Genomic DNA, 72089 nt, shown 5'->3' on the forward strand with positions numbered 1-72089 from the left:
GCCGATAAGGGCAGGAAACCACTTGAGCTCCAGGTTGGGGAGCGGGTTTTACTCAAAGTTTCACCCTGGAAGGGTGTGGTTCGTTTTGGTAAACGAGGCAAACTTAACCCACGATACGTTGGACCTTTTGAAATCATCGAGAAAATAGGCAAGGTGGCCTACAGACTGAAATTACCAGCAGAACTCGGTGCAGTTCACAACGTTTTCCATGTGTCAAATCTGAAGAAGTGTCTGTCAGATGAGACGCACGTAGTTCCTCTGAAGGAACTCACGATCGACGAACAGTTGAAATTCGTCGAAGAACCTGTCGAGATCACGGACCGGGATGTTAAGGTCCTCAAGAGCACTAGAATACCTCTTGTTCGAGTTCGTTGGAACTCACGTCGCGGCCCAGAGTTTACCTGGGAGCGCGAAGATCGGATGAAACAAAAGTATCCCCAACTGTTTGAGAACAGTACAAACGCTACTGAGGCTGAAGCTACGGAATTTCGGGACGAAATTCCAGATCAACGGGGGGTGGATGTGACACCCCAGGAAAACCGGGAAAACCTTACAACTTGACTAGCTTCCTCAGTGAGTGCCGTCAAATTTCGGGACGAAATTTCTTTCAACTTGGGGATGATGTGACAACCCGAAACCTAGAACCTTTCGTTGTAACTTGCTTGTACGTTATGTGACTAGTTAAAATGATAACGTGAATCTTTTTATGTGATAAGTGCTTTGTTACGCGTGTATTGTATATATATGTATGTATGTGTGTTATATGTGAACCGAGAACCCGACACGAAACAACAAGGACCCGACTCGAGACCATGAGGTCTCGAGTGAATAGTAATCGGTTTTGGGCCTTTGGGCCGTAAACCCACTCGAAACCCATGAAGGGTGCACACACTTGGAACTTTGACTATAAATACACTACCTTAGTCATTTCTACCACTTTGTTGAACAAGAACACACACACACACACACTTCTATCTTCTCTCCCACTAGAACTCTAGCACACAAACACATCTCCAAGACTCTCGGATCCACTCGGTTGACACAAGAAACTCTCGGATTTGGACTTTGGATCGGCACACACACACACATCACCAACCGGTTAGTATTTTTATGGTTAATTTTTGTTGTGTTTGTGCTTGAATGGATGTATGCATAAGATGATGTCTATAGTTAGAGATTACATGATGTTCTTGATGTTTATGATGATTCTAATATGCACCATGTTGATAACCGGTTAACATATATTATATGGCAAGATGTGATATGTTGTGTCTAAATGAAGTTTGAACCACTTATGTTGATGAACATGAAATCGGGTTACATATGTCATGAAATCGGACTTGTGTGAAAACCGGGTTATGTGTTATGCTTAGTGTTTTGATGCTTGTTCATAGTGTTGATTGAATAAGTGGTTAAAATGTTATGAACTTGATGAAGATGGGTTTGAATATTTGAAGAACACTTTGAATGATAGTTGAAGATTGAAAACCCTTGTGATTTTGATCCACATTTGACTAATAGCCTGATTAGGAAATATGTTAGTGAAATTCTATTGGTCATTTCCGGATTTGGGCCTGATTATATTGTACTATTTGGCTGATTACACCTGCATCAACACGTGAACGTGAAAATGACAGCTTACCGACTCGCAATCACCCGTTGCGACTCGCAACCACAGCGTGATGACTCGAGACCACGCGGTTGCGACTCGCAACCATAACAGGACAAGCCGAAACCACAGGTTACGAGTCCGGTTGCGACTCGAGACCTTAGCATGATGAACCGAGACTACGGTTGCGACACCGGTTGCGACTCGCAACCATCCATGATCAACACACAGCATGACTCGAGACCATGCTTGCGAGTCCGGTTGCGACTCGAAACCACACTTTTGGGCCTTAGTTAATGGGCCAGACTGATGGGCTTCTGTGTTAACTGCTTTTACGTGTTTGGGCCTAAGTAGTTGGGCTGAACTTGTGAACCGTATGTGCTACTGTTGACTGTTAACTGTTACTGCTAAACGTGCTTGCCAAACGTGTTGAACATTTGTGCACTACTTGGTTCGAATCTGATTATACGTGATATCCGTGTTAGGACGTTATTGACTACTTGCGACTTGATTGACTTTCTGTGATTAACTGCCGAGCAAACCAAGGTGAGTTCACACCCTTTACAAAGCATGGGATTCCCTGGGTTGGGAATGGGATTCAGGAACATGGGTTCCTCGTCTACCATTGGGTAGGACGTCAGTGGTTCAGGAATGTGATTCCTCGTCCGGATGGACGGATAAACGTACTAGACTAAAACTCTATCACGAAGTCCCTCCTTTTTGTATCGACTAATCGCCGGGCCAATGGCGAGCGGGTCATTAGTTAGATAGCGCTATTTAGGTCTGACAAGCCTCACACCGTGCCGCAGAGGACGGGCGTGAACTAATGGATCTGGGGCACGTCAATGATGATAGACATTGATGTTTTCAGGGCACATAAACATGACTACAGTCAGCAATCGATACGGTAACGAGTCTAGTATACACATGGGGTAGCCCCCACGGCTGGAGAGCCAGATGATGTACATGGGGTAGCCCCCACGGCCGAAATGCCTGATAACTACATGGGGTAGCCCCCACGGCCGGAGTGCCGGAGTAACTGGGAACGAACATGTCACGTTTTTAAACTATGGGGTAACCCCCACGGCAGGATGCCAGATAATGTAAACTGTTTTCGAAACAACTAAAACGAACGCCCACCCGTGAACTCACTCAACTAGTTGTTGACTCGTTACTACATGCTTTGCAGGACCATAGGTACTCAGCTGGAGCTTGCATGGAGGAGGATCGTTGTGGGACAGGGATTGCTACAAGACTATGTTAAACTTGAAACTTTTGGAACTTATGTTATAACTTTAAACTTATGCTTCCGCTTGCAACTTAAACTTATTTGTTTTGGAACACCAATCGTGAATGGTTAAACTTTTATAACTATTTATATGCTTGTTCAGTATGATTGGTGGCTGGATCCTGGTCAGTCACGCCTCCAAGCGGTAGTACTCCGCAGGTGGGATTTTGGGGGTGTGACAGAAGATGCCTGGTCAGGGTCCGAGTCATGAACAAAATGCTGAATGCTCACCTCGTGAGACGGAGCAGAAGCCACAGACTCAAAAGAGTCTGGGACTGGTGAGTGAATGGGCGAGTCTCCAGCTGGAACGTCAGCTATCATCAAGAGACCGCCTGCAGGTAGAGGAGCTACGTCAGGAGCCTCGTCCTCAAATGGCTCGTCCTCGTACAGATCGATGTCGCCGTCGGCATCGGCGTCTGGCAAAAGCTCATACGCAGGGTAAGAAGCAAGAGGAATCGGAGCTGGAATCACAACAAGGGGAAGATACTCAGCAGGATCGCCATCAATAGGCTCATAGGCACCCTCGGGTAAAGCGAAGGGCAAGGAGTCATCAGTATGCTCATCAATGCCGTCGGGTAGAGCGAACGGCTGGAAGTCGTCATCATCTGTGCTCGTATAATCTGAGGTATGCACCTCATGCTCCGATGACACAATGTCATCCGACACCATGGGTAGAGGTCCAATAGTATCCGAGTCTCCGGTATCTGATGTATCCATGTGTCTGTAACACAATCACAGAATAAGCACGAAAATCAGTAAATCAAATAGTCACATAAGTTACCAGATAATAATCACATAATCCACCTAGTCCCACTAGCCTCCCAGCCTCCCAGACTGTCCTTCCTAGTCTCACTAGCCAACACTCCTAGTCCCACTAGCCTCCCAGCCTCCCAGACTGTCCTTCCTAGTCCCACTAGCCTCCCAGCCTCCCAGACTGTCCTTCCTAGTCCCACTAGCCGAACCTCAGCCTCCCAGACTGAGCCTAGAATAATGAATAAAATGTGCTCAACATTTGTTTATAAAAAGGTTTTGGATCTGGACTTAAGTGGTATGCAGAAAATGTTTTCGTGAGAGCCCTAGTGATCATAGTCTAGACTCGAGAAGGAATCCTAGTTCGCTATGATCAGAGCTCTGATACCAAGCTGTCACACCCTGGCTTTGCGGAAGCGTGGTTAATTTGTGTGACTTCTTAATACCATAGCTTAATCATAACAAAGCTATATGAATTTAAAAACCATGCAAGTCATCCATTAAGTTTTTGAAAACATCATACAATACCATTGTTTTTAACATGCAACCATAACCTTGTTCAGTAACATTACAACTTATAACAAAACATAAACGTGATTTAGGGATTGTGTCTTGTCCAGGTAAGAGACACAACCCTAAACCCTGATGACTTCATGACCAGTGCAGCGGAAAACGTTCCATACCGTGCCAGATCCGTTTAATTTCCTGAAATACATGTGAGTTGAAAAATCAACAATAATGTTGAGCGAGTTCACGTGTAGGTGAGTATATAAAACATTTGTGAGTATAAAAATAGTTGTGGTATGTAGCAGTGTAAGAGGACTTGTGATCATCAATGGTTTGCAAGGCCACTGACATATGTGAAATGCAAATAGGGAGACTCAAACCTAGCAGATTTCGCCACGGCAAAGTATGTGGACAAAGTCGCCCCACGGTCCGTTTCTAGTTTGGCCGGGGGCTGGGCTCGCTACACCCAGATAGATCTACCGCTCCTGTCCCTCGGTCCCTCCATGAGGACTAATGGCCCCATGTTGTTCCTATCCACTCACATGATCGTATAACACCTCCTTACGTTAAACATACCGTTGTAAAGTACTCGTAAATCATAGTAACATGTATTTCACCCCCGCAGTTAAGTAAACTGAAAACAGTTAGAGAAAAGGGGGACATGAACTCACAGTGAATGCGTATCTCTACCAAGTAATCCGAATATCCGAAGCTGTGCAACGACCTACAGGTGCTAATTCTATTAGACGGATGGCCGTGCCTTAGCTTTATAACTTACATTTTTAGGAGACGGTTAGACAACCGTTTCGTGTACATACTTGGTATTTTACTTTCCTTCCCAAGGATGGGGGATTTAAATACATGTGTATTTATACTATCTCATTAAGTCCCACTTAATATATTTTTATTTCTCACTCCAAAATATAATTATTTTTCTCAAAAATAATATATTTTCTTTTTACATATTACTTTCCAAAATAATACGTCGACAACATACGCGTTTGTGAATATTTCCGTAATAAGCGTAAGTTACGTTTTAATGATTAGATGGTAATAGAAATTACCGTTGTAACTTTTATGCTTGTCGTATAAGCGTTTGTATTATTTTAGGTTTGACAAGTTAGTAAATATCATTTTTACTCTAAAAATAATATTTATACATTTTCACAAAATAATCATAAACAGTGTTGTGACAAAATATATTTACCGAATATATATATTTATCACGTTTAGTTTTGTGAAAATCTCACCTCCGATTATTTAATAAATAAAGTCATGGCGAATATATTTTGTAAATATTTCCAATAATAGTTCTAACACTTGTAAATAATTCTAAGTGTTAGATTTTAGAAAAAGAATTTCGCCAGAGTTTCCCCTGTAACTGGAGGTGGCCACGCTTTCAAGCGTATCATTTTCTTTTACAAAATCACTTCAACAATTTCTTTAAATCAACCAATCAATTTCCGATACTTCAAACCAGTTTCAATACATCAAACTTGTAGACTAAAATGTAAAATCGCATTATCACATGAACTTGTAATTTTTCCGAGAGTCGTATTGTAGATCACTTTATATTTAGTGGATCTATACATAAAATAACTTAGTCTTGCAAAAACCCCGTTTTTGGAACAAATCACTCTTTACAACTTCTCGACAATTTTTGTAAAAATTGTTATTTTGTCGGATCTTTCATTTTATAAGTGTTTCTACACTTGTAGTTTATAGAAAACATCCTTTTATCAACATGTTATCCACTTTTATAAAACATGATTTTCTCGACACCCGGTCCTACGAATATACCACTTGTACATACGTAGATCGGCTCGTTTTAAACACTATTTTGCATGTCAAAACACTTTTACACAAGTTCATGTTTCCCGTGTGGTGGAGTTTCACCTTTTAACCCTTGTACTGCTAGAAACAAGTGTATGTCAAGATTCGGGATCTTAACAAAGTCGGGTTAAACGATGATAAGAGCCACCACATCATAGATCGGGCCATAATAACCAACATATTCAAATACTACGACATTTACACGCGTTAAGACCTTTTATCCAACGATTTTCATGTTTTAGTAGACTTTTTAGATTCGAATAGTGGGTTACCGACATTTAACCGATAAAAATCCTTTTAACCACTTTTGATACGATTAAAAACGAGTTTTAAATGATATACCTCTAGCTCGGGGCTAGGGAAGATTCTAGTCGAAAACGGCGTGGATAAAAGCAACGTGGCGAGGTCCTTCAACTTCCGTTTGTTCCAAGCTTCGTTGTACGTGATCCTCAAGACTTGTATGCACTTGGAACTTGCAAGACGAAAACCGAAGATGGGTGGTTGGGTGTGGTGATGTTCGGCCGAGAGGGAGAGCACAAGGGAGAGAGGGAGTGAGTTGTGATCTTGTGTGTGTGTTTAGTGTGTGAGAGAGTGAGTGTTTAAATAGAAAAAGTTTCGTTATCGTCCACCGGTTCTCCATGCTCTCTAGATATCCGCAATTTCTAATAAAAAAATAAAAGTTGTACCACCTAGTTCCATCTCAATGGAACCGGCCCAAGGGGGTGTGGGGTCGCCCGGTTGGGTCTCGATCGTGCAGTTACAGTTTAGTTTGGTTAAAGTCGGTTACTTTAGGGATTAACCCCGTTAGTTGTTTAATGTGTTATATTGCGGGTGTTAGGGTAATCAGGGACCCTAACTGGCTCAGAAAAATACCAACAATAATTCTGGCAATATTTTCATGTTCCGGGTATTGTCCGGTTGTTCGGTTGGATAGGAATCCGTTAAAGTGCTTAAGATATCCTTTAAGCGTCGTAAGTAATATTTTTAGCGACACAACTTATTCAGCAAAGTGTCGGGAATAATTCCTTGTATTTTGGCACTTTATTAATTAGCTAGAAGCTAGTGTGTAAATAAAAGTGCTGTGTTTCGTGCTTAAAGTACGTTTTAGGCACATCCAATCTCTGTATCTTATTCCTAGAGACGCAATTATACAACCCTTGTATCTCTACACACACTATGGGTGTAGTAAAATAATTCTGGCTCATTCAGGCCTTTAGAGGCAGTGTTTGCCTGATGCTGGCTATATCAGCATGTTCAATAGGTTATCCGTTCAAATGCTACTGTGCTTTTGTGCATCATGTTTGTCACTAAGGTTCAGTAAATAAATAATGTAGTGACGGAAATCAAAGTATGATGCAGATATGTACATGTATCAAAAATCAAGTAGCAGTTTATCAGGAATCTCAGTCAAGCACAGTAATTAGGCAACAATTAATAGCTAATTAAGTCGTACGGATACCTGATTTGTGTGGGTTGTCACACAAAAAAAGAGTAAGTGTGGGGATGTTTGATGTACTGCAAAGTACATATGTTTATAGTGTATATTTTGGTCAGTTTTCGGCTATTTTGAGTCTAGTTTAGGTTAGAATTTCGATACTGCTGACGTTAAGCTTTGATTTCAGGTCCCGTAGCTTAAAGTGATGAAAAACGAGTCAAAACGAGCAGTTTGGAGGAAAAACGGGTTCGAATGCGAATTGGAAAGCTGGAAATCAATAAAAATAATAAAATAATCTGCAGGGAGGCACCGCGTGACGCCTAGCCCCGTCGCGTCACGCCTAGGGTCTATTTCGAAAAAAATGTGTTTTAGCAGCTACGGTTTTGGATTAAAAATTCTGAAGAAACTGAGGAGAACCGGAATTACGAAAATCAGACTTCTTTGGGCGAACTTGGAGCATTCTTGGCGCATAATCGGAGATCTCAAGGCTTTGGAATCATTGGTACGAGTCAAGGACGAAGAATCGAAGGATCTATCGGGTTTTCTAATCCCTTGTTTTGTCGAGTTCTTTTCTTGAAACTTGTTATGATGAATTCTTGTTTAGACATCTTTGATTTGTTTTCGTTTATGAACATGCTTGGCTAAACATTTAAGCCACCTAGACTTGATGAATGGATTAATATGAAGTTTTTACCGGTTTTATTAATTGAATGATTTTATGGACTAATTGTGATTTGTAAAAGGTTTGATTTAATGATTTGATGTATATGCGTGCTTTGATTTGGTTTATTGTTATTATTGGCTTCATATGATTCTTAGTGACGGTCTATATCACAACATAGAGTCATATTAGGGTTTAGGATTTCAATGAGTGTCTATATCACGTTAGAAAACCTTAACTCTTTAGGGAGATTTGCGCAATAACCCCTAGAAGTAATTGGTAATAATTTGCTAAGTCTTAGTGTTCTACTAGTCCTAATACCTGGAAAGTGAGGGGCTATTGGTAGGTCTTACCCGGCGAATTGCTTTAGATAATCCTTGGAAAAGGTCATGTCTTGGTTTACCTGTCGGCTTTATTAGTCTATCAAGTCAAGTTAATTACTTCAAACTACCCTAGATCTATTATTAGAAAAGAGTAGGTCAACATTAGGGTACTTACACAATAATTAGACAACTGGAAAGGCGTCTAATAACCGGTAGGATTAACGGCCTAGGTAGTTCCATAGGTTTCTCCTTGAGAAGGGTCGAGGGGCTTAGTTGGTTCTTAACAGGTTTAGTACTTAAAGATCCCGGTTCCATATTTCATGCATTTAACTTAATCTGTAACTCTTTAAAAGTGATCCAGGATTCTTGTCTAGGTGGTCTCGTTCTCATATAAGGAAAGTCTTTGTCTTTATTCGTATTTAGTCTAGTTTTAGTTAATTTAGTAGTTCAATATAGATTTCCTAGATTTTCCGTAACCCCCCCCCCCCCACCCAACAGTTAAACAAGTTTTAGTCCTGTCTGTTAGAGTCTAGTTTACGTGATACATAGAGTCTCGTGGTTCGATATCCGGACTTCCTAGGGTTATACTACATTGATCGGTACACTTGCCGATTGTGTGGTTTTAGGTCGAGTCTAGAATTAAAGCTTTTCGTGTCTAGCTTAGAGAGTCTAATTTAGTTAATTTTTATAGTCTGTTTAGCACACATCACTCCCCCCGGGAAAAATCAAATCATCGGTTGATTTCAGGACACAATTCGTCAACCATTTCAGCCAACAAAGGCGTTACCAGCGTGATACAGCTGAGGTAATGGATATTTGCCGCAGAGAGAATGAAGGGTTGGAAGATTTCATCACTCTCTTTAACAAGGAGTGTTTGGAGATTGGTGGCGTGAGTGAACAGCTTATGCGCGCTGCCTTCAAAAAAGCAATTCGCTGTGATATCCTCATTAGGACTATCGCGGGAAAGGATGCGACGCCCAAGGAGTGGGACAAGCTTATGGACGCAGCAAAGATTGTTGCACAGGCAGAAGAATCCCTGAGTGGGTCCAAATCTGGCTATGACACTAAAGAGCATCACTCATCCCATCATTACTCATGGGATTACTCGCGCGATTCTAGCAGACACGAGAAGAGGAAGAGATACTCCGACTGGAGTTCAAGATCAAGTGAGGACAAAAGCAGGCGTTGGGAGGATGCTCGCGCTACAATTGACAGAACAACACACGAAGACAGACAGAGAAGACCACCAGGAGAGGAAATGGACTCAACTAACCAAGACGCCTCTCGAGGTCCTCAACACAGAGAAGCTGGATGTCAAAGATCCACTACCAATGCGCAGCAAGAAAGGCTAAGACCTTAACCTGTTCTGTGAATTTCACAAGGACACAAGCCACTTGACTAACGACTGCATCCAACTGCGCGTAGAAATTGAGAAAGCTCTGAAGAGTGGCAAGCTGGACCACCTCCTGAAAAAAGTGCGCAAGGACATCAAGAAGATCCAGAGGAGCGGGTGATCGCTGGCCTCGCCACATCACCTATCAAGAATAAACACCGGAAAAACCGCCATGCTTGACAGCAGTCAACGTTTAGGCGACTTAACACCGTGAAGAATCAAAATTCCACCACACTAGACGGCAGTCAGTGTCTACAGGTGGTGTGCGCAAGAAAAATATGTAATGTAGTACTGCTGTAAACAGGGGCTACAGGCCTAACGAATTTGCTAATACAAGCGCTCTTTACATATTGAATTCTTACTCTACAATATTTCCTAGTTACAAATGCATGTTAAACTTTTGATTAGCACGAAAACACTACAGTACATTACGAGCTATCGAGTACTGCTGTAAACAGGGGCTACAGGCCTAACGAATTTGCTAATACAAGCGCTTTTTACATATTGAATTCTTACTCTACAATATTTCCTAGTTACAAATGCATGTTAAACTTTTGATTAGCACGAAAACACTGCAGTACATTACGAGCTATCGAGTTATACCTTCAAGGTTCTCCGCGAACATAGCGAGACCAGGCAATTTCACTCACACAAGAGCCACACTTACGTTTATTCGCGCTAACTTGACCAAAGTTTCTAGCAACAGTGCAACAATTGTAACTCGAAAAAGGGAAAGCAAAACGTAAAGATCATATTCAAAAGGCGCAAAAGCGCAACCATTACAAACCATTGTCGATTATACAAGCGTGACCGCGCAAAAAAGGTTACATCTAAAATCTAAAAACAAAGCTACAAGGCACAAAGCCTGTTAACACTATTCGGGTCGATTACCATCCCCATCGTCATCACCACCATCAGCGCCGTTGCCACCACCTTCACTATCATCGCCCGTCGGCTCCTCCTCGTCGGATACTTCAACCATCTCTGGTGGGTCCAGGAGAGCCTTAAGGCGAGCACACCAGTCATCATGCTCTAGAGCCTTCGTGATCAAATAAGATGATCATATGCATGTTCAGCACGGGTCAACGCCGCATTAGCCTCATCAGCCACTGAGCAGTGACTTTTGTCAAACTCTTGCCCAAAAATCTCCTCAGCATGTTGCGCACATTCTAGATAACCTTCACGATGACCAACCGCGCGCGAGGCATCTATAAGAGCAGCAACAGTTCCATCTAGCTCCCCTACATTCAAGATGGAGTTGGCCATCTACAAAAAAGCGGAATCAGAGGCCGTTTCATAACAAATAAAACACAAGTTCTAAAGAGGCAGTACCAGCACTAATCCCCTGCCACGCAGCCATTCCGCCTCCGAAGACAAGGTATCCACAATGCCCTGGACCTCAGCATAATTATTTTGCACCACATTAAGGGCGGAAGAACTAATGGCACGTGCTTCCTCGGCCTTTCGCTTGGCTTCCTCGGCAGTAGTAGCTTTGGACTTTTCAGCTTCAAGATCGATCTCCAAGGACTCATTTTTCTCAACCTGCTCTTGCAGGCGACGCTTCAACTCAGCAATTTCAACGTCCTTGGCAGCTAGATCTTTATCCTTGCCAGATATTTGCGCTTTAAGCTCAGCCTACGAGAGGTAAAAGACTTAGAAAATTCTACAAGCTAAAACATGAGCAAAAAAGGATAATAACATACCTCAGCCTGCTCCTTAGCAGCTTGCGCACCTTCCACTTTCTTCTTTAAATCAGCAACTTGACTCTCAAGATCGGCAATCTTAGCACAAGCCGCATACATGCGCTCATTATCTTTGGCGCAAATCGCCTTCCAGTCGGCACACTCCTTTGCTAGGAGTTCTTCAGCAGCGCGGAGTTTGCCCTTAACGCCCTCACAGCCCCACTCCTCCGCTTTCTTGTCTGTTTCAAACTTCGCCTTCTCCTCATCAAAGGCAGCTTTCGACTTCTCAAAATTCTTGACTTGCTTTAACAACCGTTCACGGTATTTCTCCCAGTCTTCCCTTTCCCTAACCATGGTTCGCCACTCGCGAACGATCTGATGGTTAGCAGCACGAGTGTTGGCTTCACCAACAACGTAAGCATGATATAGAGCACTGTGGGTTCGCTCCCTTTGTCGGTTAACCTCACCAGGAGGAATGGAGTTCAGAAGCCAGTCGCGGCACGGCGCGAATTCCAAAAAAGTGTCCTTCTGTTTCAAACCCCATGGCAGTTGGTGCGGAGCGTCGCCTCAACCCTCCTCCGTATACGACTTGTAATAGATGTCTCCCAGGGTATCCATAGGACCTATGGGAGAGTGTGGCATCTCACCTTGCCTCCCCGCGCCAGCTTGACCAGCAGCGAAACCAGCGCTTGCACCACCAGCAGCAGCAGTTTGTTCCTTAGCAGCTGGACCAAATTTCCCAGCAGAGGTTATCTGGGCAGTTTGAACGGGGGCTTTGGTGGGCAAGGGCTTAACAGGTTTCTCCACCTCCGGGCCTTTCCCCCTCGCATGTAGGGGCTGGTCAAGACTGGTGATACGAGTTGCCTCTGAACCCTACGCCTTATCGAGAGGGATAGCGGCAGTAACCTCGGGCTCCTCGGGCTCCGTGAGTGGCTTATCAGCAACCTTTTTCCTCTCCACCTCCTTCTCCTTCACAGGCTTTTCAACAGCCTTTTCTTTCTCCTTCGCAGATTGAGGAGCCGTGAAAGGTTTAATAGTAACCTTGGTGACTTTGGGCCTTTTAAGCACCGGCTCCGAGGGTTCCGTAATGGTGACACCCTTCTTCTCAGGGGCCTTCTTTTCAGCCTCTGCAGAAATAAAATGTTAGAAAGAGTAAGGAGTGCAAGAAAAAAACAAAACACTAATCAGGAGAAAATTTGTAAAGAGAGTGCAAGTTACTCCTTTTTCCAATTAGAGGAGCGCCACCAGGCTTCGACATCATGGAGGCCCCAAGAGCAGCCTCCCTGCTCCTCTTCCTAATCAGCTGCACCGCAGCTTCCTCTTCTACCTCCTCTTCGTCGTCTTCCTCGCAGCAGAAGACGGGGTGGTCCCAGCATCAGGGTTGCGAGAACCCGCGCTCCCAGAGCTTCTTGAACCTGCAGCTCCCGCCTTCTTCTCGCCTATGCGCGACAAACCCTCAAATGAATCACTTATAAGAACATAATCTTCTAAGCTACTTTGTCGAAGGCGGAAGGTACCTTTATCAGCAACTACAGTGGTTGCGCGACTACTTCCACTTTTCCGGCTAGTCACGTCAGCATCAAGGGTGACGCCTTTCTTCTTCTTCGGCTTCTTCTTCTTCTCCTCCAGGTCAATACCCAAATCGCGCAGTACACCTGCAAAGATGGTAGACTAGGAACTTAACTCACCATTGGAAGATCCAACAGACTCCTCGCTGGAGAGATAAACAATCTCTTTCCCAACAGAAGTCAAAGCGCGCAGAGGGCGAGGTTTAGGAATATGCGCACCTTCAGTGGAGGTAGGTGGGTCGGCAAAAGCATCAGCAACTAGGTACATGAAGTAACCCTTGATCTGGTCGTACCAATATTCCTCCCCCGCTCTAAGTGGGCGCGCGCCCATTAACCCTCCAAAGGTTGAGAAGGCAGCTTGGTACAGTTGCACTTCTGCACGCGTAGGTACATGATTAAAACAGGCTACAAAGAAATTAAAGTCAAAAGGAATGAAGTGACTAACCTTGGTCATTAAGCTTCAATACCGGAACATCCTTGCTATCCGGCGCCCATTGATCACTCATGCCCGCAGCTACCAGAACATTCTCATCAAACACTCGGTTTGGGGTAGGAGTAAGCTGCTGATACCAATTCTCATGCTTCGGAATTGGCAGATCTTCCTTCAATATCGGTTCAGACCAGGCACGAAAAGTCATGGCGATCGGCATAACCTCCTCGCGAATATAAAAGAACTTTGGTTTCCAGTCATGGAAACTCTTGGGAGGGTTCAGGAGTATCTTCTTTGCCGCACCTCGACTGGCGAAAGAATAAAATCCCATATTCCTAATGAGCTGATAGAAGACCCGGAACCTTTCCACAGTAGGTTCCATACCATGAGCTCGACAAAGGAACTCGAAGTGTCGAACTCGGACCATCCCAGGAGGGCTCATCTGGGAGATATGGCTCTGCTTAATCGTGCACCACGATCATCTGACGAGCAGGAGACAAAAAGTACTCAAGGACGCCTACGGGGCACCAATCACGGGGCAAAGACACCTGCCCCACGATCTCCACTAACTGGCTGATGACAGAGATCGACAACAGCGACACGTGGCTTCACTCATGGTGCGCCAGCACCAAGAAACGTCCAGAAGACACTAACGGTCGACACCAGTGAGACAAAAGGCATATCCATTCTATTGTCGTCTTCTGGCCCAAGGCCCATCAGCCCACATCCTTTACACCACTCCGGCTATAAATAGAACACTTCATTCACAGGTTAATTCATTATATTCCCTCTACTCTCACTCTTTACTCACTTTAATCTCCTCGAGATAGTTACTTATTCTCACGTCGGAGCCTGGTTAAGAGGGAAACCCCATACTCCCCTCTTAATGAGCTAACGGTGTTCTGTTTTGCAGGATAATCAGTCATTAAGGAGCTCAAGAAATCAAAGAAGATTAACCCTTATGGTAGAAACATAAACCAAACTAATTATCCTTAAGATTAGTTACGTGTTTCTTCAGTTACCCAATCTTCTTCCTTCTTCTTCTCTCTTTAAGTTCAAAACCCACAATCTTCAAAACCCACCATCTTCAACCTTTTCTTCACTTTCTATCTCAATAATCACTACATTATAGTGCGATTTTCGTCACTAATCAATGATTCAACACCCAATCAACATGTTCTTCAACTTTTTTGAAGAAACCCAGTTTAATTTCATACAATATCTCATTTTTTCCTGTGATTTTGAAGCAAATCACTCGATTCGATCCCTGACAGGTGTTTCTAACATTCAAATTTCGTCAATCGGTGAAGAAATCTAAAGAAATCGGCTTCGATCTGTGTAAGAATTTTTTAAATTGCATTTTTACGATCTGTGTTTTTGAATTGAGTCTTTGCATTTTACGATCTTGGCGGGGGTCCGGGAGCAGGGTCTAAGGGATGGCAGCCCTTGGCAGGGTCCAAGGGGCAGAGCCCCTGGCTGGGGTCGAGCTGCCAGGTCAGCTTGGAAATTTTTTTTGATTAAATTGCTTTAATAAAACTGCATCAGAAAATTTAATTATCTGGAAATTGCCTCATTTTCGTAGACAGTTTTTTATCTCCTACTTCCTGGTTCAGAGAGAACACTTTCTTTTCTGTTTTTAGGCCATTGTGTTTTAGAAATAAGACATTTTTATGTGTTTTCTGGCCATTACGTTTTAGACAAACATATTTTTGAAGTGTTTTTAGTCATTGCATTTTAGGTAAAACACATTTTTATGTGTTTTCAGTCCATTGCGTTTTAGAAAAACACATTTTTGAAGTGTTTTTAGTCATTGCATTTTAGGTAAAACACATTTTTATGTGTTTTCTAGCCATTGCGTTTTAGAAAAACACATTTTGAAGTGTTTTTAGTCCATTGCGTTTTAGGCAAAACACATTTTTATGTGTTTTCAGTCTATTGCGTTTTAGAAAAACACATTTTTGAAGTGTTTTCTGGCCATTGCGTTTTAGAAATAAGACATTTCTTTGTGTTTTTGGTGCATTGCGTTTTAGGTAAAACATATTTTTATGTGTTTTCAGTCCACTGCGTTTTAGAAAGTACACTTTCTTTTGTGTTTTTAGGCTATTGCGTTTTAGAAATAATACATTTCTTTGTGTTTTCTGGCCATTGCGTTTTAGAAATAAGAGATTTCTTTGTGTTTTTGGTGCATTGCGTTTTAGAAAAAAATCATTTTTACGTTTTTTTCCATTGCGTTTTACGTAACTGGGTTTTCAAAAAAAATTCGAAAATATAGCAATAGTATATCGTTTTAAAGATTAAAAAACGCTCGTTTTTTGGTGCAATTTTTATAAAAAAAAATAATGTCGTATGAAAAAGTTATTAACGTTTAAAAAACGGGGAGAAATTAGAGGAGAGAGAAACTATTGTCCTGCATTGACTACAATCCCCTTACACAAACCCACGCGCCTCTTTTTTGAACTTCAATTTCACTCATTTAATCTTAGCCATTGATTAAATCAATTGATGGTTAAGATTACTTCCTAGCCAAAAAAAAACTTTCTATTATATCCTAACCCTCGGTTATTAACCAAAACCAGTTATTGGTGCGCAATAACTAAATCGTTAATGTAAACCAAACTGAAAAACACACGAAACCGAAATCAAACAAAAACTGAATTAAGTGAAAACTTAAAACCGAATTAACCAAAAACCGGTTATCAATTTTTTTGTACTCTCGTTTAACCAAAATTAGCTGAACCGAACCCAATCATTCATATTTTCATATATTTCTAGCCTTTATACCTCCAGTTCATATATTTCATATTTTATAGCTTCATTCATATATTTATAATTTCATTCAATGTATTATACCTCAATTTCATATATTTTTAAGCAAAAGTTTTAGCCCAAATTTGATTTTTGCTATTAAGTGAAATTAAATTAACGAAACCAAAAATCGTCAATTTAAACGAATAAATTGAAGTGATTAACCGAAAACTGATTGATTAATAAAATAGACTAACCAATTACTTTGGTTTCGGCTTCGGTTGAAGATAATAACCGAACCATGCACAACACAGTGAAATGGATTACCTGGTGATTTTGTTTTTGATATATATCTATCACAATGATGCTATAATAAATATAATAATAATAATAATAATAATAATAATAATAATAATAATAATAATAATAAACTATAAAAAACGAGTATCACAATGCGATGTTTCGCTCTAGTCGTATCTTGTAGGTATCCTATCCTCCTAGTAGTATAAAAGGAAATTTGCTTCTCAAAAGAGAAAAATAGTAAAAACCAATTAGCAATGGAGGATTGGGTATAGCGTTTTTGGAGTTGAATAATAATGCGTTAATAGGAAAATGGTTATGGCGGTTTTATAATGAACATAATATGATGTGGAGAAAAGTGGTCGCCGCTGATATTCACCAAATTACCTATGTTTTATTCCCCCATTTTACCCCTATTTTACGCGTTTTTGGTCGTAAAACCGAGAATCAGATACTGAATTGGGTGTATTTGTGTTTACAGACCTAAAACTGCGTGCCGAACAAGAAGATGATGAAAACGAGGATTTCCCGGGCGACACGGCTGAGCTGCGAAGATTCTGTGAAGAATTTTGACCTGGGCGAGTTGCACGACCGTGCAACTGGTGGCACCACAGTGCGGATCCGACAACAAGGCTCAGCTCGGCATTGCACAGCCAGTGCGATCAGGAGTGCAAGGTAACTTCGGCAATGCACGACTGTTCATCTGGAGGCACTCCCGTGCGGATGCGATGATCAACCCCAGCCTGGAGCTGCACCACTAGTGTAGTTGGTCGTGCCATTCTAAACCCGGAAATGCACGCTCGTGCAATAGATAGAATGACCGTGCGACTACGAAGACCGGTCAAGATCTGCTGATGTCACACAGCATGGTGAAGAGTGATTTAAAAGTGAACGGTCGTGCACTTTAATGGCACGACCGTGCGATCTGAAAAGGTTATAAAAAAACAGAAGACAACTTTCATTTGGCAATTCTGGACTTTTGGGGAGCTTCACAGGCGATTTTCAGGCTCCGGAGGCTTTGCTTTTTACCCGGATTCAAGCCATCTTGTGCCGTTTAGCCCCGTTACTATCCGGATTCTCAATCTTGTGCTTGTTTATGGTTTGATTCTTCAATCTTTCCATGTTTTTGTTCTTGTTTCAAGCATTTAAGATTGATGATTATGTATTATTGTAAGCCTAAGGGCAAAAACACTAGTATTCCTTGCTTAATTACAACCATTAGTATGTTAATTATGTTTGTAATGACACTTTGAAGCATTTTCTATGTTAATCGTTGATGATTAGTTTGCAACCTTGTTTATTGATGTTGATTTCTTGATTATAAGTAATTATCTTGGATGATTAGTATGTGGTTAGTTGAGATATTTGCAAGAAGATGCTTAATTAATCATGTATTAGTAGACTTTAAACTTGCTTAACTAGTTTAACTTGTTTAAAATGTGTGCACCATGACACTAGAAATGGTTAGTGGTTTAATAAGGGGTAATTATTGTTAATCAAGAAAGCTTTCCCTCACGTAAGGGCCTTAACGGGTTAAATGGTGTTGTTATGAATTCTTGACATAAATCGGTAGCCTAGTTAGTAGTTTAGGCCAAAATTGCTATGTTGGTGAATTTATGTACAAGATTTGTAAAATGAACTCGGTTATGATTTAATCTAGTTTATGCTTGTCTCGGTGGTTGCATTGTGTTTATCGGTGTCACTTTCCTTGATTAAGTGAGGTTAGAAAACTCCTAACGGATGACTAACTTATCTTTAGGGGATTTTCATAGACATTTATCAATTGCACGTTAAAGAACAATCTTAGGTTGTTAAAGTGTGTTTATCGTTTTAGCTTTCCGAATGATTGTCATGTTAGGATTCCCGAAAGGGATACTAATTGTCTTGAAAATGGAAAATTGACCAAATGTTTTAAGTGACAAAACCGACTTAGTTCATATACTTTGGTTGTGTATAAAGCAAGGCTGTATATTTATTTTCTTATTTGGAGTCTATTATGTTTTTATAAATATTTTTTTATGCTTATTTTAGTTTTTAGAAAAATCACTCACTTATCGTCCTATTGGTAGTTTAATGACAAAGGTCTAGTATTATTTCTCCGCCCACATCCTTGGATCGACACTTGGTTCTTACCGATACTTTACTACATATATGACGGGGTACACTTGTCCTTTCGTATGTGTTTTAATGTTGAAGTATAAATCATTTTTATAAATTTAAAACCGTATCGTGTGTTATATTCTTTGTAAAAACATGTATATACGCGCACACGTCAGTCGCCATTCATGGCTCTTCTCGTAGTTGGGGAGTTGCTCCGGTCAATAATGCTTACACGGGTACTTGGAAAACTTGCGTTTCATTTTGGAACAAGTTTAAAGTCGATGGCATTGGTTTCAATAATATGATATGTGGAAAGCTAGGAGACGGTTGCCAAATTCGATTTTGGCTAGATACATGGGTGTGTAATGAACCTCTCAAGGATAAATTCGTTTATTTATTTGTTAATATTTCTTGTTTTTGATTTAATTTATTCGTTTTCAAGCTCATTTTAAACTCTTGTAAATTTTTATTCCATTTATTTGTTCGAATTCGGACTATTTATTTATTTATTCTTTGAGTTTTTGGCTCCGAAAAATCATTTTTATACTAGCCGGTTCGATCATTTTTATTGTTTTGATTTTTACAAAATTTTGGGCCCATTTTCGGATTTTTATAAAATTTTCAGCCCACTTTTACATAAAATCTGTTTTATTACAGCAGCAAAAAAAAAAAAAAACATCCCTAATATAATAGTAATAATTTATTCATTGTGTCTATTTTTCGTTTGCAGGTTGATGTCCTCAACCCCCGCTCCAGACGCTGTTGAGCCTTCTGAAGAACCTGAGCGTGATCTGAGGAGACGTCTTCGCGAGAGGTCTCGTGCGGTTGGGCTGCTGCTCGCAGCTGGTGAGCTGAAGCAGGTGGTACCCGCTGAAGCCGAGGGCTCAGGGGACGAAGGAGACGCAATCATGGCGGACGACGAGCAACCTTTGAATGAATCGAATCAGCCCGAAGGAACAGGCTTGGAGCCCAGTATTAGTAGACCTACTATAGATGCACCTACTTTTGAAATTAAATCTAGTATTATTAATATGGTGCAGAATTTGGTGCAATTTGACGGGCGCGAGCATGAAGATCCCGGACGACATATAGCGGCTTTTCTTGAAGTTTGTTCGACGTTCAAGATCAGAAATGTTTCGAAAGATGCTGTTCGGTTGAGGTTGTTTCCATTCTCACTGCGTGACAAAGCGAGAGCATGGCTGATGTCACTTCCAGCCGGGTCCATCAGGACCTGGAATGAGCTGGCGGAGTTATTCATGCAAAAATACTTTCCGCCTGAAAAAAACAACCAAGTTGAGAAACCGGATTGTGACTTTTCGCCAAGATGAGGGAGAGTCGTTGCACGTGGCCTGGGAGCGGTTTAAAGATTTGTTACTTGATGTTCCACACCATGGTTTCTCCAAAAGACAACTGATGTTCTACCAAGGCCTTAATTACGATACGCAGGAGAGATTGGATGTGAATGCAGGAGGCGATCTAGGAACGAAGACGCCGAATGAAGCTTATGCTATCATAGAGAAGGCTGCATTGAAGTCTAGTTCGCATCGTGAAGGAGAGAGAGGTCGGACATCATCATCATCATCTCGCCCAGGAGTTCACGTGGTGGACGACTACACAACAATTACTGCACAAATCTCAGCTCTTTCGGTGAAGTTTGATAAGTTCCAGATGGCTGCGCAAGCTAGCTCAGGATGTGACCAGTGCGGAGTGTCACACGAGCTTGGTGCATGTTTTCAGGGAGTTGTATATGAGGGCCAAGAAGAAGTGGATTTTGTGAGTAATCAGGTGAGGCCGCAGAACAACCCGTACAACAATACCTACAACCCGGGTTGGAGGAATCACCCAAATTTTGGGTGGCGAGTGAATGTGGGTAATCAGAACCCACTAGGATTTGCCCAGCGCGCTCCAGCGCCGCAGCAGGCTCACGGTCAGCAATTCCAGTCATACAACCAATCTTTCCAGCCTCGTCCATACTCATATCAGAATCAGGGCACAGGGAGTAGTCCCCAGCAGCAAGCCCCTCAGTCAAGTTCTAAGCTGGAGGAAATGATAGCTCAGCTTCTTAGTAGCTCCACGAGTGCAAATCAATTGGCTGAAAAACGATATCAACAAAGCGAAGATCGTTTTCTAGTTCATGAGGGAGAAATTAGGAGTCAAAAAGCATCAATTCAGAATATCGAGAACCAGGTTGGTCAGCTGATGAAGATGATGTTGGAGAGACCCCCAGGTGGTCTTCCAGGTAACACAGAGCCAAATCCGCGCGGGCACGTAAATGCGGTTATGACTAGGAGTGGCAAGACGACAAGACCCAACATATCGGACTCACCACCGATCACTGAAGCGGTCCCGACTGATACACCGGATGAGGTGTAAGCTAGGCGAGTCCCAGCAAGTACAGCACAAGTCCAGGAGCCAGTCAAAGAGTACACTCCTCCAGTTCCATACCCGGGCCGGCTGAAGAAACAGAAAAACGAAGAACAATACAGTAAGTTTCTTGAAATGTTTAAGCAACTGCATATAAACATACCGTTTGTTGAAGCCTTGGCCCAGATGCCGAAATATGCAAAATTCTTGAAGGACATCCTCTCAAATAAGCAGAAGCTTGAGGATATGTCCTGTGTGGGATGAACGAAAGCTGCTCTGCAATCCTTCAAAATCGTCTGCCCACGAAAATGGGAGATCCTGGCAGCTTCACGCTTCCTTGTTTGATCGGAAATATGTCTGTTAGCCTGACTGGAGTCTGCCACTTGAGATTATGTGCGATGCGAGCGATTTCGGTATAGGGGCCGTTTTAGGACAGAAGAAAGAAAAGCACTTTCACCCGATCTATTATGCGAGCAAGACTCTTCACGACGCTCAGGAGAATTATACCATGACGGAAAAAGAGCTCTTGGCGGTTGTTTTCGCATTTGACAAATTTAGATCGTATTTGGTGCTTTCTAAGACAATTGTGTATACTGATCATGCAGCCATCAGATATCTTTTCAGCAAACAGGACGCCAAACCGCATCTCATCAGATGGATCTTATTGTTGCAGGAGTTTGATATCGAAATTCAATACTGTAGAAATTTTAATTGTTTTGATTTAATTTAGGTTCTCTTAGATTTGTAAGTTTAAGGTGAATTTCTATCTAACATATTTTGGAGTTTTATTATACTGATGAGTGCATTGGATTATATTATTGTTATTGTGATGATAAGGTTGAGATCATTAGCGACTTACCTAAAGGCAAGACGATCACAGTTTATAGGTGTGGGGCATTAATCGATCTGTGTTTGGTCCCCACATACCAAATACCTCAAAACTGGGATACAGGTATGTGAAGTCTTTGATATCGAGGGGATAGACTTCATGGGACCATTTCCCCCATCACGAGGAAACAAATATATCCTGGTTGCTGTGGATTATGTATCGAAGTGGGCGGAGGCACATGCCTTACCCACCAATGATGCCAGGGTAGTTGTGAGGTTTCTGAAGAGTTTGTTTGCCCGGTTTGGTGCACCAAAGGCGCTTATCAGTGACAGAGGGACACACTTTTGCAACACTCAGCTTGAGAGAGCTTTGTCCCGTTATGGTGTGCATCACGGTTTATCCACGCCCTATCATCCACAAACAAGTGGGCAAGTGGAGGTCACGAACCGGGGTTGAAAAGAATCCTTGAGCGGTCGGTGGATTCAAACCGCAAGGATTGGTCAGACAAACTGGATGAAGCGCTTTGGGCTTTCCGTATGGCTTATAAGATGCCTATTAGGACTACTCCCTTTAGGCTTGTTTACGGAAAGGCATGTCATTTACCTGTGGAGTTGGAGCACAAGGCGATGTGGGCTCTAAAAACTACAAATCTGGATCTAAAAACCGGAGGTGAAGCCCGGTTCCTTCAGATTCACGAGTTAAAGGAGCTACGACAACACGCTTATGAGAACTCCGTGTTGTACAAAGAGCGCACCAAGAGATTGCATGACAAACGCTTGAAGGACCATAAACAATTCCAAGCGGGAGATCTTGTTTTACTCTACAACTCGAGGTTGCGTTTATTTCCGGGAAAATTGCATTCGCGTTGGACGGGTCCGTACATGGTAAAGGAGGTATTTCCATATGGTACTGTCGCAATTGAGAACGCGGACGACGTAATTTTCAAGGTAATGGTCATCGCTTGAAGCTTTACGTTGCTGGGCCGATCGAGTCGGCGGTGGAGGTTATCGAGCTCCACACCCCGCATACATCTTAAGTGTGGGGAGGAGAGTTTACGCTACTAACTCGAGGATAAAAAATGTAGCAAGAGCGTCTTTGGCGCTTTAGGGGTAAAATTGTCCATATTTTTGTTTTTGCCGTTTTTATGTGTTTTTGGCGTGTTTTGTAGACTTCGTAAGTTTGTACAGTTTTTAAACGTGCCGAGCGAAGGATCTATGTTGAAATAATGTTAAAACAGTTAGCGTAGTGCAAAAATGGCGTAAAACGGTAAAAAAGACAGCTGAAAATGGTTTCTGTAGCAAACTTACTGATCTGCAGATTTGGCACGACCGTGCCACGGACCGCACGCCCGTGCGATTGTGAGCCAGCACCTAGAGTCGCACCCCCTGTGCATTGCCGAGGTCATCGTGCCAGGATCGGTCAATGTCGGCGACGCACGACCGTGCGTCTGGTCGCACGACCGTGCGACTGACCAAGGGCAGTTTGGTCATTTGTGCTATATAAAAGCCCTTATCTGCAGCCCCCATTCTCATTCGCGATACCCTAGTAGCACCAGCCGTTCCAGACCGAGTTTTCCCCAAAATTGCACCATTTCTCGCACGGTTTCTCAGATCCTTTCGCACGGTATGTTTTTTCTCTTCGATTTTTAGTTTCATCCTTGTTCTAGGGTAGATTTGTCCGATTTCATCAAGGCTTTTTAGGGTTCCCTTCATAAACACAATTGAAGCCCTAACCCTTGTAAGATTTATGTGATTCGTGAACATCTGGTCGGATTTCTAACCCCTCTTTGCCAAAAAATTTGATAACTTTTGGAAAAATCTGGCTGTTCTGGTTTGGGGGTTCGAATTCTGCAGAAATCATGGTCGCACGGTCGTTCCATCAGTGGAACGGTCGTTCAGTTACGGATGTTCACGAGGTTTTGCTGTGATCTGAGAGTCGCACGGTCGTTCGAGTTTGGCATTGTCCGTGCATTGCCGGCAGATTCCGATCACAGGCACTGGTCTCGGTGACGCACGACCGTGCGTCGGGTCGCACGCCCGTGTGAATTGCCCAGATCAGTAAGACAGAACCTTCATAACTGTGTGCTAGGCTGTTCCGAATGATATTATTTCCGCTTCTCTTGTTCTAACTGTCATCCCTCATGCAGATGAACCATCCGTTTCTCCAATTCAACCCAAACAACGAGCGAGAAAATCTTTGCATTCCGAAACTTAATGCACTATGGGATAGACAGGATCAATTCGGAATCCCGAGAAGATTGGATTGGGATGTTATTACAGAGTTAAACCAATGTGACCGGCTCGAGAACATGTTAACAGTTCCGCTTGCGCGGTTGGTCAACATTGACCGGCCGATCTATCTTGAGCTCACACTAGAGTTCTTTGCTACCTACTCGTATAACAAGCCAAGAGCGAGTAGAGATCCAGACTTCCGCTATAAGAAACGAATAAATTTCAGGTTGGGTGGAAGGTGGCACAACTGGACCGTGGGAAGGTTAGTTCGAAGACTCGACATCTACACCAATGAAGACATGAACACCGAGCTCTTCACAAATCAATCAACCTTCCCCAGCGAAGACGAGCGGGGTGAGTTTTGGGCGCGAGTTGTTACTGGCGGGCCGTATGATCCTAGGGTATCAAAAGCTTCAAGATTACGAGACCCTTTTCTTCGGGTTCTGCATCACATCTTCAGTCACACTATTGCAGGGCGCATGGACAGTTTGGGAAACTGTCCAACACCGGATATTATATTTCTTTATGCGCTCGCGGAGGGGGTACACATCAACCTCGCCATGTGGATGGCTGAATACTTTGTGCATAGCTCGGGTAGAACCGCCAACAGTCAGATACATGGTGGCCAGTACGTGACCCAAAACGCTCACAACATGGGTATTATGACTGACCAGGTGGTTGAGGGTCTTACGTTGGTTACCGAAGGTATGTATGTTGACATCCGCTCTTTGAAAGCCATGGGGATTATAGCAGAGACCGACCACGGGGATCGGTTGAAAGGGCTAAATAACGAGGTCTGGGACCTGTTGCAACTCGAGCCGGAGGATGAGGATGAGGTTATGGGAGATGAGGAGCATCAGCAGCCGCCACGCACACCACCACATCAGGAGCCAGAGCCCCAACAGTTCCAGCACTGGCCTCCCGACATCCCTTCGTACCCTGAGTTTTATGAGCAGTTCCAGCAGATGCAGATCAGCCATGATTAGCAGCGGGCCAGTCTAGAGCAGCTGCGAATTAACCATGATCAGCTGAGGGCAAACCAGGAGGCGATGCGGGGATTTCATGCGCCAGGAGGTGCATGCTGGATTTTCATACATATTTGGGGGGCTTCAGAACACCTACCCCAACTGCTTTGGCGATCCCCCACAGTTCCCATTCGGGAACCCAGGCGATTATAGCGGGGCAGGCCCATTCGGCACAGGAGGAGGTGCGGATGACGATCAGTAGTGGGAGTTCTGAGCTAGTGGATGTGGTGTTATGTTAGTAGTATGTTTTCGGGTGTTCATTTTGGTTTTCATTTCAAACACCCACGTCTATGTATTGTATTTTTCAGACATTTTAGTTTATTTGCTATGTTTCATGTATAGATATTTGGTATGCTTTTTATTTATGTAGATTATGGTTTGTTTGCGTTTAGATTGTTTCTGCCTTCTGTTTTGTCTTGCTTTGCTTTGCTTTGTGACATCATTACAAATTTTAGAAGCACGTCTTGGACCGGAGCACACCACAAAAGCAGCTTTGGAGACTAATCATCTTCAGGGGAGTGTTATTCTCCTTTTTCTCTATATTTCGGGTTTCGCATTGGGGACAATGCGAAGTTCAAGTGTGGGGAGGGGGTTTAACATTTTGACTTTGACTTTGTTTGTCCTCTATTTATATTTATATATATATATATATATATATATCAAAATCAGTAATTTGTATATATTTTTAGTAAATAAACCGGTTGGTTGTTGTTTTAGAAAGCTTCTGATATGATAAAAACCCGGCAAGCCAAATAAATTTTGAAAAAGATAACTAGAAAACGTGACAAACAAAGAAAGACTTGCATGTTTATTTTCACACTTTTACCCATTCCTTCCGTTATGTGAGCATGTTTGAGCCTTAAAATTGTTATATGTTTATTCATTTCGGAGTAGGAGTGAGCCGGATGTCACGTGTAGTTTAGAACTTGTCACTAGCATGCTTGTTAAGACCATAAACGTGTGAAACTGTGTAGAAGTGATAGAGGCACTTAGAGAACCCCTTTATTGTTAGCCTTGTTCTTTGTGTTATGCTTCCCTAAACCCTACGTTACCCATTAGGATTAACCATGTTGAGCCTTTCCCGTGTTTTCCTTTGTTTACCCAACAAAATCACCCACTTAGCCAACTTTATCCTTTTTATTTTTTAAACCTTTTGTGTTAAAACTCGGTTAAAAATCGTTTAACAAGCGTTTCTTGTAGTTTGTTGTTCATTGTACAAAGCTATTAGATTATATATTTGAAAAAAAATCATAAAAATCAGAAAATTAAACACCCTAAAATAGGGTAAAGTCGACAAAATTCGAGCAATTTTAAATGCAAAAATGATGAAATCTCGTTGATGAGCTCGATAGCACAAAAGTCGCCTTTTTAAGGCGTTAGCATGTATAGTTTTATTATTTTACGCTTGTTAAACGTAATTACCGAGTTTAACCATTTCGTCACTTTAAAAATCCCTTTCCATACCCTTCACCCAAGCCTATCGTTACAACCCGTAAAGACCTCTTGATTTGCACTTTTTCGCATGTTAGTTGGTGGAGATGAGATCTTGTGACAAGCTTATGATACTACACGTTCCATTGTCGAGGCATTGAGTGTTTACACATACACATTTTATGTATGTTTCACAAAAATAACCGAGTGTGTGTGAACATTGTGAGGTGTGTGAAGATTAGCGTGCTAAGTCAATCAGAGTGAAGTCACGGCTTTTTGGTTATCCATACATATATTTGCATGTGCTTGTTTGGTTTGAATCAATTGATGTTGTCTTTCGAAAAACCAGCTAACCTTTTGTAGATGTATTAGTAGGTAATTTGGTAAATACTTGTTCTTATTAGAAATTATCTTTTACTACATTTTAAATTTTAGCTTGCTTGAGGACAAGCAAGGTTCAAGTGTGGGGAGGTTTGATATTCACCAAATTACCTATGTTTTATTCCCCTATTTTACCCCTATTGCACACATTTTTGGCCGTAAAACTGAGAATCGGATACTGAATTGGGTGTATTTGTGTTTACAGGCCTAAAACTGCGTGCCGAACAAGAAGATGATGAAAACGAGGATTTTCCGGGCGACACGGCTGAGCTGCGAAGATTCTGTGAAGAATTCTAACCTGGGCGATTTGCACGACCATGCAACTGGTGGCACCACCGTGCGGATCCGACAACAGGGCTCGGGTCGGCATTGCATAGCCAGTGCGATCAGGAGTGCAAGGTAACTTCGGCAATGCATGACCGTTCATCTGGAGGCACTCCCGTGCGGATGCGATGATCAACCCCAGCCCGGAGCTACACCACCAGTGCAGTTGGTCATGCCATTCTAAACCCGGAAATGCACGCTCGTGCAATAGATGGAACGACCGTGCGACTACGAAGACCGGTCAAGATCTGCTGATGTCACACAGCATGGTGAACAGTGATTTAAAAGTGAACGGTCGTGCACTTTAATGGCACGACCGTGTGATCTGAAAAAGTTATAAAAAAACAGAAGACAGCTTTCATTTGGCAATTGTGGACTTTTGGGGAGTTTCACAGGCGATTTTCAGGCTCTGGAGGCTTTGCTTTTTACCCGGATTCAAGCCATCTTGTGCCGTTTAGCCCCGTTACTATCCGAATTCTCAATCTTGTGCTTGTTTATGGTTTGATTCTTCAATCTTTCCATGTTTTTGTTCTTGTTTCAAGCATTTAAGATTGATGATTATGTATTATTGTAAGCCTAAGGGCAAAAACACTAGTATTCCTTGCTTAATTACAACCATTAGTATGTTAATTATGTTTGTAATGACACTTTGAAGCATTTTCTATGTTAATCCTTGATGATTAGTTTGCAACCTTGTTTATTGATGTTGATTTCTTGATTATAAGTAATTATCTTGGATGATTAGTATGTGGTTAGTTGAGATATTTGCAAGAAGATGCTTAATTAATCATGTATTAGTAGACTTTAAACTTGCTTAACTAGTTTAACTTGCTTAAAATGTGTGCACCATGACACTAGAAATGGTTAGTGGTTTAATAAGAGGTAATTATTGTTAATCAAGAAAGCTTTCCCTCACGTAAGGGCCTTAACGGGTTAAATGGTGTTGTTATGACTTCTTGACATAAATTGGTAGCTTAGTTAGTAGTTTAGGCCAAAATTGCTATCTTGGTGAATTTATGTACAAGATTTGTAAAATGAACTCGGTTGTGATTTAATCTAGTTTATGCTTGTCTCGGTGGTTGCATTGTGTTTATCGGTGTCACTTTCCTTGATTAAGTGAGATTAGAAAACTCCTAACGGATGACTAACTTATCTTTAGGGGATTTTCATAGACATTTATCAATTGCACGTTAAAGAACAATCTTAGGTGGTTAAAGTGTGTTTATCGTTTTAGCTTTTCGAATGATTGTCATGTTAGGATTCCCGAAAGGGATACTAATTGTCTTGAAAATGGAAAAATGACCAAATGTTTTAAGTGACAAAACCGACTTAGTTCATATACTTTGGTTGTGTATAAAGCAAGGTTGTATATTTATTTTATTATTTGGAGTCTATTATGTTTTTATAAATATTTTTTATGCTTATTTTAGTTTTTAGAAAAATCACTCACTTATCTTCCTACCGGTAGTTTAATGACAAAGGTCTAGTATTATTTCTCCGCCCACATCCTTGGATCGACACTTGGTTCTTACCGATACTTTACTACATATATGACGGGGTACACTTGCCCTTTCGTGTGTGTTTTAATGTTGAAGTATAAATCATTTTTATAAATTTAAAACCGAATCGTGTGTTATATTCTTTGTAAAAACATGTATATACGCGCACACATCAGTCGCCATTCATGGCTCTTCTCGTAGTTGGGGAGTTGCTCCGGTCAATAATGCTTACACGGGTACTTGGAAAACTTGCGTTTCATTTTGGAACAAGTTTAAAGTCGATGGCATTGGTTTCAATAATATGATATGCGGAAAGTTAGGAGACGGTGGCCAGATTCGATTTTGGCTAGATACATGGGTGTGTAATGAACCTCTCAAGGATAAATTTCCGGAACTGGTTGCTTTGGAAAAGAATAAGAGGAGTTTAGTTCGAGATCGGATTCAGTCGACAGGTACGGTTCGCATTTTAAAGTGGGAGTGGCGTCGAAGTGAGTTGAGGGCCGAAGAGGTAGCAGCCAAACGTTCGCTGGAAGTCTTATTGCAGGATTTAAAATTGGAAGATAGATATGATAATTGGGAATGGAGAGATGCAAGGAATGAAGGATTTTCGGTTGCTAGTGTGAAGACATGGATGCGTGGTTCGACTCTGAATGATGTTCGGTTCGAGTTCAAGTGGAGTAAATGGGTTCCCCTGAAATGCAATATTTTTATGTGGCGAGCGTTTCTTGATTGATTACCCACAAAGACGACCTTGCTTAGAAGAAACATTCATGTGGATAATAGTCTATGTGCTTGGTCTGAAGGGTCGGACGAAACTGTGGAACATTTGTTTACAGGGTGTGCGATTTCAGCAGGAGTTTTGAATGGGATTTCTAGATGGTGCCGGGTTCCAGGTATCTTTGCGTTTCATGTAAAGGACTTGGTGGATATGCACGAACTTTGTCGGTTAGCAGGAACCAAGAAGAAGGTGTTACATGGCATTGTTATTATTGCTTGTTGGTGGTTATGGCGGGCTCGGAATGAAAAAAATCTTTTCAAGTAAGGATGCGAACGTGGTAGAGATGATTGCCGATATCAAGACTTTGGGTTTTTTTATGGTATAAGCATAGGTTCAAAGAAGGAGTACTTGATTGGCATAGATGGTGTAACTTTGATTTGATGTAATTTCGGATTTCTTTATGTTGGTTTTCGGCTTGCTTTTTCTGTGTTGGTGATAGCTTGCTTTTGGTTGGTGGTTTTATGAAAGTTAATTTAAAAAAAAAAAAGAGAGAGAGAAAAATAGTTTGGCGGTCAACAAAAATAAATGAAGTGAAGTCTATAAATAAAATAAAATAGAGGATAATATGGATATGATTTATAAAATATAAACACCATCATCATCAACAGGGAGGGAGGGAGCTGAACGTTTGACTTGGATGAAGAGCGAGCAAGAGGCGATTCGGAAGTCAATCGCAATCGGATAAATTCATCTTCTCTTCTTCTAAAGGTATATGTGATCTGCCCTTTGTCGTACGTACTAGTGTCTTATTATCTTCCAACCATTCCAGACCAGATCTAGGGTTTGTAGATTCGATCTTCGCATGCATACTGTTGTGGCTGTGCATAAGATAAAAGTATGTATGAAAATGAATATTTAGGTGTTGGTCAATCGATCCGTCTACTGGAACTCAGCTTGCTGCTGCTAATATTTTCTCTAAAACTGCTATGAAAAAGTTTTTTTTTTATTTATTTTTTATTTTTTATTGCCTGTTTGTTTGAACCAACAAATTCATGTGCAATCAATGTACCTAAAGCTTATATTGGATTTGTTTGAAAAAGAGATTGCATCTGCTATAGTTGTTGTTTAAATGGATGATCCAGCTATGGAAGTCATCGTTTGCTTTGTACTGGGGAATCATTATTTGACAACACCATGTTTAGAACGAGTATGTTTATTTTCTTTGAAAAATTGATCGACTTTGCATCTCGTATACTTCCGTTTAAAAATGCCATCTTCTGATATAAAGTTATACCGAGTATGCTCAACTTATTAAATACAAGACGTACGTAAATTGTGTGTACACTACCAATTAGCAAGCAAGTAAACTCTTTTGATTCCTGCCTTTGTGCTTGGACAAATGCTGTTTTGTTATTCATTTATTTTCTTTTTAAAGGCTCCAAGCTCAATAAATCATCCCCATTGTTCTTTTGTCAGATCTATGCGCTCAGAATTTATGCTTGTTTGTAAACTGTATAGCTGGCATTGATGGTCATCTATCGCAGACCCATTCTACTTTAGTGTTGTCGATTCAAGCATGAGTTATCACCATACAAATTCGATTTAGTCTTCATGGTATTCTGAAACCAAGATTTGTCTGCGTCAAAATTAATAGTTTTACAATGGAACAATCAAAATCTGACAGCCATATTCAATACAATCCAGTTCAGCATGAGAATATGGACTCTATACACTCATCTCAAAGCTTTCAAAACACAAACGCTAGACCTACTTCTGTAAAACCTGTGTTAAATTATTCGATCCGGACCGGTGAAGAATTTGCTCTAGAATTTATGCGGGACCGTGTAAACCCTAGGATGCCATATCATGCTGGCGATCCAAGCCGTACGCCTGGCTACCTGGAACTAAAGGGCATTCTAGGCATCAGCCATACCGGATCGGAAAGCGGGTCAGATATTTCCATGATTAATATTGTAGAAAGAGGTTCAACCCGTTTTGAAAATAACCACCAAACTTCATCAGATTTTAACAGTTCACTTGGATCAGATAGTTCACCGAAGATAAAAATTATGTGTAGTTTTGGTGGTAAAATATTGCCTCGCCCAAGTGATGGAAAGCTAAGATATGTTGGAGGAAGTACACGAATTATTCGCATAAGAAAAGATATATACTGGCAAGAGTTACGCCAAAAAGCAATAGAAATTTATATTGAAACTTGTGCAATTAAATACCAGCTTCCCGGGGAGGATCTTGATGCTTTAGTTTCGGTTTCATGTGATGAAGATTTACAGAATATGTTGGAGGAATGTAACGTATTAGGTGTAGGAGAAGGGTCACAAAAGCTTAGGTTGTTTTTATTTTCTTTAAGTGATTTAGATGATACTAGTTTCAGTCATGTTAATTCTGGTGGTGATAATGAATTCCAATTTGTGGTTGCTGTAAACGGGATGGATATTGGTTCAAGACGGGAATCAGCAAATGATCTTGATGGCCAAAATGTTGAGAGGAATACGTCGTCACCTTCTACTTTTATTGACCTCAATGTTCCTGTTCCGTCAAATGCCTATGGAGAAGCCGATCTAGATGCTTGTGTTCCACAAAAGGAGGAGAAACCAAAGGGGGATACTTCTATGAAGCAAGAAGTTAAACAAACCAACGTTAAATCCCCAAGAGATGACGTGGCATCAACAGTTGTTCCACCACCTAGTGAAGGAAAGCTTCCCCCAAAACCTAAAATGAATGAAGACCAGATACATGCAAAGGTTGTTACATCTATCGACAATGATTCGTTTACAGCTGTGGCTCCCGATAACTCGGGCTCTGATCTTATTGATTTGAGTTACCTTGAACCGCCTTCACGAGTTTATCATTCCGAGAGAATTCCGCGTGGGCAGATGGAGAAAAACAGGCTGACCAAGTCAGACGATTCACTCGGGTCTCAATTGCTTGCTACACATTTACAGTCTGATGCTGACCAAATCTCAGAATCGGTTGGAAGTTTACGTACCGAAGATTTCCCACCCCATGGTGGATTAGTCAACAATGAGGCACCAAAAGTCAACACCGATTTGGCTCCGGATTCGGGTAATGTATCTGAATCTGCGATGATTGAGAAGAAAGTTAAGTTCGATAAACCATCAGAAAGTGGATCACAAGTGAAGCACCATGACTATCCTGCAGCTAACAGTCAGGCGACTAGTGGTGGTGATCAAACTTTTGAAAGTGTTTCCAGGCCAGGGCAAGGATCTATTTTGATTGATATCAATGATCGATTTCCCAGTGATTTTTTATCTGATGTATTTGCAAGAGCGATGATATCTGAAGATTCACATGGAATTGGTGTTCTACCACAGGACGGTGTGGGATTGAGCATGAACATTGCAAATCATGAACCTAAACATTGGTCGTTTTTTCAGAAATTAGCACAAAATGAGTTTCAGGGTAAGGATGTTTCTCTTATTGACCAAGATCATCGTGTGGTTTTATCCAATGCTCAAGAAGAAGCATCTATGGGCTATAATGTTTCACAATTTCCTGACGGCCGTAACACTTTCGTGGAAGATGAAGAAAAAGAAATCCATGGTTCAGAATCAACATCTATGCAACCACATTCACTGATGAAAAACAGTGATGACCTGGCAGGAAACTTTAGAATGCCCGACTCAGAGTATGAGGTTGAGACAAGGAACGATGGGCTGCCTTCAATTGATTCTCTAGGTGATCTTGATATCAGTTCCTTACAGGTATAACAAACAACCCACACCCAAGTTTTTAAAATGAGTAATATCAAGGCTAAGGTTATGAATGACTAATGTAGGTTTTGTGTGGTTTTTGCTGCAGATTATAAGAAACGAAGATCTTGAAGAATTAAGGGAGCTTGGTTCGGGTACATTTGGTACCGTGTATCATGGGAAATGGAGGGGAACGGATGTTGCGATTAAACGCATTAAGAAAAGCTGCTTTGCAGGGCGGTCATCTGAACAAGAAAGATTAGTAAGCATCGTTTACATCTTATCTTTAATTAAATAAAAGTTATGCATCTTATGTATTAATTTCTAATAATTCTAGACAGTAGAGTTCTGGCGAGAAGCTGTAATTCTGTCAAAGCTTCATCATCCAAACGTAATGGCATTTTATGGTGTAGTACAAGATGGGCCCGATGGAACATTAGCTACTGTCACAGAGTTCATGGTTGATGGCTCACTAAGGCATGTCTTACTTCGCAAAGATAGGTAATAAATACTTGCCTTCATTTTAATACAAAATATTGTGGTTTCTCTCTAAAATGTGTATGGACATTTTTAGGCATCTTGATCACCGAAAGAGGCTTATAATTGCAATGGATGCGGCCTTTGGAATGGAGTATTTGCACTCCAAGAACATTGTGCATTTTGATTTGAAATGTGACAATCTTCTTGTGAATATGAAGGATTCTTCACGCCCTATATGCAAGGTTATCATATGAATACTATGTATTCGGTTGGGTGTTTTTTTTTTTTTTTTTGTGTATTGTTGAATGACATTATGATTACGCAGGTAGGTGACTTTGGACTGTCAAAAATCAAGAGGAACACTTTGGTTTCAGGTGGAGTTAGGGGAACCCTGCCGTGGATGGCTCCCGAGCTACTGAATGGTGGAAGCAATAAAGTTTCTGAAAAGGCAAAAATGCCCCTCTACAGCTTATTCATTTATGTTGAACACAGCTTTTTTTATTTGTTCTTTCTTTAATGTCGTCTGTCAAATCTAACAGGTTGATGTTTTCTCCTTTGGGATCGTGTTATGGGAGATTCTTACTCGTGAAGAGCCGTATGCCAACATGCACTATGGTGCAATCATAGGTGTGAATTCTTCACTTTCTTGTCATTCTCTTATCTTATTTATATAGTCGATTATTTTTCAAACTTTTGATAATATCTGAAGGTGGATCTATTTTCTTATGAATGTGTTGATTCTGTTTATGTTTCATTTCAAGCGAGTCCAATAACTGATTTGATTTATGTTTCATTTCAAGCTATAAGGGTCAAAGCCTCCCAATGTCTAATTTTTAAAGTATTTGGGTGTATTTTGACCTGTACATAACCTAACCTAAATAACAGACTGTAAGATGCCACATATGCATGTTTACATGGAGTTAATTTTTTGTGTGGCATAATTTGTATCGGTTACAGGAGGCATAGTGAATAACACGCTTAGACCTACGATCCCATGCGACTGTGATCCTGATTGGAGAAGGCTGATGGAGCAGTGCTGGGCCCCGGATCCTGCCGTGAGACCGTCTTTTACTGAAATAACTAATCAATTACGCATAATGTCTGCAGCCCACAAAGCCCATGCTCACAAGCCATCTTAGATTCACATATTTACCCCTTGAATATACAAACAAGGTATACTTTATCATGATTAAATCCAAATTATTACTATTATTGTTATTTATGTATCTTTTTTCAAATATAAATTCGAGTATTTGATAACGTACATGTCAAGTGGACAATGTTATCTGTAAGGACATAAAGTCGATACACTCAGCATGTTTGAATCCATATATGTGTATTTTTTCTACATTTACCATCTTTGTATTTAGGTATACATTTCAATTGCATTTATTAGACCATTAAGACAATGTGGCACGTGGCCACACTCCGAATCCGTATGGCCACTAACAAAGGTTCCGTGTAACCTTTAACAGGCTAACAAGTCAAAAGATCATAACATGGTTCTGTATACAACACGATATCAAATCCTATAATAAAAAATCATTGTCACCAATTGGTTTTACTAAAAACTCAACTTGTGTCTCCAACAAAATGGACTCAATTATAATATACTTTTAAGGTACGCAAAAAATCCAATACTCCAGTTACTAAATATACTCAATAACTTATCCCAACCAAATGACTCAAAATATGTTAAGCTGCGCATAATCAAAAAACTTATAGAGAATGGTTTCTACTTTCTAGTCAAACAATTCAAGAACACGAAACCATTCGAAACCCGACATGCAACGCAATCCAATACTGCCACTGGGATCTAATTTGTTTCAGTAAACATTCTTTGCACTCGAAATCGACACACAAGGCCATTGGGAATGAATATATATGTGTTAGGAACAATGTTGTAAGAATTGGTAGACGCTAGTTGGTCGATGAGGTATTGACTAGCGATTAACCGGGATTAATCGGATTTAGAATTTTATATGTATTTTTTAGTTTCATATATACATACACGTTTTTATATTTAATTTTTTAAGTAGACATGGTTTAACCCCTCGTTTACCCGTTTTTTAAGTGATTGAAGGGAATTTAAGGTTTGTCAAAGTTTGGAGGAATAGAACCACCGTTGACCGCCTAGCAATTAATCGGTCATTACTCGGTCAACCTCTGATTAGTGATTAATCAGCGACTAATTAGAGCCTAGGGAGGATTTTTACAACCTTGGTTAAGAAGCTACAATTTAGAAATCAAGACAATCCAACGGCGGGAGTAGCCCAATCTTTTAGATTGCAAATTATGGATTTATGGGGCTGAAAATCACCACCATTTTGAAAATAGCTGTAAAACCTAGACCTCCCGACTTGTTTTCCGATCTCCAACGTTGAATATGAAGATCTCTATGTTGCAAAACTACTCTTGAAATATGAGCTCGATCCAACGGCTAGATTTCCAGGAAAAGCCAATTCTTTGCGGTTGTGTTTGCCAAAAATGGGAATAGAGCTAAACGAGTCTAATGATTTTGCGAGCAACTTATATTTGAATAAACACTCCTAAATCGTGCATCTAAAAATAATTAAGCTATGCATTCTCATAGGATTACATGTATTATTACAATGCCCTAGTATACCAAATGTTTATTGTCTTATTATTGTAAGTCCTTGCGAGCATGAAGAAAAAAAAAAGTAAAACCAAAGGGCATGCATCTTAAAACTTAAATGCATGTTTCTAGCGACCCACACATACTCTGAAAACCAAACCAAAACATTGTTCCATTTCTCTGATCTCACAATCATCAAGGCCGGCCCTAAGAATTTGTGTGCCTTGTTCGAGCTCGAAAAGATGTGTCCTTAGGTCTTAACGTTTTTGCCATCCGGATGATTGTTTTAGAGCCATTAATGCCTAAATAATGGACACAGTTTCTAACAAATTAAGTTAACGCCTAAGTAATCGACAACCAACACCAAATAACACCTAAATAATCAACGCTTAACGCCAAATAATGTAGTGTAGTAAAAAGTAATGTTTCTCTTTTCTTTTCAAACAATATGTTCCTCACTTCCGTATATAAATAAGAACCAAAATCTTAATATAGAAAATAATACAAAGTAAACTAAATAAAAGGATAGAAAAATAAAATTAAACATATTTAATATAATTTTTATATAATTTTTATGTCAATATAAATAAAGAAATGTAAATAAACGATTGTTTGGTTTGTCTTATTTTACTTTGACCATTGAAAAAAGTAAAAGACTTCAAATAAGAGTAGGGTTAAGTTATATCTGGGCTTTGAATTTAGACTAAAAAAGGCCCACCAAGTTAAATAAAATAGGTTTTCCTTTCTTTTTCATGTTATCATCCGCAGACCCTGCTCCTTTCCTCACCGGAGCTAGCATCGACCAAAACATCCGGTCATTTTAGCTCCATTTTTCTCACTTCATCTCAATTAATTTTCGTCACTACCCATAATAATTTGTATGGGTGTACTATTCAAAATAAAAAAAATTATAATACATATATATATATATATATATATATATATATATATATATATATATATATATATATATATATATATAGTGGAGGGTTCAAATGAGAAGAAATTCTTTGTAAGAAGAAAAAAGAAGAAACTTCAACCAATAGGAATGCTTCATTAGACTTCATTTAATATTTGTACTTAATGTAACTATAAGGGTATATTAGTAAATTTACATACATCATTAATTGGTAGTTTCATCTTTAATAACTAACTATATTAAATTTGTAACTTATTTTTAAGATATATATTTTTCACAAAAAATAAAAATAAAAATTCATTTATAGTGTAGGATAAATACGAGGCGTGTAGGATAAATTACGAGTTGTGTAGGATAAATTTCAATATGTGTAGGATAAATTTCGAAATGTGTAGGATAACTTTTGATGTGTGTAGGCAAAAATATTTAGTGTGGAGGATTATAGTCTTAATGACTAATTAATTAGTCAAACATAAGAATAAATGAGATGAGAAAAAAAACTATTTAATGTTTTACAATTGTACCCTTTTATTCTTTTTCTTCTCAATAAAAATTTCTTCTCAAATGAACCCTCCCCTATATATATATATATATATATATATATATATATATATATATATATATATATATATATATATATATATATATATCGGATTTTTTCTAAAATGTACCCTTCGAAATCACGGGCCCTGGCCGGTTGTCCTCCCCGCACACCCTCAGGGCCGCCCCTGACAATCATCAGCGTAAATTGAAATTGTAAGAATATATTTATATATTAAATATATTAAGTGGCCATTATTATCTAATTGTTCATTGACCAAATTACCCCTATATCCCTAAGTATTTGATGGACATATTTACCCTTAGTAGATAAACATAGGGTTTCCCTTTGAATGTATATAAATAAAGATTACTAGCGAGGGTTTATGGTTAAACAATTATAACCGTGTTCATCAAGAACACCTAAACCCATTAGAACTGTACCCCTTAAAGGGGAACTCGACCAATCTTACGAACATGACGTCTGCTTCCCACGTACACATATCTTATTTATTGTTCATGATTGAATTTACATAATTAGGATTTGCGTTTTACTCATGTTTTAATGATATAATCAATATGTGGTATCAGAGCGTATCTTGATTATATTAATTCAATCATAAAATTGAACTTTGATAATTTATTCTTATGATCTATAAAAGTTCATGTATTCTGCAAATCCTAACATCATTAAAGCTTTGATTTTCACGTGAATCAAAATTTTATTTAATAAATAATTTTGTTTAAAAATTGATGAGAATAATCAATCGAATTCTGTTTCATGTGAATCAACAATGCTGATTGAATTAATTTACAAATTGACGTTGAAAAGTATTTGACATCATCATACGACAATCCTTATCCATGTTTTTCATACTTAAAAAGTAATTGATTAAAAAAAAGGAAAAACTTTTATTAAACTCACTCCATCAATTCAATCGGAGATAATATGGATTCATGAAATTATAATGCATATTATATTGTGAGATTTTATGCTTGTGAAATTTGATGCCAACGATTATGCATTGTAATTTTAGTTGGTAATAATAATATTTAATTTTAAAGAAATCCTCTTATTTGGGATAAGGATGTGTTTTCTAAAACTATGTATCTTCATCTCCAAGTTTCAAATAAAATATTATTTTAATTTATAATCGAATAATTAACTTGGATAGATAGAGATAATTTGAAATTATAATCAAAATCCCTAAAAAAAATAGCATAATCAGCCTTATCGGATCAACTTCAGTTTACGGATTAAATTTACGAGCTTTAAAATTTATGTTTTCGGATCAAAATTTGTGAGTTCAATAATTTCGAGAACTAACAATCATTCTCGAGAACTCATATTATCGAGAACTAATAATCATTCTAGAAAACTCATTATATGGAGAACATGAAATCTCAAAAGAATTCAAAATCATATGTTTACGAGAACTCACAGGATTTTGAGATTTCATAAGGAATTCGAAATCATTATTGCACTCAAAAACTCAATTTTCTCGAAAACTCATTATCTCATTTTTCGAAATTTCAAAAAGGAGTTCGATCCGCGCTAACAGATGATTTGCTGTTAACTAAATGGTTTTGTAAACACTTAATCAGAATAAAATAACTTTTAGAAAACCAAAATAGCTTAACTTGAATGAGCTTCTGATGTATCACTTCTGCCCAAAGGTGATTTAATACATCTATTTATTGTTCAAATATAATAAGAAGCTATGTTAATTATGGCTTACAAACGTGAATATCTCATTTCTGGACAAAGATGATTTAATTCATTCATGTCTAGCATACTTAACAAGTGCATACATAACAAGTGCATGCATAACTAAGGTAATTGTCTCATTTCTGGCCAAAGGTGATTTCTCACAATTATTTTGTACACATACTTAAATGATTTCACTTCTACCCAAAGGTGATTTGTTTTCGTTTAAGTAGAATTTTTCAAATTAATCTATTATTTTGATGTTAGTAATAGACATATCACAACTTCTTCAAATAAGGATCCTCACATTAATGATCATTCATCAATCACCATATTTTGTTTGCCTTATTTTAGTACCCATAACATTACTCGTTATAACTTTCTTCTATAAATTAGTATCTCATCCACTATAATTTCTAAATCTAATATGTTTTGCTTTACTTAAAGTTTCTATAAAATTAGCTCTTAAACCAAATCCTTGATTATCTCTTAAGACACGATAATCCTACTACTCTCTTCTGGTAAAAGTACTGTAGAAGAAAAGTAGAGCATGATGAATAGGAAGAATCGAACATGATGTCTCTTATGATAATCAAGAACTCATTTAACATCAATGTTATTACTAAAGTTATTCCAGATTAAGTTTTTCCAAGACTAATCTAATTTTTATGGAATAATCAAAAGAACTCTTAAGATGCATGCCTTCATTTCAAATCCTAAATTATAAAGTTAAATGACATTTGTGAATACATCATAATGTATAATACCATGACCCAGAAAATAAAGGGCTTAAACATGGAAATAAGTACATTTTTCCAGTACATTACATACTAAATTTTCCACTTGTACAAATTTGATGCCTTAAAAGTCAACTATAACACTTAAAAGTACCAAAGCAAATTGAGTGTGTTGATAAGCAACATATGTACAAAGATAGTAATGTTTGAAACTGGAAAATAAGATGTTTTTTTTTGGGTAAAGGGTTACCCCGATGAAATTTTATATCAACCAAATATTAAAACAGGGTGCATCGAGACACCGATACACACTACTAGACTTGGCATACCAAGACTAGGAAAAGACCAAAAACAAGAAACCCGACAATCGTCACAACCAAAAAAACGGAATACAAGAAAGAAAAACACAGCCTTAAACAAACACGCAAAAGACCCAAAGGAGCCTCTCTAGCCGGGATCAACTTCGATGCTGCTCTTCGAGATCATCCACTTATCCAAGATCTGCTTTTGTTTCGGGTCTCTACCAAACCGGAATCCCATAATTCTGAGTCGAACCGTCTCAATGATGACCTTTGCAAGCACACTTGCACTCCGCTGATTATGAGAAAATAACCTGTTATTTCTTTCTTGCCAGACAAAGTACGTTGCAGCCGCTACCAGGATCTTACTAATGATGTTATCCATAGTACTAGAATTAGCACTAAGCTCCATCCATTGCATGATAGAATCCCAGGTATTCGTAACATTCTCCATGTCAACCAAGTGCCTGACCAATCTCCAAACGTCTGAAGCATATACACATTGAAAGAACAAGTGGTCTCTTGAATCACGGTCAGACTTGCATAGAGGGCAACACATAAGACGCAAATTAGTAGCACTACCGGCTTCCCAAATGGTCATCCTGTCTTGCGTTTTCAACTTGTTTTTGATAACCAACCACAAGTGAAACGAATGTCGGGGAATACATTGGCTGAACCAAACCGCACTTGCCCATAAAACCTTATGACACCTGTTCCGCAAACAATTCCAAACCTCCCAAGAACTAAAACCTTGAAGGTTACCGTCCAAATCTTTCCAGCAAAATCGGTCATTGGTATTAGGAGAAATCTGAATAGAACCGATATTTATAAGGACAGGAAAGAGAGTATACCATGCCTGAGGCCATAGCCATTGGCCATCATTCGTGACAATGTCAGCCGCCTTAGTGTTTAAAGAGAACCCAGCATTAGCAATAGCTCTAGGGGATATGAACGACCGAATCGGACTACAAGAGCACCAGTTATCACTCCATACGTTTGTTTGCCTGCCACTCCGAATAGACATCCAAAAAAACGAGCGAACACTCGAACAGATAGATAAGAGTTTTCTCCAACCCCAGCTAACATTAGCTCGACATTGGACCTCCCAAAAACTTTGGCCTTTCAGCTTGTACGGAAAATAAGATGTTATTCACCTTACAACCACTAAAATATTAAAAGAGCATAGTTCTAAGGTCCATAGTCAAAATAGAAGTACACAATTCCAACTTTAAGGTTCTTCAAGGGAGAATCTCACTTCATAATTATGTCATTAGACTAGGCATAAGCAACGAGACTCTCCATGATTCTAAAGAACTGTTGGATAAATTAACTAGGTAAGTCACCTACTAATGATAGTTCAGTCTGCTAATCTTAATATTCCAATTAACACATGATAAGTTGACTCTAGTTCCAAATGTCTCCTTACCAGAAGTCAACAAATAACTAACATGAGAGTTAGTGACAAATTAAATATTAAGGCTATAAGAACCATAATAAGCAGTCTTATAACAACGCTTTTCGATACCTTACATATTCTGGGGATTAATCAGAATATAGTATCAATACTTAGGCTAGATTATGAAGGTTGTGAGGTTTGTGTAACCAACATAAAGTCACACTTACCTTAAACTCTCATATCATTTGTTCTCAATATCTGGATAGAAACATTAATAAGATGAAACTAGATGATACGTTACACTTTCACAACTTTTGTTATCATCCAAATGATAATTTAACAAAAGGAAAATGAGACCTATAAATTTCATCCATTCCAACCAAATTTCATGAGAAATCATGACAAGGTTGATGAGGATGAATTTTTATCTACTCTCATTCTTAGTGATTTTAACTCACGTGCTTGAAAGCCCTAAAACGCTACTTCACTTAAGGAATAAGTATGGGTCCACCGTAAATGACATTTCATTGACATTCGTGGAACTTATTTCAAATGGAATATTCAGACATAATTCATTTATCAACTATAGACTATCTACTTGTATCTAAATTTGTCTCCTATGGTCCAAAATCTTAAAGAAATCTACTCATATATATATAGACACGCACACACACACACTAGGTTATTACCCGGGTTTGCTTCCCGGGCTCGGGAAACTTAGTTATATTAATTATTATTTGTTATTAATACAACATCATTGTTAGGGGAGGATTCTATAATCCTAAGGATCATGGATCCTCAAGTGCTGCCGGGGTCAGGGATCCTTAATTCTGTTTGAATTAGTGATCCTCAGGGAGTGTTGCAGGATCAGGATCCAGGATCATTATTATCATCCTTAAACTAACGATTGTCCATTTCAAATATGAAGTTGTTTTGCAGGAGCTAGAGCATGGACCAAGTCTTACCGAAGTTCCTGGAGTATATTCCTTCAATATTCCACACGTGCAAAGCTTTTATGGACGTTATGGAGATCGTGGGAGGCTTGCATAATTGTCGGATAGTTTGTTAGCATAGTTATTTTCTAATTTAAAATGGGGATAACAAGCTTGAGTAGAACACTTAGCTATTTTTGGCATACACACACTCGTAAACAGCTCTCAGTCAGCTCTCAAACATTAGTGATCCTTGTAACAAGCTTGTTATCATCCCGAGTTGTAATCTTTTATTGTTTAATCTTAGTTGGTGATCGGTAGTTTCCATCACCCGAGGTTTTTTATGCCGGAGATCAACTCTTGATCAAGGGCTTTTTCCTCGTATAAATCCTTGTGTCATTTGTTCATTACATTTGATCGTTATCCTTTGTGACAACTCGAGTTTCCAAGATTCCATTTTCGCATTTATTGCACGTTCACTGTTTGTTTAATCGTTTACTTGCACAATTAGTTTGCTGTGAAACTGTAACGTTTTGATTCAATAAAGTATATTGTGTTTGAGCATGGTTATGTGTTGCTTATGAATGATTTGACAAATACTTAAATGTGGTGGTGAAACTGTAAATTGTATATCTTGTGCATGTAATATGTGATAGATAATTCTTTAGGGTGCTTAGTGCTAATAGTGAAATTTAAATCATTCTTAACCCTAATCCCTTTCACTAATCATCACCCAAGAAACTAAGCACGTACTTTCACATTCTCTGATCCTCTCTGGCAATCATCATCATCATCATTGGCACAAGTTCTTCATCACTCTTGATTTCCTCTTTTTTGTCTAGAATCTATTCAAGGTAATTGTTTAATCATTGCTTGTTGTTAATCGTTGATTGATTGATTCATGTTAAAACCCTAGTTCCACATGTAATGATTCTGTGTTATTGAATTATGATTATTGTGAAATGATGTTGAATATTGTGTAATCATAGCCTGATGTTAAGATACAAGAATTGTAGAATGACTGATTGATAATTGGATTACTGCAGTACAGATGCAATGAAATTAGGGTTTTGATCGTATGAATGTAAAAAAATGTAACTGTTGCTTTGATTCTGTGAATTGGCTTTGGAAATCACGTATGTTGAAACTCGTTGTTAACAGTCAAGGTTTTGTGAAGTCACAAAAGTCTGAGTTTTGATTGGTTGTCTGAGTTTCTTGATTAAAAGTCTGAACTTTAAATCGAATGCATATGGTCAGAGCTTTGTAAACTTTTGAGGTCAGAGTTTCTTGTTTGTTGCTTGTCCGAATTTTAAAGGGAGGTGATGAGTCCGAGTTTTATACAAGAAGGGGAGGGGGTCCGACTTTTGTCTAGGGTTGGGTGGTCCGAGTTTTTAAGCTCCCTCTTGTCCGACCTTTACACATGTGGTCCGAGTTTTAAGATCCTCCCCCTCCCTGTCCGAGTTTTTAAGTAAGGAAGCCCCATCCCTTGTCCGACTTTGTGAAGGGGAAGTCCCCCTTGTCCCCTGTCCGAGTTTCATGGCCTCAAACCCCCCACCTGGTCCGAGTTTTAAGTAGGGAAGCCCTCCCTCTTGTCCGAATTTTTGTAAAAGAAAACCCTAATGTCCGAATTTTTAAGGGGGGGAAGGTGTGTCAGGGTTTTTGTTGTGGCCTTGGTCCGAGTTTCTTGCTTAGGATGGTTGTCTGACCTTTTTGCTTGTGTGGTTGTGCCCAACTTTGTGATTTAAAACCTAGTGCTACCCTGATTGCATAACAAACAGTCCGAATTTCACATATGATATATGTTTGTGGCAAACATCAGTGTTAAAGCTTACTGTATGTTCTGTATATGACTGTATGCTATTGAATGAAATTGCATGATCTTGTATGTGTGAACAATCTCATCATATCATTCTGTACACAACTATCACACGGATCACAACTGATGTCAAAGACTTGTAAACCCTACATGAATGTAAACACTTATCTCGAAATTATGTGCAATGTACCCTAGGTCGTGTGTAACGGACTTAAACATTATTTAACTCTAGAAGCAATAACATACCGAGCAAACCAAGGTGAGTTCACACTCTTACTAAGGCATGGGATTCCCAGGGCTTGGGAATGGGATTGAAGGAATGAGATTGAATAGATTCATACTTACACTATTACTAGACTACCTACCATCATCCTCGGTTGTGCAGGACACATACGTAAAACCTACGTATACTTGTACTACTCACTGTCCTCAGGTTGCGAAGGACACTCACGTAAAACCTACGTGGACTTATACTCTCTACTGCCTCGGTTGTGTCAGGCACTTACGTAAAACCTACGTAAACCCCCGCGTACCCCTATCCTCGGTTTGTGAAGGATACTTACGTAAAACCTACGTAAAGCTTGTACGTATTACTGTTCTCGGGTTATGAAGAACACTTATGGTTACGAATAGTCTAGTGGATATGCATCATGGGAAGCCCCCACCAATAGAACGTACTATCGGCCCAGTAAAGCCACATGTTACAAATGAACTTACTATTACGCATTTACTTTTTGTGAACTCGCTCAACTAGTTGTTGATCCTCTGTTACATGCCTTGCAGGTCGTTAGATACATGGAGCTTGCACAAAGGAGGGGCTGGTCGTTGTGGGCTTGGATCGTGATTGTTTCGTTAAACACTTTATGACATTTCATACTTTATTATGTGTGACAACCCTCACTAAACCAGGTATCCGTACGATTTTAATTAATAAATAATTGCTGCTTAATCACTGTGCTTAACTGAAATTGCTGACGAACTGCTACTTGATTTCTAGTACTTGTATATTCCTGCATCATACTTTGATTTCCGTCACTACATTATTTACAAGTTGAACCTTAGTGACAAACATGATGCACTAAAGCACAGTAGCATTAGAACGGATAACCTATTGAACATGCTGATAAAGCCAGCATCAGGCAGACACTGCCTCTAAGGGCCTGTATGAGCCAGAAATATTTTACTACACCCATAGTGAGTGTAGGGATACAAGGGTTGTAGAACCGCGTCTCTAGGAATAAGATATAATGATTGGATGTGCCTAAAACGTACTCTAAGCACAAAACACAGCACTTTTATTTACATACTAGCTTCTGGCTAACTAATAAAGTGCCAAAACATGAGGAAAATATTCCTGACACTTTGGAAATAAATAGTGTCACTAAAAATATTATTAACGACGCTTAAAAGCTTACTTAAGCACTTTAACGGATTACCATCCAACCGAACAACCGGACTATACCCCGAACATGAAAATATGGCCAATAATATTATTGATCTTTTTCTGAGCCAGTTAGGGTCCCTGATTACCCTAACACCTGCGTTAAAGCGCAACATATAACTAACTAAGTTAACCCCTAATCTAACTTAGTTAATCTAACTAAACTCTAACTAAATACTTGAAATCGAACCAAATGACCCCCCCATCCTAATCGGCCCAACTAGAGGGAAACATCATGGTACAAGACTTGATTAAAATAATGAGGTTGCCTAATATCAAGGAGACACGAAATCCTTTGGACGATGATCTTGATTATGTCTATAAAATCCAACCATTACACATCATAATCTTACACATTCACCAACACTCAAAATCACTCTCTCTCTCCCTCCAAGAGCTCTCGGCCGAACCCCCGCCCTCTCCTACATCCATTTTTCGATCTTGTTCAATCCATTCCAAGCATATACAAGTGTTCAAGGTCACGTATTAGGAGTCTTGGAGCAAACGGAAGCGGAAGGACCTCGTTACCTTGCTTTTATCCACCACCTTTTCGCCTAGATTCTTCCCTAGCCCCGAGCTAGAGGTATAATGCTTAAAACTCATTCTCGAACATATCTAAGGTGGTTAATAAGATTTGTAACGGTTAAAACTCGGAAACTTATCTTTTGAATCTTTAAAGTTTACTAAAACATGAATCTTGTTGGTTAAAAGATCATAAGTTGTGTAAAAGTTGTAGTGTTTAAATATGGTGATTATTTAGGCCCGATCTACGTTGTGGTAGCTCGGATCATCGTTTAATCCGACTTTGTTAAGATCATAGATCTTGACATAAGCTTGTTTCTATCGGTACAAGGGTTAAAAGGTGGAACTCTACCACACGAGAAACATGAACTTGTGTAAAAGTATTTGTACTTGTAAAATAGTATTTAAAACTAGCGGATCTACGTATGTACAAGTGGTATTTTCGTAGAACCAAGTGTCGAGAAAATCATGTTTTATAAAAGACGGATGACACTAACAAGTATGATTTTTGCAAACCACTAGTGTATAAACACTTGTGAAATGAAAGATCCGGCAAAATAACAATTTTTGTAAAAGATGACAAGAAGATGTAAAGGATGATTTATTCTAAAAATGAGGTTTTTACAAGATTTAGTTGCTTTACACATAGATCCACAAAATATAACGGGATCTACACTATAGTTTTCGGAAAAACCACAAGTTCATGTGATTATGCGATTTTACATACTTGTCGACTAGTTTGATGTGTCGGAAATTGATTGATTGATTAAAGAGGTGTTGAAATGATTTTGTAAAAGAAAATGATACGCTAGAAAGCGTGGCCACCTCCAGTTACAGGGGAAACTCTGGCGAAATTTTTCTAAAACCTAACACTTAGAGTTATTTACAAGTGTTAGAATTATTTTTGATATGTTTTCAAAATATATTTCGCCACTACTTTATTTACTAAATAATCGGAGGTGGGATTTTCACAAAACTAAACGTGATAAATATATACTTAGTAAATATATTTTCACCACACTGTTTATGATTATTTTGTGAAAATACATAAATATTATTTTTAGAGTAAAAATAATATTTCGAACGATAACAAGATCCAAAATAATACAAACGCTTACACGACAAACATATAAGTTACAACGGTAATTATTATTACCACACGATTACTAAAACGTAACTTACGCATTATACGGAAATATTCATGAACGCGTATCTTGTCGACGCATTATTTTGGAAATATTATGTGAAGAGAAAATATAATATTTTTGAGAAAAATATTTATATTTTGGAATGAGAAGTAAAAATATATTAAGTGGGACTTAATGATATAATACAAATACACATGTATTAAATCCCCCATCCTTGGGAAGGAGATTAACTACCAAGTGCATGCAAAATATAAACACGAAATAGTTGTCTAACTATTTCCCAAAAACTTAAACTATAAAGCTAAGGCACGGCCATCCGTCTAATAGTATTAGCACATGTAGGTCGTTGCACAGCTGCCTGACATTCGGAGTACTTGGTATAGCGACGCACTGACTGTGAGTTCATGTCTCCCTTTTTCTCTTAACTATTTTCAGTTTTCTAAACTGCGGGGGTGAAATACATGTTACAATGTTTATGATTACTTTATACATGGTATGGTTAGCGTAAGGAGGTTTGTTACTTAGATCATGTGAGTGGGTAGGCGGAAACTTGAGGCCATTAATCCTCATGGTAGGACCGAGGGACAGGAGCGGTAGATCTATCTGGGTGTAGCGAGCCCAGCCCCAGGTCCAGAGCAGCAGGTTGCCTCTGTCATTCGCACTCAGCAGGCTATGGAGGAGGACTGGCTTCACCTACGCCGCTTGCTTTATACTTACTTTCCCCCTCCTCCACCGCCATCTGTATAGAGCTCATCAGTACTGCTTGTGTAGACGTTGGTGAGAGGACCGCGATTGCTTTTGATTGCACAACATTTTGGAGACTACATGATGATACTGACTTTTGACACATACTTGATGTATTTGATGTATTTGACACTGATTTGATATAGCTTTTGGACAGGGGTGATATAGCCCCTAGTTGATTGATGTATGTATGACACAGTGATGTACTGATACACTTACGTTGTGGTCTCGATATATATGGTAATCGCAGTATTCTCATCATATTTGATTCGCTTGATTGCTTATTTTTATTATGACATGGGATGTTGTGTATATTTTATGACATGGGATGTTGTGTATAATATTTGTAACATGGGATGTTGTATGATTAGTATTTGTGAGGTATTGATAACATGAGATGTTATGTGCTATTACTATTACTATATACGTACGCGTTACTATGGCCTGACCGACGTAAACACATCTTTAGAAGATGCCGCCAAGACGTCAACAACAGCCGATGCCTACGACTCAGGAAGAACTACAGCAAGTCATTGCTGCAGCTATTGCTCAATATGCTGCCTCTCAAGGAGGAATGAGTGGAAGCAACTCTGGCAACACGGGCAACAACAACAATCCACCTCATGGTAACCCTAAGTCGTTAAGACATACCATGACCTAAATGGATTCCCTTAGCAAGAGTGCTAATGCCAATCATATGTTATAATGTACGTGCAGGGTGCACTTACAAACAGTTCTTGGACTGCAAGCCCGTGAACTTTGATGGCACAGGAGGTGCTGTCGCTTTTGTCCGCTGGGCTGAGAAAACAGAATCCGTTCTTCGCATGAGCAAATGCGCATTGGATCAGCAAGTCACTTACATCTCTGGGCTATTTCTGGATGGAGCCCTATCATGGTGGAATCTACAAGTCCAAACACTTGGCGAAGCTGCTGCTTACGCACTGACTTGGACCGAGCTGAAAGAACTCATGCGCAAGAAGTACTGTTCTCGCGCTGAAATTCAGAGATTGGAGACCGAGTTTTGGCATCTAAAAATGGAAGGTCCTAAGATAGCTGAGTATGTTCAAAGGTTCCACGATTTGTCGCATGTGGTACCCTACATGGTTACACCTGAGTTCAAGAGAATTGAACGCTTCATTTGGGGATTAGCTCCTCAAATCATCAGCATGGTGACCTCCTCCAAACCTGCAACTATCACTGAAGCTATTGATTTGAGTGTGGCTCTTACGGAGGAGGCAATTCGTTTAAACAAGTTTGATGAAGTGGAGCCTAAGAAGAAGGAGACTCATGTGGAGTCATCTGGAGGAAACAAGAGGAAGTTTTCAAACTTCAAACAGGGCACCAGGGTGGTGGTTAAGAGAGGAGAGCAGAACGCGCCAGCTCAGGATACAGTTGGTAAGAAGAAAGGAAAGGGATATATGGGTGCACAACCCAAGTGCAACTCATGCCAACGACATCACTCTGGTCGTTGCAGGCTAAGAGTTTGTGAATCATGTGGGAAGACTGGTCATACGAAGGATTTTTGTTGGGCTAGTGCTGGCCGGGGAGGCCAAGGAGGATCTGGGAATAGGAATAATCGTGGTGGTAATGGGAATCGCCCCCAAGGAAACCATGGAGGTGATGGGGATCGGGTCAATTATGCAAACCAAGCGGGCGCCATGAATCGAAATCAGGGAAACAATCAAACTGGAAACAATGGTGGGAACGGGCAGAGGCCCGGATGTTTCAACTGCGGTGATGTTGGGCATTACAAGAGGAATTGCCCGGAATTGAACCAAGCCCGCGGAAGGGTTTTCAACATAGAAGCAAGGGAAGCGCGCCAGGATCCCAATGTTGTCACTGGTACGTTCCCTGTAAACCAACGCTATGCATCCGTTTTATTTGATACTGGCGCCGATTATAGCTTCCTGTCGTTAGAATTTAAGAATATGCTTGGTTTAGCCGCTAGTAAGTTAGATATTCCGTACTCGATCGAATTAGCGAATGGGAAGTTAGTGGAAGCTAATGAAGTGATTCGAGGTTGCGTAATCGAATTGGGAGAGCGTGAGTTCGCTCTAGATCTACTACCAGACCAGTTGGGAAGCTTCGACGTGGTAGTAGGGATGGATTGGTTATCGAGTAACAAGGCCGAGATAGTTTGTCATGAGAAGGTCGTTCGTATCCCAACCGATGATGGTGAGACCATTATTGTTCACGGGGAGAAGCGTGAGACGCCGTTGAGGATTATTAGCTGCCTGAAGGCAAGAAAGTGTTTGCAGAAGGGATGTGCTGCCTTTCTGGCACACATTGTAGATAAGAAGGCTGCTGAGCCAAAGATCGAAGACATCCCTGTCGTGAGGGAATACCCAGAAGTCTTTCCAGAAGATTTGCCTGGCTTGCCGCCTCAAAGGCAAGTGGAGTTCCGCATTGACTTGGTTCCAGGTGCCGCGCCTGTGGCTAAGGCGCCATACAGACTTGCTCCGTCTGAGATGCAGGAACTGTCGACACAACTTCAAGAGTTGTTAGACAAGGGATTTATCCGACCAAGCTTCTCGCCTTGGGGAGCTCCAGTTTTGTTTTTCAAGAAGAAGGACGGTAGTTTCCGTATGTGTATTGACTACAGAGAGTTGAACAAGCTGACGATCAAGAATAGGTATCCCCTGCCAAGAATCGATGATCTGTTTGACCAACTACAAGGTTCAAGCTTCTATTCAAAGATCGATCTTCGATCTGGATACCATCAGCTACGGATACAGGAGGAGAGTATCCCGAAGACAGCCTTCAGAACTCGATATGGACACTACGAGTTTCTCGTTATGCCGTTTGGTTTGACAAACGCACCTGCAGTGTTCATGGATTTGATGAATCGAGTTTGTAAGCCGTACTTGGATAAGTTCGTGATTGTATTCATCGATGATATTTTGATTTATTCAAAGACGAAGGCTGAGCACGAGCAGCACTTAAGAGCTATTCTGGAGTTGCTAAAGAAGGAACAGTTGTACGCCAAGTTCTCTAAGTGCGAGTTTTGGCTAAGAGAAGTGCAATTCCTTGGGCACGTGGTGAATGGAGATGGAATCCACGTGGATCCCACCAAGATCGAGGCGATCAAGGATTGGGAAACGCCAAAGACGCCAACCGAGATTCGGCAATTCTTGGGTTTGGCTGGCTATTATCGAAGGTTCATTGAGAACTTTTCAAAGATCGCTCAACCATTGACGCTCCTCACGTAGAAAGACAAGAAGTTTGATTGGGGAATCAAACAGGAGGAAGCATTTCAGACATTGGAGGACATGCTGAGAGCATGTGTTATGGATTTGGGCGGTAGCTGGGATAAACATTTGCCTCTGGTTGAGTTTTCATACAACAACAGCTACCACACCAGTATTGGTGCCGCGCCATTCGAAGCTTTATATGGGCGCAAGTGCAGATCGCCGCTTTGTTGGGCTGACGCAGGTGATAGACAATTGGTTGGTCCTGAAGTGGTTCAGGTAAGATCGCACAGATACGAGACCGCATCAGCGCGGCTCGTGACCGGTAGAAAGCCTACGCAGATCGAAGCAGGAAACCTCTAGAGTTCGAGGTTGGTGATATGGTTTTGTTGAAGGTATCACCCTGGAAGGGTGTGGCACGCTTTGGGAAACGTGGAAAGTTGAATCCAAGGTATATTGGACCGTTCAAGATCTTGGAGAGAATCGGGTTAGTAGCATACAAGTTGGACTTACCTGCTGAACTGAATGGTGTTCACGATACATTCCATGTATCCAATCTGAAGAAAAGTCCAACTCAAGATACCGTTGCCATTCCTACCGACGAAATACATGTTGACGACACGCTCCATTTCGTTGAAGAACCTGTTGAGGTCACGGATTGGAAAGTAAATAAGACCCGCCGGAGCAGTGTCAAGCTCGTCAAAGTTCGTTGGAATGCTAGACATGGTCCCGAATTCACCTGGGAGCGTGAGGACCGAATGAAAGAAAGATACCCCCACCTATTTCCTGAGAACCCTGCTTCTACAAGCAGAGCTTAAAATTTCGGGACGAAATTTTTCTAACGGGGGGAGAATGTGACAACCCTCACTAAACCAGGTATTCGTACGATTTTAATTAATAAATAATTGCTGCTTAATCACTGTGCTTAACTGAAATTGCTGACGAACTGCTACTTGATTTCTAGTACTTGTATATTCCTGCATCATACTTTGATTTCCGTCACTACATTATTTACAAGTTGAACCTTAGTGACAAACATGATGCACTGAAGCACAGTAGCATTAGAACGGATAACCTATTGAACATGCTGATAAAGCCAGCATCAGGCAGACACTGCCTCTAAGGGCCTGTATGAGCCAGAAATATTTTACTACACCCATAGTGAGTGTAGGGATACAAGGGTTGTAGAACCGCGTCTCTAGGAATAAGATATAATGATTGGATGTGCCTAAAACGTACTCTAAGCACAAAACACAGCACTTTTATTTACATACTAGCTTCTGGCTAACTAATAAAGTGCCAAAACATGAGGAAAATATTCCTGACACTTTGGAAATAAATAGTGTCACTAAAAATATTATTAACGACGCTTAAAAGCTTACTTAAGCACTTTAACGGATTACCATCCAACCGAATAACCGTACTATACCCGGAACATGAAAATATGGCCAATAATATTATTGATCTTTTTCTGAGCCAGTTAGGGTCCCTGATTACCCTAACACCCGCGTTAAAGCGCAACATATAACTAACTAAGTTAACCCCTAATCTAACTTAGTTAATCTAACTAAACTCTAACTAAATACTTGAAATCGAACCAAATGACCCCCCCCATCCTAATCGGCCCAACTAGAGGGAAACATCATGGTACAAGACTTGATTAAAATAATGAGGTTGCCTAATATCAAGGAGACACGAAATCCTTTGGACGATGATCTTGATTATGTCTATAAAATCCAACCATTACACATCATAATCTTACACATTCACCAACACTCAAAATCACTCTCTCTCTCCCTCCAAGAGCTCTCGGCGAACCCCCTCCCTCTCCTACATCCATTTTTCGATCTTGTTCAATCCATTCCAAGCATATACAAGTGTTCAAGGCCACGTATTAGGAGTCTTGGAGCAAACGGAAGCGGAAGGACCTCGTTACCTTGCTTTTATCCACCACCTTTTCGCCTAGATTCTTCCCTAGCCCCGAGCTAGAGGTATAATGCTTAAAACTCATTCTCGAACATATCTAAGGTGGTTAATAAGATTTGTAACGGTTAAAACTCGGAAACTTATCTTTTGAATCTTTAAAGTTTACTAAAACATGAATCTTTTTGGTTAAAAGATCATAAGTTGTGTAAAAGTTGTAGTGTTTAAATATGGTGATTATTTAGGCCCGATCTACGTTGTGGTAGCTCGGATCATCGTTTAACCCGACTTTGTTAAGATCATAGATCTTGACATAAGCTTGTTTCTATCGGTACAAGGGTTAAAAGGTGGAACTCTACCACACGAGAAACATGAACTTGTGTAAAAGTATTTGTACTTGTAAAATAGTATTTAAAACTAGCGGATCTACGTATGTACAAGTGGTATTTTCGTAGAACCAAGTGTCGAGAAAATCATGTTTTATAAAAGACGGATGACACTAACAAATATGATTTTTGCAAACCACTAGTGTATAAACACTTGTGAAATGAAAGATCCGGCAAAATAACAATTTTTGTAAAAGATGACAAGAAGATGTAAAGGATGATTTATTCTAAAAACGAGGTTTTTACAAGATTTAGTTGCTTTACACATAGATCCACAAAATACAACGGGATCTACACTATAGTTTTCGGAAAAACCACAAGTTCATGTGATTATGCGATTTTACATACTTGTCGACTAGTTTGATGTGTCGGAAATTGATTGATTGATTAAAGAGGTGTTGAAATGATTTTGTAAAAGAAAATGATACGCTAGAAAGCGTGGCCACCTCCAGTTACAGGGGAAACTCTGGCGAAATTTTTCTAAAACCTAACACTTAGAGTTATTTACAAGTGTTAGAATTATTTTTGATATGTTTTCAAAATATATTTCGCCACTACTTTATTTACTAAATAATCGGAGGTGGGATTTTCACAAAACTAAACGTGATAAATATATACTTAGTAAATATATTTTCACCACACTGTTTATGATTATTTTGTGAAAATACATAAATATTATTTTTAGAGTAAAAATAATATTTCGAACGATAACAAGATCCAAAATAATACAAACGCTTACACGACAAACATATAAGTTACAACGGTAATTATTATTACCACACGATTACTAAAACGTAACTTACGCATTATACGGAAATATTCATGAACGCGTATCTTGTCGACGCATTATTTTGGAAATATTATGTGAAGAGAAAATATAATATTTTTGAGAAAAATATTTATATTTTGGAATGAGAAGTAAAAATATATTAAGTGGGACTTAATGATATAATACAAATACACATGTATTAAATCCCCCATCCTTGGGAAGGAGATTAACTACCAAGTGCATGCAAAATATAAACACGAAATAGTTGTCTAACTATTTCCCAAAAACTTAAACTATAAAGCTAAGGCACGGCCATCCGTCTAATAGTATTAGCACATGTAGGTCGTTGCACAGCTGCCTGACATTCGGAGTACTTGGTATAGCGACGCACTGACTGTGAGTTCATGTCCCCCTTTTTCTCTTAACTGTTTTCAGTTTTCTAAACTGCGGGGGTGAAATACATGTTACAATGTTTATGATTACTTTATACATGGTATGGTTAGCGTAAGGAGGTTTGTTACTTAGATCATGTGAGTGGGTAGGCGGAAACTTGAGGCCATTAATCCTCATGGTAGGACCGAGGGACAGGAGCGGTAGATCTATCTAGGTGTAGCGAGCCCAGCCCCAGGTCCAGCATAACGGACCTCGGGGTGACTTAGTGCCCGACGCATAAATCCGCTAGGTTTGAGTCTTCCTACTTGCACTTCACACATATCAATGGCCTTGCAAACCATTGGTGATCTCTTTTTCCTTATTTGCTACATACCAGGGTTTTGATAAATACAAAGGTTTATTTACTCACTTACACATGAACTCGCTCAACATTATTGTTGATTTTTCAACTTACATGTATTTCAGGGAATTAAAGATCTGGAACGGTATGGCATGTTTTCCGCTGCATTAGTCACCGAGGTCATCCAGGGTTTGGGGAATGTGACTCTTTCCTGGACAAGTCACAGTCCTCGAATCATGTCTATGTTATGTTTGGGTTTGTAATGTTTGAACAAGTTTATGGTTGTTAGGGTGTTATCCCGTTAAGACAATGTTATGGTATTTTTATTTTAATGGATGATCTTGCATATTTTTAATTCATATAGCTTGGTTATGATTAAGCTATGGTATTAAGAAGTCACACCAAATTAACCACGCTTCCGCAAAGCCAGGGTGTGACATTATGTTGGGTTTTATTTATACGCTTCTGCTAAACAGTGATAACATACTTATTTTGTGAACACCTTTCATATTGGTGGTTGAATAGCATTTACTTTTATATATTAATTACATGTTCAATATGATTGGTGGCTTGATCCTGGTCAGTCACGCTCCCAAGCGGTGATACTCTGCAGGTGGATTTTGGGGGTGTGACAGATTGGTATCAGAGCCATTGGTTATAGAGAACTTGGTTTTAATATGGGGAAAACGTTTTTATTAAAACCAGACTATAACCAGTACAGTGCTCAACGATCCACAACGACGCTTCGCTCCACGTGCAAGACTCAACATCCTAGGTAATAAGGTTTATGTTTATTGCCTACATGCTAGAATTACATAGAACTTTGCTCGTGGTATGCTTAGATTACATTGCTCACTATTTGTTATTGCTTGAGAACACTTGTGTGCTTACACTCTTCTGTCATCGCACTATTTGTGAACCTTTCTCACTTATGTTGCCTTTGATGTGAAGATCAATGGCCGGACGTATTAACTTGACACAAGCCCAGTTGACGGCTCTTATCAATGAACAAGTTGCTGCGGCACTTGCAGCTGCAAACGCAGGAGGTATACCCTGCAGTCGTAACTCATCCTAGGATCTTTAGATCCTACGTTCCTAAACCAACTCTTATGTTTAACCTCATTCTGTTCTTACACATTAGGTCAACCCGCTCATCAGCCTGTATGTACTTTCAAGAACTTTATGGATTGTCGTCCTAGCACGTTCAGTGGCACGGAGGGGGCGGTTGGACTCCTCCACTGGTTCGAAAAACTCGAGTCTGTGTTCGAGATGTGTGAATGCCCTGAGGCTCGCAGGGTGAAGTACGCCACTGGCACACTTGAAGGAATTGCGCTAACTTGGTGGAACGCGCAAATTCAGATTTTAGGGTTGGCAGCTGCTAACGCCACCCCTTGGAATGATTTCAAGGAACCGATCAAAAGGGAATACTGCACACGGGAAGACATTCACAAGTTGGAAGATGAGTTTTACCATTTGAAAATGACTGGGTCAGAAATTGAGGCTTATACTAAAAGGTCAAACGAGTTGGCTGTGCTGTGCCCAACTATGGTGGACCCTCCAATTAAGCGCATCGAGTTGTATCTCAAAGGGTTGGCGCCAGAAATTCAGAGCCATGTGACATCGGCTAATCTTGACAACATCCAGGCTATTCAACGCCTCGCTCATCGCCTCACGGACCAGGCAGTGGAATAGAACAAGCTGCCTAAACGTATCAGCGCTACTGCTACCGTTACCACTTCTACTACACTTGCTACTCCCAGTGACAACAAGAGAAAATGGGAGGGGGATTCCAGCAAGGGATCAGCTTCAGTTCAGTCACAGGCTCAGCAACGAAAGACTGACAGTTATCAGAGTCCCAGTCAGCACTCTTCAGGCAGTCACAGGCAGGGTGGTTATCGAGGGAACCTTCCAAAGTGTAACAACTGTAACAGACATCATAGTGGCCAGTGCAACAAGGGTCGCTGTCAAAGATGCCTCAAGATGGGTCATGAGGCTAAGGATTGTAGGAGCCCTCGGCCTGCGAATCAGAATCAGCAGCAGCCACCAGCACAGCAGAATCAGCAACAGGGCAACAGGGGATGTTTTCATTGTGGTGCTGAAGGTCACTTCAAAAGGCACTGCCCTCCTCTAAATCGAAACCAAAACAACAACAACCACAACAACAATAACAACAATCAGGGCAATGGTAACAACAACAACGGTGGGAACAACAACGGCAACGAAGCAAGGGGTCGTGCATTTGTGTTGGGGCAGGGTGATGCCAGAAATGATCCCAACGTAGTCATGGGTAAGTTTCTTCTTGACGACTTTTATGTTACTGTATTGTTTGATTCGGGTGCGAATACAAGTTATGCGTCTTTGAAAGTTAGCCAAATGTTAAAACGTGCTCCAACTCCCCTAAACACCAAACATGTCGTAGAATTAGCTAATGGTAAAAGTCTAGAGGCCACACACATAGTTCAGGGTTGTAATCTTATCCTCGCCGGTCAGACTTTCTCCATCGATCTCATTCCTATAGTTCTGGGTAGTTTTGACATTGTCGTTGGCATGGATTGGTTGTCCAAGCAGCAAGCAGAGATCCTATGTAAGGAGAAGATCATTTGTATTCCTCGTTCGGATAAAGAACCTCTTGAAGTTCAAGGCGACAAGAGTGGTGCAGTGGTTGGCATCATCTCCTTTCTCAAGGCTCAGAAATGTTTACGAAAGGGTCATACTGCCATTTTGGCACTAGTTACTGATGCAGCGACGAAAGAGAAAAGAATAGAGGATATTCCAGTTGTACGCGAATTTCCTCAAGTGTTTCCTGAAGATTTACCTGGTCTACCGCCTCATCGCCAGGTCGAGTTTCAAGTCGAGCTAGCTCCAGGAGCAGCACCTATAGCTCGCGCACCGTATCGTTTAGCTCCAACTGAACTGGAAGAACTGTCTAAGCAACTACAAGAGCTCTTGGATAAGGCCTTTATTCGTCCTAGCTTTTCGCCTTGGGGAGCTCCAGTACTATTCGTGAAAAAGAAGGATGGCACTTTCAGGATGTGCATAGACTATCGCGAACTGAACAAGGTCACAGTGAAGAACCGCTATCCTCTTCCTCGTATTGACGACTTATTCGACCAGTTGCAAGGGTCGAGTTACTACTCCAAAATCGATCTAAGGTCAGGTTACCATCAGCTGAGAGTCCGGGATGAGGACGTCTCTAAGACAGCATTCAGAACTCGCTACGGACACTACGAGTTTCTAGTTATGCCATTCGGGCTTACGAACGCGCCTGTAGTCTTCATGGATCTTATGAACAGGGTGTGCAAACCTTATCTAGACAAGTTCGCAGGGCTGGCAATTGGGTACCTGTTAAGACACGATTAGACCTGTTTGACTGAAAAATACACCCTTTGACTTTTTTAATTTTTAAAATAATTAAAATTACAATGTTAGGATCTATCATTTATTCATCTTTGTACATAAAACATAAAACTGTTTTATAAACATGAGGTAGAAAGTAGTTAAACGAGTCGTAACCATGTTTGAAACATATGTTGTGCGCGTCGTCAGAAACCTGTTAAACCTGTTAAGACACGATTTGCCAGCCTTACAAGTTCGTCATCGTTTTCATCGACGACATCCTGATTTACTCCAAGAGTCAGGAGGAACACGAGCAGCACTTACGACTTATCTTGGAACTTCTTCGAAAGGAACAACTGTACGTCAAGTTTTCAAAATGCGACTTCTGGCTTCGTGAAGTCCACTTCTTAGGCCATGTGGTGAACAAGGATGGGATTCATGTCGATCCATCCAAGGTAGATTCGATCAGGAACTGGCCTGCACCGCGTACACCAACGGAAATACGCCAATTCTTGGGTTTGGCAGGTTACTACAGACGATTCATCAAAGACTTTTCGAAGATCGCACAGCCGCTTACAATGCTGACACAGAAAGGTGTTACCTATCGTTGGGGTAATACATAAGAAACGGCTTTTCAGTACTTGAAGGATAGACTATGCAGTGCACCTATTCTCTCATTGCCAGAAGGCACAGACGATTTTGTGGTCTATTGTGACGCATCGATACAGGGGCTTGGTTGTGTATTGATGCAGCGTGATAAAGTTATTGCCTACGCTTCGCGGCAACTCAAAGTTCATGAACGGAACTACACGACGCACGATCTAGAGCTGGGAGCTGTTGTTTTCGCGCTTAAGATATGGCGACACTACCTGTACGGTACCAAGTGCACTATCTACACAGATCACAGGAGTCTCGAGCATATCTTCAAGCAGAAGGAATTGAACATGCGTCAACGACGATGGGTCGAGTTACTTAATGATTACGAATGTGCCATCAAGTACCATCCAGGCAAAGCCAATGTTGTGGCTGACGCTCTCAGTCGAAAAGACACTTTACCTAGGCGTGTACGAGCTTTGCAGCTCACTATTCAGTCTGATCTTCCTGCACAAATACGAGATGCTCAGGTGGAAGCATTGAAACCAGCAAACATCAGGGCTGAAGCCTTACGCGGCTCAAGGCAACGATTAGAACAGAAGGAAGACGGCGCCTACTATGTAACAGGACGTATTTGGGTACCACTATACGGCGGTTTACGAGAACTTGTGATGGATGAAGCTCATAAGTCTCGCTACTCGGTACATCCAGGTTCGGATAAAATGTACCACGACCTTAGAACTACGTATTGGTGGCCTAGCATGAAGGCCCACATTGCAACTTACGTCGGTAAATGTTTGACTTGTGCGAGAGTCAAGACAGAGTACCAGAAACCCTCAGGCCTACTACAGCAACCAAAGATACCGCAGTGGAAATGGGAAGAAATTTCCATGGATTTTGTTACCGGTCTGCCTAGATCCCAGCGTGTGAATGATACTATTTGGGTGATCGTAGATCGACTCACAAAGTCTGCTCATTTCTTGGCTATCAGAGAAACGGATAAGTTCTCTACTTTAGCAGACATCTACCTGAAAGAAGTTGTTTCGAGGCACGGAGTGCCAACCTCCATTATTTCGGATCGGGATGCACGATTCACTTCAGAACTATGGTAAGCAATGCACAAATCTTTTGGCTCTCGATTAGACATGAGCACATCTTACCACCCTCAGACGGATGGGCAGTCTGAGCGCACGATTCAAACCCTAGAAGACATGCTTCGGGCATGTGTTATTGATTTCGGCAACAGCTGGGAAAAGCATCTCCCTTTAGTGGAGTTCTCGTACAATAACAGCTACCACACCAGCATACAAGCCGCTCCATTCGAGGCATTGTACGGACGTAAATGCTGGTCACCTCTCTGTTGGGCAGAGGTGGGGGATAGTCAGATTACAGGTCCAGAAATGGTAGTTGATGCTACTGAACGAATTGCACAAATACGACAACGCATGGCGGCAGCTCGTGATCGCCAGAAAAGCTACGCTGATAAACACAGAAAACCACTCGAGTTCCAAGTTGGGGATCGAGTGCTACTCAAAGTCTCACCCTAGAAGGGTGTGGTTCGTTTTGGTAAACGGGGCAAACTCAATCCACGGTATGTTGGACCGTTCGAAATCACTGAAAGAATAGGCAAAGTAGCCTACAGACTAAATCTACCAGCTGAACTCGGTGCAGTTCACAACGTATTCCACGTGTCGAATCTGAAGAAGTGTCTGTCAGATGAGACCCTCATAGTTCCTTTTAAGGAACTCACTATCGACGAGCGGTTGCAGTTCGTCGAGGAACCAGTTGAAATCACGGACCGGGATGTCAAGGTCCTCAAGAACACTAGAATACCTCTTGTACGAGTTCGTTGGAACTCTCGTCGTGGCCCAGAGTATACCTGGGAACGAGAAGATCAAATGGAACTCAAGTATCCCTAGTTATTCGAAAAACGTGCAACCACTACTGAGGCTGAAGCTACTACTACAGAATTTCGGGACGAAATTCCAAATCAACGGGGGGTGATGTGACACCCCAGGAAAACCAGTAAACGATACAACTTACCTAGCTTCCTCAGTAACCGCATGCTAAATTTCGGGACGAAATTTCATTCAAGTTGGGGATAATGTGACAACTCGAGTTTCCAAGATTCCATTTTCGCATTTATTGCACGTTCACTGTTTGTTTAATCGTTTACTTGCACAATTAGTTTGCTGTGAAACTGTAACGTTTTGATTCAATAAAGTATATTGTGTTTGAGCATTGTTATGTGTTGCTTATGAATGATTTGACAAATACTTAAATGTGGTGGTGAAACTGTAAATTGTATATCTTGTGCATGTAATATGTGATAGATAATTCTTTAGGGTGCTTAGTGCTAATAGTGAAACTTAAATCATTCTTAACCCTAATCCCTTTCACTAATCATCACCCAAGAAACTAAGCACGTACTTTCACATTCTCTGATCCTCTCTGGCAATCATCATCATCATCATTGGCACAAGTTCTTCATCACTCTTGATTTCCTCTTTTTTGTCTAGAATCAATTCAAGGTAATTGTTTAATCATTGCTTGTTGTTAATCGTTGATTGATTGATTCATGTTAAAACCCTAGTTCCACATGTAATGATTCTGTGTTATTGAATTATGATTATTGTGAAATGATGTTGAATATTGTGTAATCATTGCATGATGTTAAGATACAAGAATTGTAGAATGATTGATTGATAATTGGATTACTGCAGTACAGATGCAATGAAATTAGGGTTTTGATCGTATGAATGTAAAAAAATGTAACTGTTGCTTTGATTCTGTGAATTGGCTTTGGAAATCACGTATGTTGAAACTCGTTGTTAACAGTCAGGGTTTTGTGAAGTCACAAAAGTCTGAGTTTTGATTGGTTGTCTGAGTTTCTTGATTAAAAGTCTGAACTTTAAATTGAATGCATATGGTCAGAGCTTTGTAAACTTTTGAGGTCAGAGTTTCTTGTTTGTTGCTTGTCCGAATTTTAAAGGGAGGTGATGAGTCCGAGTTTTATACAAGAAGGGGAGGGGGTCCGACTTTTGTCTAGGGTTGGGTGGTCCGAGTTTTTAAGCTCCCTCTTGTCCGACCTTTACACATGTGGTCCGAGTTTTAAGATCCTCCCTCTCCCTGTCCGAGTTTTTAAGTAAGGAAGCCCCATCCCTTGTCCGACTTTGTGAAGGGGAAGTCCCCCTTGTCCCCTGTCCGAGTTTCATGGCCTCAAACCCCCCACCTGGTCCGAGTTTTAAGTAGGGAAGCCCTCCCTCTTGTCCGAATTTTTGTAAAAGAAAACCCTAATGTCCGAATTTTTAGGGGGGGGGGAAGGTGTGTCAGGGTTTTTGTTGTGGCCTTGGTCCGAGTTTCTTGCTTAGGATGGTTGTCTGACCTTTTTGCTTGTGTGGTTGTGCCCAACTTTGTGATTTAAAACCTAGTGCTACCCTGATTGCATAACAAACAGTCCGAATTTCACATATGATATATGTTTGTGGCAAACATCAGTGTTAAAGCTTACTGTATGTTCTGTATATGACTGTATGCTATTGAATAAAATTGCATGATCTTGTATGTGTGAACAATCTCATCATATCATTCTGTACACAACTATCACACGGATCACAACTGATGTCAAAGACTTGTAAACCCTACTTGAATGTAAACACTTATCTCGAAATTATGTGCAATGTACCCTAGGTCGTGTGTAACGGACTTAAACATTATTTAACTCTAGAAGCAATAACATACCGAGCAAACCAAGGTGAGTTCACACTCTTACTAAGGCATGGGATTCCCAGGGCTTGGGAATGGGATTGAAGGAATGAGATTGAATAGATTCGTACTTACACTGTTACTAGACTACCTACCATCGTCCTCGGTTGTGCAGGACACATACGTAAAACCTACGTATACTTGTACTACTCACTGTCCTCAGGTTGCGAAGGACACTCACGTAAAACCTACGTGGACTTATACTCTCTACTGCCTCGGCTGTGTCAGGCACTTACGTAAAACCTACGTAAACCCCCGCGTACCCCTATCCTCGGTTTGTGAAGGATACTTACGTAAAACCTACGTAAAGCTTGTACGTATTACTGTTCTCGGGTTATGAAGAACACTTATGGTTACGAATAGTCTAGTGGATATGCATCATGGGAAGCCCCCACCAATAGAACGTACTATCGGCCCAGTAGAGCCACATGTTACAAATGAACTTACTATTACGCATTTACTTTCTGTGAACTCGCTCAACTAGTTGTTGATCCTCTGTTACATGCCTTGCAGGTCGTTAGATACATGGAGCTTGCACAGGGAGGAGCTGGTCGTTGTGGGCTTGGATCGTGATTGTTTCGTTAAACACTTTATGACATTTCATACTTTATTATGTTGGGTTTTATTTATACGCTTCCGCTAAACAGTGATAACATACTTATATTGTGAACACCTTTCATATTGGTGGTTGAATGGCGTTTACTTTTATATATTAATTACATGTTCAATATGATTGGTGGCTTGATCCTGGTCAGTCACGCTCCCAAGCGGTGATACTCCGCAGGTGGATTTTGGGGGTGTGACATCCTTAGCATTGTTCATTGATTCAAGCATCACACCTCACAACAAAAGATTTGGTTACATTATCTTTGCTTGATTTTTGACCAAAACAATTTGACGCCCACCGTGGGGCAATTGGTGCTTCAATTCTGAGAAGTTATGCTCATTTCATTCATTTCGGTTCATCACCTTCAACCACATGGCTTCTCAAGGAAAAACCACTTCAAGTGCAATGCCAACAATCAATTCATCCTAGGGCGTTCCACCTTTGCCTCCACCACCTTCTGGATCCCAGAAGAATGCTGAAAATCCTGCAAAGAGACCGAGCCCTATTTTCTCAAAACCTCCAACTTCTTCTGTTTCTTATAATCCTACCACTAGTGACCTCTTTACTTTGATTTTGCAGATGAAGGATCACATACAGCAGAAGGATAAGACCAACGAAAAAATTCTCAAAGAAATTGGAGATATCAAGAAACAGAAAAGATCAGCGGAGGATCATTCCCCATTGATGCCTAGGTCTCTTAATTTCGACACTCCAGTCATAACCTCCCAGCATCCTGCAGCTCCGGATGTCCAATACTTGGGTGGAATAAGAGGAATGCATTACGGATCCTCAGCAATGACTCAGCCCCTAGGATCCTATTTTCAACTAGCAGGATCCTTCTCTCAGCATCAAGGATCCTTCGCCAGCTCAGGAGGATACATGGGGACGCATCAGGTTCAAGGATCCTCTCAGGTTCAAGGATCCTCCCAGGTTCAAGGATCCTCTCATGTTCAAGGATCCTCCTTTCGGCCTCAAGGATCCTCTCAGGTTTTCGGATCCATGGATTATCCTCCAAGACCCCCGTTTACAGCACATCAAGGATCCAATGTCTCTCAGGATCAAGGATCCTTAAGAAGCTTGCAGCTTGGAAGTTCAGATGTCCATCAAGGAGATTTCATCCTAATGCAGACCATTGCCTCTTCTGGCCCTTCGGTTATACCAGAATCCCGACAATATGGATTCAAATCTGGGATTCCAAACTTGAATCCACCGGGAGGTAACACTTTTAATAATTCGTATACCACTAATCATGGCCTTATGCAGGATACATGTATCAATCAAGCTATGGCTAGGGAGTTACAAAAGCTTAAGGATATGATATCTAGCGTTCCAGGAGTGGTTAAACCCATTCCTGAGATTGCAGATGGGAGCCATAGGATATCTCGTTTTGCACCACCTATTTGTGATGCTGAGATACCCAAAAGGTTCCAAATACCAACTATGAAGTTATATGATGGCTCAACAGATCCTGAAGAACATGTGGCTTGATGTGCGTTGGTGTGTATATGTTTTAGGTATATATTTTAAGCCCTTTTTACACTTTAGCCAAGTTTTAAATTTATAAAACACGATATTTACTAACACTAAACACACATATGGGCAAGTGCACCCATCGTGGACGTAGTATAGTGTTGGAAAGATACCGAGGTCGTCCAAGGACACAAGAGCTTTTAGTACCGGTTTATCCTCAACGTCCACTCAAATCAAAATGTTAGAAAAAAGATTTTTTAAACTAAGAAAATAAAACTAACTAAATGCTGAAAAGTAAAAATAAAACAGATAGACAAGATGAATCACTTGGATCCGACTCGTGTGTTAGTATAACCTTTGATTATTTTTGCACTTTTGCACTTGTTTAAGAGATTATCTTAGTTATTGTAGTAGGCCCCTCTTTTGAAGGCGACGTTACCCTCAACCCAGTAGTTTGAGTCAGCAAGGATACAATCCTAAAGGGTCGGATTATTGAAAGATAATTAATTAAGTTATTAATGCAAATTATGGTAGGCCCCTCTTTTGGAGGTGACGTTACCCTCGACTAAGTAGTCTGAGTCAGCAGGGATGCAGTCCTAAATAGCCGGGTTATAGTATTAATAGTAGTTAACTTATGAGGGGATCAAAGAGTTTGGACCACCGCCATCCAATACCTTTGGGTATTGAAGGAGGTCCTACTAAATTTGACCCAGGTCCCTTGCAGGACCTCTAAACGCTGAACAAGGGCAAGACCCTTACCAAACCGTTCCCTTAACCCCCGACCAGGTAGCCAACATACCTCCATATAGACCGTGGAGATATGAATGGTGAAAATCTTTTATTTTATATAGACAGTAAAATAATGCCAAGACACCACGGACAAACGATAAGGAAGAATCACCTTCAACATAAGAAACTAGTTATTAAAGTCATTAATACAAAACCAATTAAGAAGTGCAAAAGATTAAAAATAAAAAGTATTATACTAAACACTTGTCTTCACCAAGTGATGTAAGAGACTTAGGCAAACATGGCCTTGATTGTCAAGAACTCTTACGATCAATCTTGGATCCTGAGACGACTCACACACTCTATGATGGACAACGGATGATGGTGGTGGATGATGGTGTTATGGTGGTGGTGGATGGTGGGTGAAGTGTGAGAGAGGTGGTGTGCCAAGGGATGAGTTGAAATGTCTCCAAGCACTCCTATTTATAGGCTGAACAGAAGCCTGGGCACGGCCCCGTGTCTGCTGGGCACGGCCCCGTGCCCGTCTGACACTATCTCTCCTCATTAATTGTAATTCGCAATTAGTGCGCCTGCAGTACTTTGGGCACGCCCCCGTGTTCACTGGGCACGACCCCGTGGTGAGCAATAGAAGCTTCTACAGGTTTGTCTTTTCTGCTGCTTCTTGGGCACGGCCCCGTGCTCGCTGAGCACGGGGCGTGTTCAGCCTTCTGTCTTCCTTGTTTTGCTTGGGAGGATGCTGCCGAGGGGTCGGGCAATCCACTTTTGTTTCTTTTTTTGTATTTATGTTAGATTTAGCTGTCTTTTTGCTTCTTTTGTTAATTTGAGCTCATTTCATCCTGAAAATACAAAAGGAAGACAAAAACACACTTTTCTAACATTAGTACTAAAAAAGGGTTAGTTTTATGCCACAATTGATATAATTTATATGTTGCATTTTGGGCGTATCAAATACCCCCACACTTGAATCTTTGCTTGTCCTCAAGCAAAACTATTTATAAGGTGGCTTTATTCACTCCCAAATGGAATGGGTAGAAGAGAAGGTTTTGGGCTTGTCATAGAGTGTCGGGATTTTCCAAGTTTGTTTAGGTTTTATTTTTACTTATTTACAATCCTATTCGTCATGATTTATTAGAAACGTTTCATAAGATAAATTATTTATTAAGGCATAGCATACCTTTTTAAAATTCCATTTATATACAGGTTCACATACCTCACGGGAGAAATCACTCACACTCGGCCGAAGGTGTATTTTTAGTGAATCACTCGAGAGCGGCATGGAACTTATTTCTACCATAAACTTGCCAAGCAATCAATCCTCCTCCTTTTTAACTTTATACCTTTGTAAATATCAAGAGGACTTTTTGGGTGAAGGGTTAGGCTTGGGCTAAAGGTGGGTAGTTGGGTTAGTGGTTAGTAGAAAAGGGCGAAAGGCGTAAGAAGCGTCGGTTTTCGTAAAACATTTTGTTTTTTTTGTGACTTTTTATTTTTAATGAAGTATTTATTCAAACAAGCTTTTGTTTAAGGAGCTTTGTTTGTTTATTTCCCACTTCATTGTAAAATATATATATATATATATATATATATATATTTTAGTCACACGAAAACCGAGCTTATTACTAAAATAAAGGTTTAAAAAATAAAAAGGGTTTTTGGTGGGTAAAAAGGGTTTTGGGTTAAGAAATGAAAATGTTTAGGCTCAAAGGGGTTAACTAGGGGAAATTTTTTTGGGTAGGTGAAAAAAAATAAAATAAAAATAATGGCGTTGAAAGAAAAAGGGTTAGTCCTAATACCTCCATCATTTACTTACTTGGGTTTAAGTTGGTAAGGACCGGGAATGTATTGTCGTGGCAAGTTCTAGAGTCGTAAGAACCAAGCGGCTATTCACACAAGAAACGAAAAATGAGCATTTAGTTGTAAAGATGTGTATTTGTATGCTCTATAAAGGCTCAAAACTCACTTTTGTGGGAATGGGTTTTTATGTGATCAAGTATATATAATCAAATTTTAACTAAGCTTGTCATGCCGTTTCATAATTTTCTTATGTTGGTTATTTTTATCACGACGCTATCGGTTGTAAATTCGTAAAAATATAACCTTGTTAAAATTAGAATTCCCAACTTAAACTTAGACAAGTAAAAAAATGAAAATTTTTGAAAAATTTTTTTTGGGTTGATTAGCGGTTTCAATAGAGTTTTGTGTAAGGCTTGTTATTAGGACTTGCAAAATTCAAGGTTTTAGCATCCCCCCCCCCACACTTAAATTACACATTCTCCTCAATGTGTCACAAAAATAAGTTTTTAGGTTGATTGGATGTGTAAAATGGTGTTTAAAAGCAAAATTTTATGTTACTGGCAGTCTGGACACGGCCCCATGGTGATCGGGCACGGCCCTGTGTTCAGGTGCCAGTAACAATAATTAAAGAAAAGAAATAGAAGCCTGGACACGGGGGCGTGTTCAGTGAACACGGCCCGTGTCCAGTTATCTGAACTGGGCAATTTTCTGCAGGATGCTCAGCACGGGGTCGTGTTAGCCGGACACGGCCCGTGCTGAACTTACTGTAATGGAGAAATTGTTGTCGGATTGCCCTGTTTTCGTGCATGGGCCTATGTTTCTCGTTTCCCTTGTCATCCTTGACCACCATGAAAGTGTTTTATTTATTTCAACATCATCCAAACCTTAAAACCATCATTTCATTAAAATCATAGAGAGAATTACATAGTCCTAAAATACTAGTAAGTTAGATAAGTAAGCACAAGAAGCTTTAACCCAAGGAGCCCTAGCCTACAAGTTATTCTAATTAGCAAAATTTCCGAGAAGATAGTAGTCTCGGTTGAATGTGGCTTCATAGTACTCCTTTCTCCGGTTATGGACTCCTCATATGTCGGCGAGCCATTCCTCTATCTCCCTTGGGAGGAGAAAGGATGGCTCGTTGGCATCGGTTTGAGGAGGTGCGACTCCCACCGGGACTTCTTGCAGATCTTCAAGAGGAGGCTCCGCTGGAATATCATCCCATCCGGTAGGGTTATTGACTCCAAGTGCTAGGTTCCAATCCTCTTGAGGGAGGATGGGATCCATGGGAGGTGTTACAAGAATATTTAACCTCTGGTGCAAGAGGTTAATTTCTTGAAAACTATTTTCCAGCCCTACCGTAAGATAATTTATACGGTCTATTAGGACCTCCTCTACCAAAGTCATTTCATCGATTGCTTCCCGTAACGCCATGACGTAGTGTACAAGGGTAGCTTCAATGGAAGGCCTTCTTCCACTTCTACTGTTTCTTGAATGTACTGATGATGTTTCACTGTTTTCACTTGACATTCTGTGAAAATAACCCGAAAACAACTTATTTTAATGAAACAGTATCTTGGACACGGCCCCGTGCTCAGTGAGCACGGCCCCGTGTTCATCTTTCTGCAGAATTTTGAAACAAGGAAGCTTGAAGTTTTAAGTTATTTTTCTAACTTGTGAAGCCTTTTTGATCAATAGTAACTTAAAACAATGTTATACAACTTACTTTTAACAAGATTCCTTGATCAAAACTCAATATTTCTTGCCATAAAGCTTGAATTCTCAAGCTTTAATAGAGGTTTTTGGAGAAAGATGAAGAAGAGGAAATGGATAAAAGAGGAAAGGACAAGAGGGTTGTTGGAAACTTCTTTTAGAACATACCTAGGATAGTTGAGAGAAGATTCCTTCAAATCTCTGTTCCTAGATGGTCCAAATGTGCAGAATTCTTGGCTTCATTTATAGAAAACGACAGCGTGCTGGACACGGTCCCGTGTCGGCTGGACACGGCCCCGTGTGCAGATAGAATCCTGACACAGTTTGTCCGTATTCTGACGTAAAAGTCAGAAGGGAATCTTTTGGTGGACACGGGGCGTGTTGGCTGGACACGGCCCCGTGTCGAGGGGCTGATTATGAAGTTCGTGTATTTCTAAGGAATCTATCCGGATCAGGCGGTTCCTTACTGGATGGAACAACCCCAAAGTGCCTAAGATACCTTAATTGCCCTAGACTAAGATGAGAACGCAAGAGGTTGTCGGTGAGGGTAATTCCTATGTTTATTTTAGGTGGACAAGTCCAACCCTTTTCCGGGCTCTCGTTAAAGAAGGTATATGCCGAATCGCTCAGGTCTATGTATGCACCGAACGAAGTCGATGGAGAGTCCTTCACGGCACAATCGGCACAGGGACGACTATCGTCCATGTCTTTGCTAGGTACAAAGGTAGGATTGGGAACAACGAAGTTGTTTTCATGCGACCCCAACATTTCTTCTTGGTCATCGTCTTGGGATGGATCAATGAAATCCTTCCTAAGCTCTTTTAACCAACTTAGAACTAGATTTTCTAGTTGAAATAACTCGTCAATGAGCATTTCTCCTAGAATATCTGGTTGGACGCATTCGAGGGAGAGATAGTGATTATTTTTTCTTTCGCCCCTCTTAAGGTTATAGGGAGACGGTGGGTCTATATAGTGGGGCTTATAATTTAGAAAGTAACATTCTAATTCTTTATGTTTGCCTCCACATAATTGACACCACGTACCATAAGAGTGTCGAAAGTAAAAAGAATTACCATCACTCATGTTTGTGTCAGAAATTACCAACCGCCGGGATCTAACGGTTCTGTTTTCAGTAACTGAATCTTGGGCACGGGGGCGTGTTGAGTGAACACGGCCCCGTGTTCAGCTTACTGTCTAACTTAAAACAAGATTGCCAGTTCCAATGATTGGGCACGGGGCGTGTTCAGCAGGCACGGCCGATGCTGAGCTCTGCAGAAGCTGAAAATTTAAGAAAATCCTAAAAAATTAAAAAGAAAAAAATGATTTTGCCGTTGATTCCTAACTTTCTTAAAATCCTTGTCCCCGGCAACGGCGCCAAAAAACTTGATGTGCGTTGGTGTGTATATGTTTTAGGTATATATTTTAAGCCCTTTTTACACTTTAGCCAAGTTTTAAATTTATAAAACACGTTATTTACTAACACTAAACACACATATGGGCAAGTGCACCCATCGTGGACGTAGTATAGTGTTGGTAAGATACCGAGGTCGTCCAAGGACACAAGAGCTTTTAGTACCGGTTTATCCTCAACGTCTAATCAAATCAAAATGTTAGAAAAAGATTTTTTAAACTAAGAAAATAAAACTAACTAAATGCTGAAGAGTAAAAATAAAACAGATAGACAAGATGAATCACTTGGATCCGACTCGTGTGTTAGTATAACCTTTGATTATTTTTGCACTTTTGCACTTTTGCACTTGTTTAAGAGATTATCTTAGTTATTGTAGTAGGCCCCTCTTTTGAAGGCGACGTTACCCTCAACCCAGTAGTTTGAGTCAGGAAGGATACAATCCTAAAGGGTCGGATTATTGAAATATAATTAATTAAGTTAATAATGCAAATTATGATAGGCCCCTCTTTTGGAGGTGATGTTACCCTCGACTAAGTAGTCTGAGTCAGCAGGGATATTGTCCTAAATAGCCGGGTTATAGTATTAATAGTAGTTAACTTATGAGGGGATCAAATAGTTTGGACCCCCACCATCCAATACCTTTGGGTATTGAAGGAGGTCCTACTAAATTTGACCCAGGTCCCTTGCAGGACCTCTAAACGCTGAACAAGGGCAAGACCCTTACCAAACCGTTCCCTTAACCCCCGACCAGGTAGCCAACATACCTCCATATAAACCGTGGAGATATGAATGGTGAAAATCTTTAATTTTATATAGACAGTAAAATAATGCCAAGACACCACGGACAAACGATAAGGAATAATCACCTTCAACATAAGAAACTAGTTATTAAAGTTATTAATACAAAACCAATTAAGAAGTGCAAAAGATTAAAAATAAAAAGTATTATACTAAACACTTGTCTTCACCAAGTGATGTAAGAGACTTAGGCAAACATGGCCTTGATTGTCAAGAACTCTTACGATCAATCTTGGATCCCGAGACGACTCACACACTCTATGATGGACAATGGATGATGGTGGTGGATGATGGTGTTATGGTGGTGGTGGGTGGTGGGTGAAGTGTGAGAGAGGTGGTGTGCCAAGTGATGAGTTGAAATGTCTCCAAGCACTCCTATTTATAGGCTGAACAGAAGCCTGGGCACGGCCCCGTGTCCGCTGG

The 72089-nt window shown here is 40.3% G+C and overlaps 4 protein-coding genes across 5 annotated transcripts; 2 read left to right on the top strand and 2 right to left on the bottom strand.

Moving 5' to 3' along the window:
- Nucleotides 1-10846: 10846 nt before the first annotated feature.
- On the bottom strand, nucleotides 10847-11835 carry LOC110934198 (filamin-A-interacting protein 1-like). Its single transcript, XM_022177381.1, has 3 exons — nucleotides 11503-11835; nucleotides 11132-11434; nucleotides 10847-11065 (listed from the first exon to the last, which is right to left on the bottom strand). Exons 1-3 carry the CDS (start codon nucleotides 11833-11835, stop codon nucleotides 10847-10849), a joined length of 855 nt encoding a protein of 284 aa, XP_022033073.1.
- An 8202-nt stretch (nucleotides 11836-20037) lies between these two features.
- Nucleotides 20038-20997, top strand: LOC110934197. The gene has a single exon (XM_022177380.1). The coding sequence runs from the start codon at nucleotides 20038-20040 to the stop codon at nucleotides 20995-20997; it is 960 nt and encodes a 319-aa protein (XP_022033072.1).
- A 9051-nt stretch (nucleotides 20998-30048) lies between these two features.
- On the top strand, nucleotides 30049-34994 carry LOC110937987 (serine/threonine-protein kinase STE20). 2 transcript variants are annotated; one of them, XM_022180453.2, is made up of 8 exons: nucleotides 30049-30194; nucleotides 30903-33169; nucleotides 33267-33419; nucleotides 33495-33658; nucleotides 33732-33879; nucleotides 33963-34085; nucleotides 34177-34264; nucleotides 34595-34994. In XM_022180453.2, exons 2-8 carry the CDS (start codon nucleotides 31088-31090, stop codon nucleotides 34774-34776), a joined length of 2940 nt encoding a protein of 979 aa, XP_022036145.1. In that variant the 5' UTR covers nucleotides 30049-30194; nucleotides 30903-31087; the 3' UTR covers nucleotides 34777-34994. The 2 variants fall into 2 exon arrangements, with proteins under 2 accessions (XP_022036145.1, XP_022036146.1); XM_022180454.2 differs by having other exon boundaries at nucleotides 30057-30194; nucleotides 30945-33169.
- Nucleotides 34995-40584: 5590 nt separating this feature from the next.
- LOC118479611 lies at nucleotides 40585-41460 on the bottom strand. Its single transcript, XM_035974222.1, has one exon. It carries the CDS (start codon nucleotides 41458-41460, stop codon nucleotides 40585-40587), a length of 876 nt encoding a protein of 291 aa, XP_035830115.1.
- Between the last annotated feature and the right edge of the window lie 30629 nt (nucleotides 41461-72089).

The sequence above is a fragment of the Helianthus annuus genome, chromosome 6 (assembly GCF_002127325.2).
Source record: "Helianthus annuus cultivar XRQ/B chromosome 6, HanXRQr2.0-SUNRISE, whole genome shotgun sequence".
Lineage (NCBI taxonomy): Eukaryota > Viridiplantae > Streptophyta > Magnoliopsida > Asterales > Asteraceae > Helianthus > Helianthus annuus.

Coding starts and splice junctions, on each gene's coding strand:
- LOC110934198 (XM_022177381.1), bottom strand. CDS start 11,835: ATGGTTAGGGAAAGGGAAGACTGGGAGAAATACCGTGAACGGTTGTTA. Junction 11,435..11,502: donor CTGCTAAGGAGCAGGCTGAG/GTATGTTATTAT, acceptor TACCTCTCGTAG/GCTGAGCTTAAAGCGCAAAT. Junction 11,066..11,131: donor GTGGCAGGGGATTAGTGCTG/GTACTGCCTCTT, acceptor GCTTTTTTGTAG/ATGGCCAACTCCATCTTGAA.
- LOC110934197 (XM_022177380.1), top strand. CDS start 20,038: ATGTTCTACCAAGGCCTTAATTACGATACGCAGGAGAGATTGGATGTG.
- LOC110937987 (XM_022180453.2), top strand. CDS start 31,088: ATGGAACAATCAAAATCTGACAGCCATATTCAATACAATCCAGTTCAG. Junction 33,170..33,266: donor TTGATATCAGTTCCTTACAG/GTATAACAAACA, acceptor TTTTTGCTGCAG/ATTATAAGAAACGAAGATCT. Junction 34,086..34,176: donor GCAATAAAGTTTCTGAAAAG/GCAAAAATGCCC, acceptor CAAATCTAACAG/GTTGATGTTTTCTCCTTTGG.
- LOC118479611 (XM_035974222.1), bottom strand. CDS start 41,460: ATGTCTATTCGGAGTGGCAGGCAAACAAACGTATGGAGTGATAACTGG.